The following is a 72,089-nucleotide window of genomic DNA, read 5'->3' on the forward strand; positions in this document are numbered from 1 at the left end:
CTGTGCCACATCTTATTCCACGTCACCAGCAAATATCGCACATGAAAATGCAGTCCCCAAACATTCATTTAGTTACCCATTACCAGGTTAGTTATGACTGTTTTAACATCTGAAGATAACGTAAAGGTATCCCCAATACACAAAGTATTGAATACGTATTTCTTTCAAGGCACACACACAACTCAATGTCGATTCTCAAAGATGAATAAGCACCTCTATCATTCGACTCGTGCTACATACTATTTTATTTTTAATCAAATATAGTTACGTATGCCAGTGAACCCTTCAGAAAAGCACAATATATCGACAGACTTGCAAACAACCACAACTACAGCATTTGTAAACACTATACAGGAGATAGTATATGCAGGTGTTGTAATGTACTTGCCCTTCCTGCTCATGTGTTATACCTAATGGGCAGGCTCGTGCATTCTTCGAAAAGGCATGCACGAGCAACACTAATGGCCCCCAAAAGGCAGCGAAACATCACAACCACCAGGGAAACCTTGAACAAGACAAGCTAGCCACCTTTGAAGGAAAACGAGCTACCACTAATGGCCCCCAAAAGCCAGCGAAACACCACAACCACCAGGGAAACCACGGACAATGCATCTAACTCAATTTAAAAGGAAACAAGCAACCACTAACAGCCCCAACAAACCCGTAAAACACCACAACCACCAGGGAACCTCAAACAAAGCAGCTACCTCAACTTAACAGATTAGCTCACCTTAAAGAAAATGAGCAACCACTAATTGCCCCCCAAAGCCCACGAAACATCACAACCACCAGGGAAACATTGGACAATGCAGCTAACCCAATTTAAAAAGAAACAAGCAACCACTAATGGCCCCAACAAACCCACGAAACACCACAACCTCCATGGAACCTCAGACAAAGCAACTACCTCGACTTAACAAATTAAGTCATCATAACACCACAACCACCAGGGAAACCTCAGATTAACACCACAACCACCAGGGAAACCACAGACAAGGAAAAACACAAAGCTTCAGAGTGCACAGCAAAACGTGTGTGCGCAACCACTAACAGCCCCCAAAAATCCCGCGAAACACCACAACCACCAGGGAAACCTCAGAAACATGTATGAGCCACCACTAACAGCCCAGAAAAGCCCATGAAACACCACAATCACAGGAAAACCTCAACAATGCAATCCAAGCCTCCGACATGAACTCCCTGTAACAGGAAACAACAAAAGACCCTGCAGCAATCGAAACTAATGGCCCCAACAAGTCAGGATGCTTAATGCCAGCAAGCTAAGGCATAACCTAGACCTGAACCCAGTCCCATCAATGAAAACAAGGATTGTGTTGCAGAAACAACTAATAAGCACCATTTCCAAAAGAGAACTTAGTGTAGGGGAATCATGAACCTGTACTCTGCCCCAGGAGAAAAAAAATATATATATATATATATATATATATATATATATATATATATATATATATATATATATATGAACACCTCTCTGATACCACTGTATATACCTACATCTAAGTGTACTGCTTACCTTCTGATAAGTGCCAACACCCAAGGCCTACTTTACCCATAAGGTCGCCTAGGATGTTATCCTGCTACAACAACAAGACCACATCAAGTTGTGCTTACTCATACCAACTTCCCTTACAAAAACCCCTTAAGACACACCCTCATCCTTACGTCACTTCCTCTCAGCTCCCACCTTAATTAACCCTTCTTACCCACTCCCTAACCACACAGACCTAACCTACCTTTCACCCTAATACCAACCCCCCCACACTTTACCCATTCAAGGTTGTGCCATGACAAATTTGTCTGTTCCAAACTTCACTTCTCAGAATGATTGACCATGTTTTCGTATTCCGATTTACTTCTCTTTTTGCCATTCTCTCTATTTCCAAACAACTCTTTATTTTAATTTCTCAAGCACTAGCCACCATTTTGCTCAATATTCAAAAAATACTCTCACTGTCAAATGTTCCTTCCCTAGTCAACTACTTTTTTCTTTCATTTCTTTCTTTTTACCTAAACACCCTGTTAACAATTACCTTTACCTTATTTTATGATTTCTTCATTATCACCTAACATAGCCCATATTGCTCTGGGATCTGAAAAATCTACTCCTTCTACCCCACCTTCCATTTTCTTCATGTTGTCTGAATAAATAACATAATTAATCGCTGTTTAACTTTCTACTTTCATACATCCTGTCTCTACTTATTCCTGGCTTCACATTTCTACATTGCATTACTTCTTTTATCAGCTTTACACATTGTTTTATTTTTCCTTTTTTTCATTTCTTACCTTACAGTTAATGCCCCCAGTCATTAATTTTATCATGTTGTGTCACATATTTTTTAGTTTTACATTTTTTCTTTTTGACTTATGTGTATAGGCATAGGTTACTATGACCCTCACAAAATTTCCATTTCTTCTCAAATCACATATCACCACCCTTCCAGTTTTCCACTGGTTACATCCAATATTTTTACTTCATCTTCTCTTACTAACAATCATAAGCCACAACATGTTTCATATCATACTGACCATATAACTTTTTTCTCTATACAGCTTTAGTGTTTTAATTTTTCCTGTGTAGCACCTTACATACAGTAAACTCATCTTTTTTCTTCTTGTCCATTCAACAGCCATTAAACCTCTCATTTCACTTCTTATATTCACATTTAGTTTTAATATACCTAATTTATCCCTTTCCATTTTTTGCATCTTTTCCCTTATGTTCTTGTTTCTTTCACTTTCTCAGCCTCACTGCAATATATTTAAATTCTCTCATCCCTTTCTCTTCCCCTGTTTTGGAGTTACCATCTTCGTCTTCTTCACTTGCCAACCCAACATGCTTATTTTCTGTTTGTATTTGAATCTCTTCTATAATTATCCCTTCCCTTTGCTGTTTTTTTTCTTTACTTAGTGACATTTTTCTGTCACTTTTCCTCACTTACATCAGCCATTTCACTTTTTCCCTGAGTTGTTTTCTAATTGTCTTTTCCCCTGTCAATTTCTTTTTTACGTATCCTTTCTTTTTCTGTTACTGGACAGTCAAACCAAAAATGGGCAGACTCATTACATTTCCTACAAAATGTTTACAATTCCTAGCAGCATGGCCTTGCTCCCCACATTGCCCACATCTTCTTTCTGTACATCCCCACAACAGAAGCAGGCCTGAAATTGGCCCCAGAAGCTTACAGTTGCTCTTTCCTGATTCAGTCTTGTATTATTTGAAATATGCTATCATTTCCATCATGCATATCCAGTGTAAATCAGACTTCCCATCCCCCTGTCCATACATTTATGTTATCAGACAGTTTCCTTGTGTTATGCACTTATTCACATTTTGTCAGGAAAAGAAAGTAAGTTCATATTTCTCCATTTTTGAAGTTCTGAATTGTGCAGTCAGTTTTCTTATTAAAGGCAAGCCAAAGTTTTGAAAAAGAAATTTTTTTCCAATGTGATGTTTTATTTATTTCCTTATACTGGCAATATACTTTTCTGCACTTGAAAAAGCTTCCAAAGTTACTTCATAGAAGTCTTCTCACCCCAAATGTATCAGAGCTTCATGTCTCTTATAATAAATACTAATGGCCATATCATGTTGTGTGTAATGTCATACCTGTCAGTAGCAGCACTACTTTTTTTTCTTATTCTGAACACCAAGCTATATTTCTGAAGCTGCTACACTGCTGTCAATCTCCTCTCTTCACTTTTTACACTGCTTCTTTCTCCTTGACTTACAACACTTGCATACGTTTTACCTTCTTTGCTTTATTTCTGTTATCCACTGAACCTAGTTGCAAAGACAGCTGATTACTACATCACCCAAGCATGCCTTTGTGCTTTCAGGTTCTGTGATTCGCTTCTCTACCACATTACTACCTTCATTATCTGACTGTTCCTGTAACACTCCATCCATCACAGCACTCCAGTTCACATCCTATCCTTCATCTGATCTGGTTGTCCTTCCTTCATTAAATTTTCACACACCACTCTGTCTACACTTATACTCTCCAACTCCATAATTAGGATTTCATCTCTTTTTGATTCTCTCTTCAAAAATTCAACAGCATCAATATTTGTTCCTTCCTCCATCTTGGAATTAACCAAGCACTAGTGACAGCTCTCTGGTGTTGTCTAATGCACAAAAAGAGTAAAGAAGTTTCCCAGTGCCCTGGCCAAACCTGTCCTAGCCAGAATGAATACCACAGCAAGTTTCCCTTAAAATACGCCATTGATCTAGGGGGACTAACCAGATCAACAAGGTGTAAATAAATAATAAAAAATGTAATATGCATTTGCACCTCTTACATTGTGTACTCATTCTGTAGTAATGACAAACAGCTGGCAGTAAACTTGGCTGTTTATACACTACCTTGGATGTGTAGTTCTAGAAAGTTGACAACAGAAGGGCCAGAGGCAGACTAAATACCCATTCCTGCTCTAGAAACACCATGTGGCATGCGATATGTAGTTTCATGGAACTTGATGACCTTTGGTCTAGCTAGAAGGAAGTGGGAGCTGTATGTTATATAAATGGAGTGCAAACTGTGCAAACAGATTGCAAAACAGAACAATATAATGCAACGCACTAGATTATGATATCCAAAATAAAACATGCCGGTCCACAACCAAAGTGGTAAAACAACCAATTTATTATTTAGCACTTTCTCTAAATGCTGAAAATAGACTTCTTTAGAATGCAGATCAATGCAGAACACTCTTGTTATAAACAGAAAGTACATCATATGATTATTGTCATGTGATGAAAATCACATGGAACTAGGTTAACACTTTATTGCACCAACACAAACATCTTAGGTTCATAGGTTTGTACTAGGCTAACTGCCCTTGTGAGCCATTTTAAGCCTAGCCAATTATCCCTTGTGAGACTCAAACCCTGCACCTTGTGTTTGTAAGGCAAACACCTTAACCATTAAGCCACCCTCCCCCCTAAAGTATAGAGCCCTGCCAGGTTTCAAACCTAGAACCCTCTCAACTAAAGCACAATGCATTAACCCACTAGACCACTCAGCTCTAGTGTTGAGTTGCCAGCCTGGCGCCCAACCTTCCACAGAAGGCACACACATGCACACATTCACACCTAGGGCCAATTTAGAGTGTCCAATCCACATACTGCATGTCTTTGAGATGTGGGAGGAAACCGGAGCACCCAGAGGAAACCCACGCGACCACAGGGAGGACATGCAGACTCCACACAGAAGGCAGCCCGTCGGAGAATCGAACCAGAGAACCTCTTGCTGTGAGGCGGCAACGCTAACCATCTTAATTACAAAAACAAGCTTAAGCAAAAACAGTTTGATGTTCAGTACACAAACAATTAAATACAGGCTGTCCTTAGTCTTAAAAGCCTATTAATAAACACCCAGTCATTAATCTTCAGAGGGGAGGTAGCACTTAAATTTATTTGCCAATGCACTTTCCATGCTTCAAGGTGTGACTTACAATCACCACCCTTTGTGGATGGCAATAATTTTTCCAAGATAAAAAAGCTAAGCCTGCATATTGTAGAATGTTTGTAGATGGCATTTGTAGAATCATAAGCTCTAATACTGCATATGTGTTGGGAACTACACTGTCTGAATACACGCTCAGTTTTGACAATATAATATGCCTGTCAAGTGTCACAAATAGCCATGTACACCATCCCATTTGCACCACCGTTAAATTTACCTTTATAGTAGTGGGCAGGATATCACTGGATGTATATTTCAGAACCCTCATAAATAAAACAGCACTGACTTCATACCTCACACTTGGGCATCTTGTCTAGTGAATCCTGCCCCCTTGGGTATTCTTCACACTGTTTTTGATATTCCTTCCCCTTCTAAAAATTAAATGAATGCCAAATGCAAGTTTTTAACACAATGGTTGAATCTGTAACTATTTTTTTTCAGTGCCATTACATTTTGCTATGTTAACTTCTGCAAATGTATACTTAAGGGTAAATACTTTGTTTTCTAGGGGCACAGGAGCAATAGCTGAGAATGGTAGGATTCTGAAGAAAGTGTGATTTGTACTTCCAGCAGTAAGGTGTGTATAATATTTGTACCACTCCATTGTAGAACAGCAATTGTATCTGTAGCATAAGTGTGTGATAATGTATTTCCCATTGTGCCTTTCTTCTGCAGGTCCATTTGTGATCTTTGACCTGTGCTGGAGTTAACCCACAGGCTTTCATTGGTGATCTTCATGTCTACCTCTCAGGACAAGGTGAAGTCTTCATTCCTCAAAGTGGACCAGACTAGTTTTCTTTCATTTCCCAGTTACAGTTGCAGTAGGTGGTGGATGTTGAGTTCATTGTCCACATTGCCTATGTAGAGCCCTTCCTTGCATGGATAGTATTGTCAACTGATTTATAGACCACATCCTTTGAGATACCAGGAGAGCAAATGGCCCAAAATACCTGGGTTTGTTGCTCTTGGAGCTGGCTTGGCATCCAGGCATGTTAAAACTCTACCCTATCACTCTTTTGGTATTTTTCTCCATTCATCGTTCCTTATTCATCTCTTGGTGTTACCACTTTCTTACCCTCTGTATATCTGTATTCATCTACTACCCGCTCTATGTTTTGTATGTGCACTTCCTTATATGAATCTTTGTTCTGTTTGTCCATTTGTCCCTCCTACCTTCCCTTCTACCCATTAGCTCATCCACAGCCATTCCTCACTACCTGTCCTATGTACCCTTCTTTTGTAATTCTTACAAATGGGTTCTTTCTCTACAAAAATTAATTAGCCTCCCAATCTTTCATACCTCCAGATTATCCTTGTGTGCTGTATTTACCTCTATTTGCTGTTCTTCCCTTTTCTGCTTTCATATCTTCCCAGTTCTTGTCTATTCATATGGTGAGCAGGTTTAGTACTTTGTTGTGCCTGTCTACACTGCTTTACCTGGTGGCCACAGTTTTGCCCTTATTGTATTGGAAAAGTGCAAGATGCATCTATGTAGTGCTACATTGCAAGGGTGGTCATGTACTGACTTAGTCATGCTATCCTGTGTTGTCTGCCATGTTGGTCATGCGTCCTAATATAGTGTTGTTTCTTATATACCAGCCTAGTGCTATTTATCCCTTTATCACTATGCCTCTCTCTCATTGTGCAGACCTTTGTTTCAACTGCTGCTGCTGTTCAATGCGTAATAAAAGTCTAATTAGCTTTGTGACTCTTTGCCTGATGACCTTCTTGGAAAATAGTGCTGCTACCTGTGTAATGTTTCTCTTTATATGTGGGCCAACAATTATGGTGATTATGACAGGATATAAGATAAACCTCCTTTGGTCTGTTTTTAGAAAGATCTGTACTGAGTCAGAGAGAGAGAGAGAAAGGCGACAGAGGGGCAGACAGAGAGTTTGAATAATGTACACTGCAATAGTTATATGTATCATTTCTTTTGCAGCAAGTACTGTTCAGATGCCATATACTAGTCTGATTACTTTGCAGTGTGACTTCAGTATCACATGAGATGTATTTAAAACTGAAATGTCTAATATGATTCAAATTCATACTTGCTAAACACCAGAGCAAGATAGCGTATTCTGTGCCCAAGAGAAAGGGTATTCAGGGAGTATTTCCATGGAGTTTATGTAGAACAAGTGCTGTTTTAGAGGCATTAACTGTGAATCCTAATTTATAATTGCTGGATAGTATCCTAGTGGAGGTGATGCAGCCTCATGCTGAAGGAGAGTGGCCAGCAATGTAAAACAAAATAAATAAATACAATTTGGGATTAAGGGGATAATTTGACCTATGAAGTGCTAGCTTTCTGTAGATCATCCTAGGTCTAAATATAAAATTTTAACTTGAAAACTGAAGAAAGTATGTTTATCTAGGTATTGCATGTGCTTTGGATTACAGCAACGGACAGAAGCTGTATGCTTTGCAATGAAACTTGTCACACGAGAATGCCCTTTACCCTAGAACACTGCATCACCTCCACTACGATACTATCCAGCAATTATAAATTAGGATTCACAGTTAATGCCTCTAAAACAGTATCTGTTCTACATAAACTCTGGACCCCACCAAGTTTGGGTTTGTAAAAGGCAGATCATGTCTCCTAAACCTGACTGACTTCTTTGAAGCAGTCACCAAAGTCGTAGATGAGGGTAAGGTGGTTCACACAGCCTGTCTAGATCTTGCCAAGGCTTTTGACAGCATTCACCACTCTGGAATTATAGATAAACTCACTAAACTAGGTATAAATCCCTATGTCACAAGATGGGTTGCCATCTGGCTCACTGACAGAACCCACACTGTGAAAGTAGCAGACTACAAATTCGACTTCAAACCAGTGACAAGTGGAGTACCACAGGGTTCAGTCCTAGGTCCTCTCCTGTTTGGTATCTACTTTTCTGAAGTACAGGCGAACACAGAAGGTCTTTGGCTAATGAAGTTTGCAGATGACTGTAAACTAGGAGCCATAACTGAAACGCCAAACAATGTGGACATCCTACAAAAGAGCCTCACTGAGACAGATGCCAGGTGTCAAAGCTATGGCCTCAAGCTCAATGCCAAAAAGTGCATTGTCATCCCCTTTGGTAAAAACTCTGTACCCATGAGCTACCACTTAGGTGGCAGTCTACTTAACACTGAAAGTGTAATAAGAGACCTTGGGACACAGGTGGACAGTAGTCTCTCCTTTGATAATCACATCACCACAGTAGTCAGAAAATCCTTCTATGTGGCACACCTCCTCACAAAAGGTTTCTCATCCAGGAAAAAAGAGGTCATTGTTCCCTTCTACTCATCACTCATTAGACCTATTATAGAGTCCAATGCCCCTTTTGGTATGTACCTCATAAGACATCTACAACAACTGGAAAGGCCACAGAAATACCTCAGAAAGAGGATTACCGGCCTTAAACAGATGCCCTACGCAGACCGTCTCAAAAAACTCAGACCGTCACATATCGCCTACTCAGAGATGATCTCTGCCTAACATACAAAGCTATGTCAAACCCAGAGCTGTTGGACATGCTCCACTTAAAGAAATCCCAATCCCTCTGAGCTACACTCTCTAGGGACTTAAACCTTGTCATCACAATACACAGAACATGCTGGAGGAATAGATTCCTGTCCCAGAGACTTCCCATACTCTGGAACAAACTACCTATCTATATCAAACAAAGCTACTCATTAGCACTCTTCAAGAAAAATCTCGATGAGTGGATGGGAAATAGGAAATTCACCCCAGAGATCACTTCTGTGGCTCTGCTTGACAGGGGCACAGGAAAATAATGTTCTTGGGTGGCAAAAGCCAGGGTACCTTTTTGGCTAGGCTTGTATAGGCCCTAGGGCTGATAGCCTAGTACCTACGTTTGAACCTATGAACCTTTTATGATAGGTTTGTCACATATGAGCAAAAATGTGGACAATCTCCTGAAAGTGTGTGCATGAAAATAAATGACTGTTACTATTGTCACCAGTGAAGACCATTTGAAAGCTTCATTGATGATTGATTTTAAGCTTTTTTGTAGTTCACTGTTGTGCAACAGGAGACTAAAGAACTTTTTTGGGCAACCAAATAATTGCATCTGAATGCAAATAAAATATTCTCATAAATTAAACAAATATGACTAGTTGAGGGCAAGATTTTTTCTACTTGGACAAAAATGCAACAAGAAAACAATGAGACCATGAAATAAGAGGTTGCAAACGTACAAAAGGCTGTACGGAAACTTTCCAGAGACCTAAGTGGAATAGCAATATAGCAATGCCTGGTCAGTATTGTCTATTAGCAGTAAAGTGTGGATCAATCACTCCCTACAAATAAAGATAGTTACCAATGAGGCAGAGACCCATATACTAAATTAGGAATATACTCTAGAGGGAGTTGATGATCAGATTCTGAGTATGCTGGTGTACTAGCACCATAATAGAGTGAAGAATCCCAGAGAGTCTGTTATGATCTGGAGCCAAAAGTGACTAAGCATTATAACAAGCTAAGCATGTAACTATGGTAGTTGATTGCAAAAATGTCTGTACATAAGCCAATGCACCAGACAGAGTTTATTGTTAGAAGATAGAACTGCTTAAACTGTATAGCTGCTGGTAATGGGGAATGTTCAAGAACTCTGCCACCTCCTGTTCATCATTGTTTAAGTCAGAGGAAGGGCACTAAGACTGATGCATTTGTTAGAGTGTCGTTGATGGTCAGTATCTTTAAACTTGTGTGAGCAAATGAACTTATAAGCAGGAAATTTAAAAGAAGCTTTAAAATGGTGAAAATGCCTCAGAATTAAATGGGGGACAAAATAATACCCGTATATGCAGGGCATTTGAGACATGTCCAGATGTGATAAAGCATGAAGTTTTCCCAAGCATGAAGGAGAAAATGTGATAAAAATGCTTTATATATTATGAACAAGCAGAAGAATATGAATGGGGAATTAATACATCCAGTGGTTGTAAATCTGGAGAAGAGATGCACTTTAAGTGCAGAATGAATAGAGACTGCCTTTATAGGTGGCCAGGATGTATCTGGAATTTATGTATCTGTGATGATGTAAAGTAACTGTGAATGGAGAAAAAAGGTTTGGGAATTACTAAACTTAAATCATCATTGTACTGGTAAGTAGTTTTGTAGTACTGAATAATGGACCTATATCATGATAAAAGAGTTGTGGTCATGCATGCATATTGAGGTAAATAGCAGTGTCCGACTACAAAGGTTCCTACTGTCTTATCACATGAAACTTCAGCCCAGTTGATAGGAGTGATACTAATGATTGTGCATAATGTTGTCATATTCCCCATTGGCCATAATCCTGATGGTGGGTCAGTATATAGGAAGGAAAAGTAATATCTTCCAGGCATTTCAATTTTAACTTTTTTAACTTTATTTTAGTGCTTAAGCTTAAACACTACTGGTATCAGTAAATCTTGAAATTGCAATAAAATATGAACCTGAAATAAATTATTTTAAATATGAAAAGGTATTTTACATACAAGCATACTAAGTAACAAGATTAACTATAATAACTTGCAAACTGATAGATTAAAACAATGATTCTGCAAAAGCATCCTTTCGGCTTTTCCCGGTTAGGAGTCACCACAGTGGATCACCTGTCTGCTCATGATTGGCAGTGCAGTTTTACGGTGTTGAGTTGCCAGCCCAGTACCCAACCTTCTACAGAAGGCACACACATGCACACACTCATGCCTATGGCCAATTTAGAGTGTCCAGTCCACCTACAGCATGTCTTTGGGAGGAAACCAGAGCACCCAGAGGAAACCCACACGGTGGAAATGCAGAATTTGCACAGAAGGCACCCCAGCTGAGAATTGAACCGGAGAACCTCTTGCTGTGAGGTGGCAACACTAACCGCTGCACTACCACGGCCATCCAAGAACAAAAACTAGAACCAAACATCCCAAAACTTAGGAAAAAGTCAGGCAGTGTATTTAATGCCCAAAACAAAACAACAACAACAAAAATGAAACAGCTGTAAACTACTGGTGCCAAAGTAATTTTTAGACTTGTTTAAGTGCCAGTAGTGGAGAAAGGCACACTGGAGGAAGCCAATATTTAGTGCAATTTCAAAATTAACATCAACCCAATAGTAAAATCTGTGGTAGGTTTTCATTATGAGTACCCACTTAAACCAGTTTAGGGTCACAGCACATTTGGAGATTGTTCTAAATAGGGTTTCAGCTCACTGCAGTTATCGCTGCCACTCAGCAAAGGGAATTTCACACCTTGGCCTGTGGTGGTGGGTCCTGGGGGAGTGATTTTCAGACATTTTTGTGATGTAGACTTGTACAGTGAACGTGGAAGAGACTTTAATAGGATTTTATAACAGTAGCTAAAGGAATATTCTAATAACAGATCTTGAGTAACACATGCTTGCTGTTTTTCAAGGAGGCAATGGATTCAAGAGGTTCAAGGAATTCCAAATGAATGCTATTGACATTTCATGGTGATATGGCAGAATGACATACAGCACTTAAAAAACATGCCAAAAGAGTACAGGCTTAAAAACAAAGTTAAATGCACAATTTTCACAGATGAAACTGCATACTTAATGACACTGACAAAAACAGACTGTGCAAGTTGCAACAGTGGGCAGAGGCAGTGCAGCAGGAATCTAAGACATGTCACAAATGAGGCTGTGACTACAAGTGCTGATTTACTACATAGAAGATCTGTCCTTGACCTTGAGATGGCCCTTGGCTGGGTTGTTCTCCTCCAAACAGCAGTAAAGCATTTTTTTCTGTATTTTTGTTTTTACCACCATGAAAGCAGAAGCTTAAACAGCATTAAAATGGCCAGGACAGGAAAATGTCAGCTTGGTATGCTGGTGAGCATATGCACAAGAAAGGCATAGTATGCCCTGACTGATTTGGTGCTCACATCAGAGTCAGTCAGCAAAGGTGAATTATGGACTCATTAGTACTACAATCATTGCTCGGATGCTGCCAAGCGTGCAAACATCTCTGACTGCCTGGATGATAAGCCCTGCAATCAGCTCTCACACTTGTACTAAGGATACCCAGCACAGTGGAGCAAATGAGCTGAATACCAGTTGCAGGGGGATCTGATGGCCAGCAGGCATGGTGGAGGGTGGACTATACTAGGAAAACAAAAAAATACACTGATTCAGTATATGTCTATTACCAATCTGTTAATGTGCAATACACATCAAGTGCTGTTCTACAAACAGTAAACAACGATGACCCAATACTAAGTGTATAAACTAGGCATACAGGAAAGATCTAGGCATAATTTGCTGTTCTGTGATTTTGTACAAGTCAAGGAGAGCTATCAGTATGTCAAGAATATTACTATATGGTCGAAGAATAGTAAAGTCTACCAAGACTGCATTTTAGAGGGTTTAGCTATGAGCTTTTTTTTTTTTTTCATCTCACCATTTACTGAAAATTAAATACCAAAAACAGCAAGCTGAAAAATCTGAAAAGTACAAATAAATTTTTTTTTTTTTTTTTTGCAAGGAGGAGGCAAACCCCCCACTCCTATATATGTACCAACTACACAGTTGCACCACAGTGAAGAAAAGAGGAAATCTCCTTGCCAGTTATTCCTTTTGTAAATCAAACAGCCTCAAAACAGACACGTAGTCTACTAAATCCATTGATAATGCAGCAGTAGTCTTCAATCTTTGCAGCAAAATCATTTATGGAATCCCAATTTTATATAGAATGCAGCAACAAAACAATACATAATAAAAGAGTGAAACAAGACGAACTACCTGTTGATACTGCTAAAACCATATATGATTCGAGCATTGAATGAACTGCAACATTGTAGCAACCTCTCCAGTGGAAGAAAAGTCAGATTGGCAGACATAATTGCAGTAGGTAGAAATATCCCACATATTAAAATGATATAAATTCCAAAACATTAAAAAAAATAAATACATAAACATAACCTTAGGAAACAGTCCAATGGCAGCTTCTCAGCCGTTACTGAATTAAAGTGAATTAGCCCAATGGCTAAGTTTCAGGGCTTGCTGAATAATGTATTTTCTTCTATAAAATGCTGCTGGGCACAAGGCAAGAGCCTATAGCTCGTTACTTACATTCATAGATAAATCAGAGTATTAATATTCCTGGTAAAAATACTAACAGTCAACTCACTAGTAAGGCAGCATCAGCAAAACAGACTTTTCTAAAGTATAATATGCAGTCTGAAGAAATCCAATAGTCAGTCAAGCACTAATCAAAATGCATACAACTGTAGATATAACCAAAGGTATTCTAGACATACTGCTGCTGACATATTGGATAATGTAACTAGAACTGTCTTAGGAAGCCAACTGCTATGTTTTTGTGTCAAATTGTTTTAAATGTCATGGTCATGCAGCAAAAAACATGGATAAAGAATCAATTGCAGTGTATGTATTATTTAGGAGAGAGTGAGACAAAAGTGAATAGAAATGACTCATAAATCATTCCAGAAGGAGATGGAGAACTGCAGCAGTTAGTGGTAAGCCATATTATTTTCAGGATTATATTTCCGGATTGTATTGTGAGAAGTTTCTATTGTGAGGAAGGCCCAAATGAATTTCAGGTGACAAATGGAGGCCCTAACTGTCCAGACAAAATGCTTGTATTTCCATATTTGGAAGCAGACAATGGTCTCATTTATTGAGAACAAAAACATTTTCACCTCCACTCTGTATCCACCAAATCAATATCTAAACTCCTTGGTAAACTTAAACTCTAGCATCTGATAAGCTGCCAGCAGACTTCCTTCAGATCTCAGCTGAAGCTATAGCCTATCCTGTCTCTATCCTCATAAACAGATCTCTCTCAGAATGCAAAGTCCCCACCTCATGGAAAACATCATATATAATTCCACTGCACAAAGGAGGCAACTCCTTAGAGCTCACCAACTATCGCCCAATAGCAATCCTATCACCTTTATCCAAAATATTAGAAATGGTTGTTCATACTCAACTAATACAGTACCTCCAGAATAACAACCTAATCTCCATATCCCAGCATGGCTTTAGACCTTCCCACAGCACCACAACAGCACTACTATCATTCACCAACATAGTTAACCACCACAGAAACAAGGGTCTATTTGTTTTTTCCATATTCTTAGACCTATCAAAAGCCTTTGACATGGTAAACCACAGTCTGCTTCTTGATGCCCTATCCACCCTAAATATAAGTCCCTCCTCTATATCATGGTTCAACAGCTACTTATATCTGCCCATCAGGAAGCAGTCCTATGGCAGGACCGATTGTCCCCCCTGTTACCAATAATGATAGGAGTCCCTCAAGGATCCTTCCTTGGCCCATTGCTGTTTTCTTAATTTACTAATCAGATCTCTTCATCCTCTCCCACTGCCTCAACAGTACAATATGGAGATGACACTATGTGCTGCCCCTACCCTTAGTGAACTGTAAACCCTTACCCAAAATAACTTCACCCTAGCCGAAACTTGGTTCACCAACATCAAACTTCTTCTTAATCCCCCAAAAAAAAATATATATTTTTTTCAGCCCTGGCAGAGCTCCTCCCCTAAATAATAATTTCACCATTAGCTCCAAAGAAAACATTCAGATCAGTCCAACCACACACACTAAACTGCTAGGCATAGAAATAGACAATAACCTGAGGTTCGACATCCACATAGCACAAACCATTAAGAAAGTTAATAAAAAACTTGGTCTCCTCTACAGGAACAGTTTATGACAAAATGCACCAAAGTAACCATCGCAAGGATTCATCTTCTATCCACCCTCCTCTATGCCTCTCCCATTGTGACCAAGCTCTGCCAAATTGATCTAAATAAAATGGAATCTTGCTAGAACAAGATTGCCAAGTTTGCTACTGAAGCCTCATATAGGTCCCACCACTGTCTATCCCTTAAGCAACTCAACTGGCTTGAGTTGCCTTATATACTTCTACTCAATCAACTCTCTATAGCGCACAAACACTACTACCTTCCTGAGATAACTCCAGCACTTCAGCACCTAATTCAGCCCCACATTCCCTCTAGACCCTTAAGATCTAGTAACCAGAACCTCGTAGCTGTCATCAAACATAAAAACAAAGCTGGTAAGTCCCTCTTTGCCAACACCATTGCCAAAACCTGGAACATACTACCAAGCCAAATAACTTCTACCACCTCCTTTAGTCAATTCAAAAAACTCCTGAAAATCCACTATCTAAGTAAATGGCTATGCTCATGCCACTCACCAGGCTAATCCATACCAAGAAAATTTGTCAGGGTACAGCTATGTATAAACAGTTTCACCCCTGAAAGCTTCCAAACCTATACACATTTACCTTACAAAACGTATAACTGCAAAAGAAAAAAAATGTACCTCTGATTGTCTACTGTAAGAAATGTTAATCACCAGCATGATGCCCTGTTGTGTGTACATATGCTATATGTATGTTTGTTAATCACCAGCATGTTGTCCTGATGTGTATATATGCCATATATATGTATGTTCTACTTCTTTTTACTCTCATGTAATGTATTGTAATGTGGAGCTTTTCTCCCCGAGCCTCCACTAAAAATGGACCTGTGTCCAGTCTGACTTTCCTGGTAAACAAATGTAAAATAAATAAATAAATAAAGTGAAGTGAAAGAGTAATTAAACAGTTATTGTTACCAATGTGCTCACAACCAAGTACTGGAGGACACTTTGGAAATGAGTAAACAAAGGACATAATTCTAAGACTTTCTACTGGCCAAGGGGTAATGTTGATATATAACAATATTGTGCTAGTTGTATCAAGGATGCATTACTACTCCTATTTAAAGCCTAGCAATATTCAGTGGTACCTCTGCTGGTCAGTGCCAGCAGCTGTGATGGGCCAAACAAGTGCATCACAGAAATCTTATAGAGAGCACAATATAGCCTGATTAGCTTGGACTATTTCACATACCTCTCCATGGGCAGTTCCCTTACTAACTGTTAATGCAAACTTCATACCCATTGAGGTAACTCTTATGATTAGCATGGTTGGGATCTTGAATGAGGTATTACAGATTATGGAATCCCATCTATATCCAAATTCATGGGTCAGCTGTGTAAACTAATACAGACAAAATAGTCAAATATGTCTGGATATCATCCACACAAACTTTAATGTTGCATTTAACCCTTGAGGCCATGTTGCAAAAGGTAATTGCCAATGGTGGCAAAATCTGTTAACTGGTCTTCATTTTGTCATTCGAGAGGCACCCCAGTCATTCTCTGAGTTTTCCTGTTTTTATGAAAATGTAAGAGGTCAAACAGTAGTGGGTCTTTCTTGGTTTGAAAAGTGACATACAGGTCACTTCATGTAGCAATGATAACCTACTGGGATTGATGAAGGATTTAAGACCTTTAATTTTCTTGTACAGAATTCTTTGAGATCCTCCTTGATGACTGATATGCTTGGATATGTACATATTAAAGGGGATATTGTTTTTAATGCTGTATCTAATAAGGAAAAAGTATAGTGGTAGGATAAATTCTTTGGAGCTTGAAACCATTCCTTTGGAATTTAACTGGTTAGGATTTCTTATGGTGGAAGCATGATAATTGAGTGAGAGTGCTGTCCGTATTTGTACTCAGGTCTTTCATAACTATTTCTGCCAAAAGAGGAGTACCGTTTATTACAGATGAGGTTGGAGCAGTTTTTTTCTGAATTTCAATACATCAGATATAAGCATACTACAGTCCTTAATGTAGGTGTTAAGCATCAGTGGATGAACAGATAACAGTGCCCAATCTGTAGTCATCAGCAAAGTAGGTCAACCACACCATTCAGTATTGGCTTGGATGTCTGCATAAAAAAAAAAAAAAATATATATATATATATATATATATATATATATATATATATATATATATATATATACACACATATATACCAAACAAATAGGGAAGGGTCCAGCACTCATCCCTGTGGTTCCCCATGCATAAAACATTTATCTTCAGAGAGGGTACCACTAGCATTCAGAAAATGTGATCGGCTGAGTATCCAGTATACAAGCCAACAGATAGGATATGGGTTTACATTACATTTATCTAATTCTTCAATAGTACCACTATGGGGAAATTGTAAAAAAATACTTTTTTTTCTCAGCTTTTCCTGAAACTTCCTTAGTCTCTCATATTGTTCTCTTTTGGTTTTGCCCCAAAGCAGGATGTCATTCATGATGTTCATAATACTATCCATAATGTCAATAATTTGTTCAACACCCCCTGATGGATCTCAGATTAGAACTACATGGAATGTATTCAATCTGCCTTGATTTCTGGACAACATCAGACACTGAGAAATATTCACCTGTTGGCATTATGAACATAACTTCTGCAATTTAAAATGGATAATGCCCTATTAGAATTGTTCTGTTCAGATCCTGGAGGTCTATGCAGATTCTAATCTTGTCCTGGAATCCCTAAAGGTACACCCATGGAAGAGGCTATGTTTCTTTTACTGTCATACTCACTGTTCAGTAGACTTTAGTTTTTTTCTCATTACTTTGGCTTAATGCAACCATGACTCCTGCTGTGTATGTACAACTGGTAAAATTGATGGATTTAACTTAATGCTATGTTGATTTCCAATGCAAATAAGACCAGTGGACAAATCAAAGTAACTTTCAAAAATATCAGTTGTCTTTTGGCAATTCATTTTGCTTACATTTACCATCACTATGGCACCATGCATTGTATTTCTTAGTATAACACTGAATAAATAACTAGATAAATCTCTTTGCGACTATTCTGCATGAATATACAAGATGCCTGTGTTTCATAAACATGTAAATCATGTGCTCAAAAACATTCAGACTGTGTCCTGCATGAATGTGCAGATATTTGCCTTCATAAATATATAAGTTATACACTACATAAATGTGTGACTGTCTGGCTTCATGAATATCACTGACTGCATTTCGGTCATGTGTATACAGTATGCTTATAGCTTATAACTATATGCTCACATTTTCCCAATTTATGGTGTTGTTGTAGTGACATAATTTGAAACAAAACACTCTAATATCTGTTTATGTACACATGACTTAATTGGCTATGTCAATGTATCAAGCCTGGCTAACTCTCTCTAGAATGTGTAAAAATCTGTTAACCAGTTTACTGTGTAATTTAATTTAATCCTGACTTGTGCTCAGTATTAACTGTAACCTGTTGAACTTGTTTAACTTGCTTACTTATGTAATCTCTGTAAATAGTCTGTTTGTAATATGTGATGCTGGTATTTTGTAATGCTGTATCTGCTTACCCTTGGAGCTTTTCTCCCCGGGCTTCCGCTGAAAATGGACATGCATCCAGTCGGACTATCCCGGTCAACAAATGTAAATAAATAAAATAAATAAATAAAAATGACATTGTTCTTCTTTTCCATTTAAAATGAGTTTATCGTCTTAACCAAGCTAGCTATTAATTTTTGAGACATTTTCTATGCCCTGCAAACCCAAATCTCAGAATGCACTTTCAGTCAAGCTATTATATATAGCACCAGTCACAATTTTAAATTCAACACTTTTACCATTTTTACACAGCCTCTCAATCTCTCACTTCTTTGTCTGACATAATTTATGTGATTTTGCCTTATCTACAAAGAGAACATCAACTGTACATATATCAAAGCATTCAAAAACAGCTCATAAAGTCATGCTGTGCAGATAAGTTAAAGAATGAACTCATTGAACTTCTATTTGCAACATGTTACTGGAAAAACATTTCTATGCACATTATTTTTGCTTTTATGTGTTTTACACACTTTTAGAGACATGATTCAGCAAACCACACTTTGTGCATTCTTTGTTCATGACAGGAGGATAACTGCCCTTATGACTGTAACCATACCTTGAGCAATGTGACTTCTCATAACTGTTTTTCTTTTATTTTTAACTGTGTAATCATAGCCTGGCTTTCAGTTATGTCTTTTCAGTGTTATGCTCTGATTGCACTATTTTAGCTTCATCTTAACTCTCTCTCTCTCTCTCTCTCTCTGTCTCTCTCTCTCTCTTTTGCTAATAATTAATGTTGCCTGCACCCATTTTAATGCAGACTTCCTCATTTATATATTTAATTTGTTTCACCAATCACAAGCTTCCTCATTTATATATTTAATTTGATTCCCCAGTCGCAGGCTGTTGCTCGTCCAGTCAGGATAAAACAGATGAATAGTTGTGGGTTTGGTTCAAGCAGCTTTATTATATACAAACACATCAGGATTGAGGCTTAGTAACAAACTTTAATAAACATATAAACAGACTGACTACTGGACTCATACATGTTAACATTTTGGCTGTTTTCTCCAAATGGCACTGATACCTGCACATGCTCTTTATTTATATGCACGTGCCCTCACTTTGAAATGCTTCTTAAAGTTACAACACACACTCTGTTCTACATCCTCCCTCTTTGAGAAATAAGTCATGCACTGAAAATGACATGCAATTGTATAGAAATGATGCAATTATACAGAACTAAATACAAATAAAACAATCATGTCCAGGTTGCTGTGTATTTTACTCTAGGTCTAGAAATATGACCTGATAGTGTGGCATAAAAATTAGAACTGGGTTTAGCAACAGGGACTGTCTTTAATGAATGTTCAACTTCAGGGATATCTGGGACATCAACAGGAATGGGAATAGGTACTGAGACATATCCTTCAACAGGAACATCATCTGGGTTGCTCTGAGATCTAAAGTCTGTATCACAGGTACAATGATGTGATATCGATTCAGACACTGGAAGAAGATGCCTGCAATTTCTTCTGTATTCTATACTCTTAGATTCCACTAAGTAGGATCTTAGCTTGGTACACATACCTCTCACTTGACCAATTCAATCAAAACCTTTTGCCATTTGCATCATCATTATCTCTCCTTTCAATGGATGAGGAAATCTGCTCATTATATCACAGTTGGACTTCTGAAAGGAATACTTCACTTTTTAAATAGTTGGGCTTTGATTTCTCTGGTGTTTTTAGCATTAGGCAGCAACAAATGGGAACTGATAGGCAAGGTTGTTCTGGTTTGCTTAGACAGAAGTCTCTGAGCTGGTGAGCCAAGTAAGTTGCCATGGGGTACATTTCTGAGATTAAGGAAATTCAAGAGTGTATCAGTATTGTCACACTGTGACTTCTCTAGTAATTGCTTTGCACTTTGTACTGCATGCTCAGCCAGGCCGTTTGACTGGGGGTATTCTGGGCTGCCAGTAATATGGATAAAGTCCCACTCTTTTGCAAATTTCTGGAATAACTAACTGCTAAACTGAGCATCATTGTCAGAAATAACTTTGTGTGGACTACCATGGACTGAGAAGTGATGTTTCAACTTAGTAATAACAGTACTTGACATTAGGCTAGGTAGCAGATCGATTTAGAACCAGTTCAAATAGGAGTCTATCAACACTAAGTAATTCTGATTGTTCCACTCAAATATATCAGTGGCTACTGTTGACCAAGGTAGTTCAGAAATCTAGCTTAGCTGAAGTGGCTCTTTTTGCAAATGTGGTTTAGCACTATTGAATACTGAACAAGATGAAAGCACTTTATCAATGTCTTTTGACAGAGAAGTCTAAACTACTAGTCTTATCACCCTTCTTTTAATAGCTTCAGAATCTGGGTGGCCGCAATGCAAAATCTGAATGTACTCATGTTGTAAGAAAGTAGGAACAACAACTTTAGGACCTTTGAAAATGATACCATCTTCCATCAACATCTCATCTCTGTAAGAAACATAAGGTTGCACTTCTGTTGGGACAGAAGATTGCTTTGACGGCCATCCAATGTTAATGAAGTGGTTGAGCTTTTGCAAAACTGGATCAGTCTTTGTATGATCTCTTAGCACATCATGTCTTATGGTAGAAAAATTATGCACCTCCATGACATCAACGTCAAAACTTTCTGCAACCAGCTTTTCTGTGGTATTTCTGGGCAATCTAGATAAGGTATCAGCCAGATAAAGAAGTTTGCCTTTTGTATAGACCATTTCGAAGTTTTACTGTTGTAATCTGAGCATCATTCTTTGCAGTCTTGCTGGAGTTTTATGCATAGGGGTCTTTAAGATAGTGTCTAGAGGCTGATGATCAGCCTCAATCTGGATAGCTCAGCCATAAATATAATCATGGAACTTCGAACATGTGAATGCAATTGCCAAAAGTTCCTTCTCAATTTGAGAATACTGCATCTCAGTTTGGGTAAGAGTTCTAGATGCATAGGCTACTGGTCTTCCCTCTTGAAGAATAAGTGCACCAAGACTAAACTTTGAAGCATCACAGGATAGAATTACTGGTTTGTGGGCATCACAATAACTTAAAGTAGGTTGACTGGCATTTTTTTGTTTAAGGTCATCAAATGCTCTCTGGTGTTATTCCAACCATGACCAGACAACATTTTTGCATGTCAGCTCTCTTAAAGGCACTGATAATTCACAGAAGTCTGGTAAAAACTTGCCCAAATAGTTAACCATACCAAGGAAACACTGTAAAGTTTGGACATTGTCTGGAGCTGACATCTCAAGAATGGCTGTTTGATTGGAAGGGTCTGGTCATAAGCCTATACTGGTAAATAAATGACCTATATAAGTTACTTCTGGTAACCTGAATTTACATTTCAAAGGATTGAGCTTTATGTTCACTTCACATGCTCTGTCCAGAACCTTCCTGAGGTTTCTGTCATGCTCTGCTTCACCATTACATCCAACTAGTAAATCATCTACTATTATAGCACACAGATAACCTGAAAAAATGTGCTCCATTGCACGCTGAAAGATGTCACTGGCAGAATTTATTCCAAAAGGCATTCTGAGAAATCTGTATCTACCAAATGGGGTACTGAATGTAGTTAGTAGTGAAGATCTGTGATCAAGTATTACTTGACAAAATGAACTCTTTGCATCAAGACAGAAAACACAGTGGCATTTGGCATGAGGGTAGCAACCTCCTCAACTGTATGCATAGGATGGTGGGGCCTCTTTAATGCTTTGTTTAAGTCTCTTGGGTCAATACAAATTCTGATTTCATCTGAGCTTTTCTTATGAGCAACAACCATGGAAGATATATATCCAGTTGGTTCTGTGACTGGACAAATTACACCTTGTTACACCATTTTATCTAACTAACTGGACCTTGACTTTATCCTGCATAGCTATCAGAACATTTCTTGCTGGTCTGACCACTGGACTGATCTCTGGGTCTAATTTCATGAAGTACACAACTGGAAGTTTGCCTAGCTTGTCTTCGAAAATATCAGCACACGCTGAGAAAATAGAATCGGTGAAACTGGAACTAGGGCATGTGCTTACATGATGGACTTTTTTGGTAAGTGAAAGCAGTTTCATTCTTAAACTGTCTCTGAGACCTAATAATGACTGTGCAGGTCTTCTGACTATATAAAATTGCAAGCTGTAACTGTTCTCGGCTGAATAGCATGAAAGCACTACTGAGCCTTTGATCTGAATCTCTTCACCTCCATAAGGAACAAGCTTCACAATTGGCCAAATTAAGTTGTTCACCAGCTCTTACTCTAGCAAATGTTTCTACTGACATAACAGTGCACTTTGAACAAGTGTCTACTTTGAGCTCTGTGGGTTTATCATTGATCAGGACAGTACAAAACACTTTGTTCTTTGCAAACAAATCTACTGCATTAACCGTTTCACCAGCCACTGATACACCATCTACATAGAAAGTTGAGTTGCAGCTTTCTATATAATCAACTTGCTTTTTTGAGTGACCTTTCTTAATAAACTAATGAGGCTTACTTGATTTACAAAGCTTTTGAAAGTGGTTCCATGTTTTACACTTGTGGTATTGCTGGCCAAATGCTAAACACTTTTCTCCTTTAGACTCATGATTGGCACCACAATTACAACAGTTAACAATAAGACTTGACTTGGGTTTTGCTGACTCACCTTTATGCTGTACTAAGCATTTCCATTTTACTGAGCTAGTCTTAGAACTTGCTAGAAAGTTACGGGTTCTCCTTGGAAATCCTGCAGGGGCTGCAGCTGCCATGTGCTTAGGCCTGTTTCTGCTTGCGGCATGCTGCACACTGTCTATGCTCTAGAAGTTGCTGAAACCATGCTCTTATCGCTTGCAAGCATATTTGTGTGCCTTTCTGTTAGCTCATGTATCTGACAAATTTCAGTAGCTTTGCTCAACATTAAATCACTGTCATGAAGCAAAATCTTTCTCACTGCAGCATTATTAATACCACACACAAGCCTGTCTTCTATCAACTTATCTTTCAAATCACCAAACCTGCACATTTCTCAAGTCAGTAATATAAGTTGCAAAAGTTTCTCCTGGCTTTTGGTCTCTTGTATAAAATAGGTGCCTCTCCAGTGTAACATTTGTCTGGGGGTTACACAGTTCTCTAAATTTACATTCAAGCACTCAGGGTCTTCCCTTGATTCAGCTTGTACAACAATATGGCTGTTCTCCCCTTCTCCTGCATATACTGCTGGTGCATACACAAATGAACACTCTCTCTCAATGGCTTCTGACCCCCACTAAGTTAAGCAAAATAAATGCCCTTGTATGTGCATTTTTATCAGAAAAAGATGCTTGTATGAAAATATCATATTCCTGCTCAAACAGTCTCCAATTCTCTGCAATATTATGATCAAACATAAGTGGACTGGGTCTGTGAAATGCCTCTGCCATATCAACACGCAGTAATAAAGACCCTTGGAATTATGTACGAACACACACACATATATGTTAGAAATTTATGTCAGAACTTGTAATTATGCTCAGTAGCATAATAGACTCTTCGAAATAACTGTATTTTGTAAAATAAGTCTCCATAGCACAGGAACACCTTAAAACCAATATACTTTACGAAACCACACCTTATTAGTGTAAGAAATACTTCAAACTTACTGCACTTTGCGAATGAACTATATACAGCACAAACATTTTTTTGAAATGACTGTATTTTGGTTGCACTTTGCAAAATAACTGTACTTTCCACGCAGCAAACTGTTTTTAATAATTATACTGTAATAAAGCACACACTGCAAATACTTTGCACACTCTGAAATACTTCGAGCAACTCTAGTTCTACTTTACATAGCTCTGGTCAATGTGAAATAGTAGCTCATGTCAAAACATGGTTGTTTACTAAAAAAATACGCAGTTGCCTATCTTTTTTATTTCCTATTTTGCCCTTTTATTGTATTTATTATTGTTATTTGACCTCTTATCAAACTTGTTATACTTTTCTTGTGCTAATTTTACTTTTAACATGCCAGTTATGCAAATCAGAAGTAACTCTGAACACCCACATAATTATTTCTGATAACTTTATCAAATATTGTGGTTTCGAATATTTCATTTAATTAATAATGGATTTTGTGCTTTGTGCGTGCTTTGTATCATTTTCTTTGCAAAATAAATAATCTATGCAAGTTTTGGTTAGATATAGTTTGTTTCTGGCCTTTTTTAAATCTTTTGAGCACTGTATCACCCAACTTGCTCTATGTACCTTTACCATTAACTATGTACCTCATGGCTTGAAGAAGTTGCACTCTCTATCCCGGTTCTGATACCATGTGGCTTGTCTGGTCAGGATAAAACAAACAAACAGTTGTGGGTTTGGTTCAAACAGCATTATTATATAGAAACACATCAGGATTGAGGCTTAGTAACTTAAACTTAAATAAACTTATAAACAGACTGACTATTGCACTCATACATGTTAACACTTTAGCTGTTCTCTGAAAATGGCACTGCTGCCTGCATGTGCTCTCTATTTAAATGCATGTGCCCTCACTTTGAAATGCTTCTTAAAGTTACAACACATGCCCTGTTCTACACAGGCTTCCTCATTTATATATTTAATTTGTTTCCCCAGTACACATTCATACTTTTACAAAGCATTAAATTTCCTTCAGTCAAAAATTTGCTTTTCATTGAATCATTTTTATGTCACAAATACCTCTGAGCAATGAATCATGCACCTCAGCAAGCTCCATGCCTGAACTTGGTTACTTGTGCATTGTAAAAAAAAAAAAAAAGGAATATGTGATACATCTTTTGGGGGTCAAAGTACCATTTGTATCTGTTTTATAACTGCGTAGTCAATTTTTTGCTCATTAGCAAGGTAAATATTTTAAATTCCTTGAACGTGTCGTTAGTAAGGTGAAGAAATTTAGGTACCTGTATGTCCTTTTTTTATATGAAAAGAGCCTGATTCCAAAAGTCACAGACCTAACAGCAATACATCCAAAGGAAAAAATTCATAAACGAATTTGATACACCTATCACAGAATAAAAACAGTTTTGTGACAACAAAATATTCTTTGCTAAAGGCATGGTGAATTATATCCATTATTGCATGCAGTTATAAAAGCCAAAATACATATTTCATTACTTTTGACACATGCTGGTTGTTCACATCTTGTTGTTCACCTTTTATTTACATATTGGATGTACATGTGCTCTGTTATTTAAATGGAATTCTTCCTTTTACTAGGGACTTGATAGACATGTTCAAAACCAAGTTACGATTTTTTTTCTTTAAAACATGCATCATTTGATGTTTTGCGCAGCTCAGAAGCTTTGACACATTTATTTTTGCTACATGTTTTTTTTTTATTTAAATCAAAATTTCTGGACATATTGCATGGTTACTCCTATTAATATATTTTCCTGTCCATCTAGCTTTTGTTTGAAGTATAAATGTTCAGTAGACCCTGGCTTTTCTTCTGGGCTTGAATGCATAACCTTATCACTCTGCATGAAATGAAGGCTGCACCTTTTTATTATGTTACCATAAGTATCATTTTTCTTCAAAGGGCTTGTTACAGAATAATATGAAGTAATATAACAAAAGCAATTTGCATAGATGTATAGTGTATAATTGCAGACTAATAACCACCAATTACAGTCATTTGTTACCATGAAGCAAAGTTAGAGTGTATTGATGAAACACATCTATTTATAAATCATGTAGTATTAATTTTAGTTCAACAATCTTAGTTTGTATACTTTCTATATTCAAGAAAATATTAAAATGTGTCTTAATTGATCACTTTCTCACTTTCTGGCTTTTATTTCAGTATAGAAACATCACTGACAAAAAAATCTCTCTTTCCCTTCAAAGTCTCATGTAATTTGCTCTCCAGCTGAATATAAATGTATACCATCCTTTTTAATCAACATTTATAGTATAGTTTGCTGCATCAGTTATAATATATATACCTCACTGTAGCAACCTTGCTTTGAAATCATATTTTTATTATATTATATTATATTATATTATATTATATTATATTATATTATATTACTGAATTCGAGTAAACAGTTCATTTTGAATAATTTCTCCAAAACATACATTTGATTTTTTTTTTTTATTATGAAAGGTATAACTCCTATTTCATCTGTTTTATCTTTGTAGTACAAGAAATATGCCGATTACACTCAAAAGTTGGGAAAAGCAACATTTGATAACAAAGAGGTGTATAACATTTTTTGTTATGCAAAGGTTTCAGAACTGCTGTCCTGTAGTCATATGCTGCAGCATACACATCATCCACTATGGAACAGTGGTGTGAAGCTAAAAACAGCTTTGAAAGCTGTGAAATGCTTCATGTTGCTACATCATCTTTTATATTTTGTAGAGCATGGAACACTGCAACTGCACTCTGATGTTGGGACAAAAAGACAATGTTGTATGCCTTTCTGACATAAGAAAGGTGCTTTGCAAGTTTTGTTAAGCATCTTTCAAAGCTATTAAGCACCAGTGTCATACTAGAGCACAGCAGTGGCTGCCATTTTCATAGCATTAACATGTATTACACACTTTACTGTCACAAAAAAGAGGAACGTATGCTAGAGTAAATTGTCTAACAGCTTTTAAAGCCATTCATTAACTGGTAAGGGATACCTTGCTTTTGCCAACTAAGAAAGTGCAATGCTAGTTGTTTTACAACTCTCAAATCTCTAAAACTCTTTGTATTCTTACTGGTCTGGTTATCTTATTCAAATCATAGTTTTGAGTTGTAATTAATATCTCTGCAATCTCAATAGAGTCATGCAGAATGACTTTATGAGCCTACTTTGCAATGACTTATAGTCTGTTTCCTCCTGAAAGTCTTTACTATTATATTACTTTACAGATTAGTTCTCCCATCTATATACTATTGCAAACATTTATTTTTCAACTGGAGAATATCAATTTGTATATCTGTAAGTGCTGTGGTTTGCAGGCAGCTGGCCTATATTTTGGAGTGATCACAATTCTTATACCATACCGATTAGCATCTACTTGAGCTTTACTGGCTTATTCATGTCATTATATTTTTAATGTTGGAACTTCAGTGATTAGTTTTTTAAACATCTCAAAGCATTTTACTTGTTTGTAGCTCTGTAGTTAGGCTACATCTTGTTCTTATAGCTTAAAGGCATTTTTTAGGCATGTTAGATATAAACTTTGCAGGATACTACTTCATTCCTAGAATACTCTGTACTATTTATTTGCCTTTTGAGTTTATAGGTTCATATGTTCATAGGTAGGTTGGTACTAGACTATCAGCCTATAGACATGCACAACTGGTAATCCTTTTCTGTAATTAAGTTTCACACCCTCTGACATTAGAATATGATTTATACAGGTCTGTTAGTCTGAATATACATTAGTACTTACTTATTTAAACACTATGCGGCTTTAATCTATTCAGAAGCTAATTTTGTCTCTTGTCATTTTTTTTTTGTATCTTGCCTCATGATAACAGATCACCAGTTATGTTCACAACACATTCTAAGTCTTCAGTTACTTAGACAAAAGCTCTATGAAACACTACTGGTTCTGAAAAATACTAAACTAAAAATCAAGGAAACAGTACTTTACTAGTCATATCCCAAATGTTAACAATGTGGGGTTTGCTGCATTTAGCTTTATCTGGCAGAAACCCCAGCTTGTGTCTAGTACTGAAAAACAAAAAAAAAAACAAAAAAAAACATTTAATTTGGTATTTTTGAGACCACTTTTCCAACAGAACACAATGGGTAATAACCTGTCTTAATGGCACGTTTTAGAACTTGCAGATCAATACAGATGTTAATTTTCCTTCACAACAGTGACTGCACAATTAACCAATTTTTTTGGCTGTGATAAGTTCTCATTGACACAAGAGGCCTCCATTCTTTTAATTTCCTTTTTAGTTTTACTTCTGAATACAACTTGTTCTTTTCTAGGAGCATGAATCACTAGAACTGCATAAGGTTTTATTTGGATATGATATTCTCTTGACAAACTTACTAAACATGTAAACAAATCAGCATAGTCATGTAGAAGCTCACTGCTATAGCATTACATTGTATTTGAGGTGCCAAGTGACTGTACATTTGATTTTGAACCCATATGGTACTTTCTTTTGTACTGTACTTTCTTTTAATTGTCCCAAGCTTCTCAGAAGCTGAACAACCCCGAATATGCAAAGCAATATATTAAGTGCAACTAAGAGAACACATAATTTAGGGTTATGATCGGATATTCAATCATAATTCTTTGTAGTGCATGGAGCTTTATCTGTTCCATGTACTACTAGTAAAAGTCAAAAAAAAAAAAGATAAGTGATTTGCTGGCTTTTAAAGCTGTAAAGCACTTAGCTACATAATGAGCACTGTCAGAAAGGCAGTGTGACATCTAAGTCCCCTTATGTTTACACTCACCTTCCATGCCTCCTAATTGTCTAGACTTTCACAGACTGTCCAGATATTGTCTTATTTGTTTGGCCTGTTCCTCATAAAGTTCATGGTTTTCAGGCAATTCGTAAAGGACTGTTGAACTTGACTTTAGTCTGGCACTGTGAAGAGACATGAGAGGTAAGTGTAGAACAAGTGGGAGTTCTCGGCCACTGGTGAAATACCACTACTGTTATCCTTCTTTCACTTACCCGGTGAGGGGAGCAAGCCCCACTGGGGCACTCGCTTCTGGCTCAAAGCCCCAAGCTATCCAGGTCCAGGTGGGAAGTTTGACTGGGTGGTAAACCTATCAAAGAGTAATGCAGGTGTCATAAGGTGACCTCAGAGAGGACAGAAACCTCCCATGAAGCAGAAGGGCAAAAGCTCGCTTGATCCTGATTTTCAGTATGAATTCAGACCATGAAAGTGGGGCCTCATGATACTTCTGGCTTTTTGAGTTTTAAGCAGGAGGTGTCAGAAAAGTTACCACAGGGATAACTGGCTTGTGGTGGCCAAGTGTTCATAGTGATGTCACTTTATGATCCTTCAATGTTAGATCTTCCTATCATTGTGAAGCAGAATTCACCAAGCGTTGGATTCTTCACCCACAAATAGGGAATGTGTGTTGAGATTAGATCATCATAAGGCAGATCAGTTTTACCCGGCTGATGATGTATTGTTGCATACATGTGAGTTTCAGAGTTCCTATCCATCCAAGAAAATGCAGGTGAACACACATCCTGTTGTTCTAGTAACTTTATTAGTTTGTAAGAGGAAGAGACACTTTACTGGCAAGAACAGCAGCCAGAGCTACATTTTTTATTCTGCTGCTGCCATTTGCTGATCAGTACTTGTAGGTTTCACTGCCTAGCACAGGATGTGACCTTAACAACTTCAGCAGGGGTTGCTTAACATTTGTTAAGGTCAGGTCTTATACCACTCTAGCACTTAACTGATTTGTCTTTTCTGAATATGAAATTGTAATCACCATGCATTAAGCACTACAAGGTCATTGCTGAAAAGGAGTGCAAGTGGTTCAGTCCAACTACTTTCTAAACAAATAAAAATAAATAAACAAATAAATAAATGAATTCATGAATGAGAGAATAAATAAAAGTAAATAAATAAATTTGAAAAGTTCTCTGGATCTTCTATGTTCTCGTAAAGAAGTGATTATTTACAGCCAGGTCATCTACAAGTACTCAGGTGTTATTTGGACTTGACACACTTGCTCCCTGCCATCATCTTGAAAAGGCAAGTGTTCTAACTTGCACTAACTCAGTCTCCCTTAACTACTTGGCCTTCACATCGCCCTATCTTACAAAGCTGTACAACTCTAACAGAACTCTAACTTTAACCCTAAAACACTCTTCTTACTTCCTAAACCTAAAACTTCCTTCCCTTTCTCTAAACCTAAAATCCCCTTTCCACTCCCTAAACCTTAAATCTAACTAAACATGCAACCCCTTCCCAATCCTTGCCCTAATCTACACTCCCACCTCCTTCCACTCCCTAATCATGAATGCTGAATGTACCTTGTTTTAACTTGAATAATTGATCTGGTAAGCTGTTGCAGTTGCTTGTCTGAATTCTTATTCATCTTTGCTCAGGAGGTGAGCAGTGGCCTAGTAAAGCTACAAGACACTCTAGTCACTAGCTTCAAGGTAATGACCTTTGAGTTCCTGGAGCTTCAGTGCTCATATAAAACACTGACCCTGAGACTCTTTAACACCTACACTAAGTGGACACCTTTCTGAGTGAACAGACAACACAAGCATAACTCACACCTTCTTCCTCCTAATTTTAGTTTTCATACTGATTTTCTTGCAGCTTTAACTACTGAGGGAGATTCATAAACGTAACCACAAAGTTTAGACTACATGCAGCCTTAGCATAATCTTTCTGAGTGACTAGAAAGCTCAAACAAATGGGGCAGGGATGTTCTTGAATACAGATTGTGAAGACTTAGTGTAGGTGTTATTGACTCTGGCCCTTTATATCCTTATCTTATATGTTTTATAATGTCCTCTGTCCCTGCTCTAATTCAGAGATTTGTAGACAAGTGGTTTTAATGAGTGCCGCTCCTTGCAGTTTATTAAAAGTTATCTTTTTCAAGCAAGCTCAATGATCCTGCTTCCAAAGGGGTCACATCACCCAATCACCTAGACACTTCTCTGTCATCCTTCTGTTCTCATCCCAGTGCTTCCACTCTCCATTAATTAGCCAAAGGACAAACAATGTCAACTGTGATGAAGATGTTATTATAATCATATATTTTATTTAACTATATGTTCATATATTTCAAAAATGTATTGCTTGAATAATTTGTAATATTTCTACCTCTGTTTTCTTTTTGCCTATATTTTACTTGTTCTAAGCTTGTATTCATTATAATGTAATGTCAAAGGCTGTGTCTAAAAATGTGCACTACTTCATTAAAGAGACAATCATGTTTGCATTTTCACTGTCATATAAATCTTTTGAATTCCTGACATTTGTATTGCAGACTGTTTTTGATGTGGCATTGTCAGGTGTCTTCTGTCTCATAAATATAATCTTAATGCAAAAATTATACTTTTATTTGTTGCATCTGTTAGCGTCTTTGTATATGGAAATTGTAATAATAATCCATACAAATAAGATACAGAGCTGGTTTGAATGTTTGGCCAGTAAGCAAATTACTGCCAGTTTTTCTACATGGACAAAAACAAAGCTCTACTACTTGGATGATTACTGTACATTGTCAGTTTTTCATTTCTTTGGGATTGCTGTTATGGTATTTATTGCAAATGACACAGCTTTGTTCTATGTTGATATATATATATATATATATATATATATATATATATGGGTCCCCTTCGGTAGATCGAACCTTTAAAAATTCGAACCTCATATGGATGAGACCAGATGATTGAACTTTTAAAAGTTTGATTGGACTGAATGGAGATCCGCGTACAGTGCGGAATGGGAAGTTTTTCCCTTTACCGCAATGTAGTGCGATCTCGGAGTTGGTATATTTAAGTAGCGAGGAGTGTGGGGGTGCAGGGGGGCTTGCCCCCTGCTACACAGGTTTAGTTTTTTTTTTTTTTTTCTTTTTGCTTCATATTTTGAACTTTTAAATGTCCGGTGTTATGGTCTCGGCCATATTGTCTTCGGACATTTAAAAGTTTGATCTACTGAAGTAGATCCATATACATATATATATATATATTTATATATATATATATATATATATATATATATATATATATATATATAAACCCTTCATTTTGATGTTCTTCATTTGCACTTTTACTTCTTGCAAATGTAATTTGCACATCCACCGAAGCATTTGCTTCTTAGCTGGGAACTATTATTTTGTTGACTTTGAAAATTAATCCCTAGACACAAGCTTCTGTTTTCTTTGACAGGAAAATATGACTGTTTCCTTATTAATTATGTTTCCTCAGGCCAGGGATTTATTGCAACATCTTTCAATGACTGCATTTCTCAGGCAGCTTCACTACAACTTTGAAATTCTTTTATTTTTTCTTTTGTCATTGATAACTCTGGTGATATTGAAAGAATATTTTTCTTCTACTAACAACATCAGTATTCTTTAGCAAATGTTCTCTACTCAGTATATATGCTATGTGCATTTCCTGATCTGTATTTATCTTTGAGATCTTACTTTTGTGGATCATGCAACATCTTCTGTAACATCAGATATGCTTTGTACAAAGACTTTCGGAAAATGATTTGCAGGGATTTGTATGTTTTGCATTTTCTTCTTCTTCTTTTTTTTTTGTTTTTACATTTTTAAGCCTAACTCTTTTATGCAGTTACAAATATGTTTGACCCATCAGAATCTGGGGCATTCTCTTGTAGGATAAGAGCTCCTATACTATTCTGACATATTTTTAAAGTAAAGCCGGCCTAGTCACATCATGGTATGTTAATGTCAGTACATCTGTAAGTTGTTTATTTAGCATGTCAAACTTGTTTTTTATTCATAGCTAATTTTCTGGCTGCATCTTGCTTTTAGAGCTTTCTCATAGCCATAGTTATTGCAGACATATTAGGAACAAACTTTGGGAAATACTGTTTTATACCTAAATGCTCTTTAATGCCTACTTTCTTATGGCTTTGGCATTTATACAATGCCTCTGACTTTCAACATCAGGCATCAGTTCATCTGACATTAAAATATGATCACATATTTCAGATACTTCACTGCTTTATCTCCTTCACAGCTTTTGATAAGGTCAGGTATGTTCCTCTTTATAGCCAACCCTTCATTTTATCATTTTCTACACCAGAAGATACTTTACCACTCATTTAATATTAAATTTTATTAACTTATTTTATTCAGAATCTGCATCGGTCTCTTTTCATATAGCTCCCGTGTCTGACCCCACACCAATAGATTTTCAGTTGTGTTTACCACATCTTGTCTTTCTTGTACAACAACCTTTTGGAACAACTCTGGTCCTGTGGAAATACTATACAGATGTCTAAGTAAAATGTATATTCCTAATATCATTTTAAATCTACACGATTTGAAGCTTTGTTCATTTAGCTTTAATTGTCATAAACAATAGCTATCTATTAATAGAAAGAACCTAACCTTTGACATAGATGATTCAACTTCTTTACCTGTAAGCAGTGATCAATGTTTCACTGTTCAGTTCTTGTGGATTAATACAAATGCAAATTTTGCATTTTTTCTCAACATTGACCATATTATTTACCCACTCTGTTAGGTTGGATTGCTTCTTAGTTACACATAAGCTGTGCATTCTCTTCATTTTATTCTGAGCTTTACTCCAAAGGGCTGTTGGCACTTTCTTTCGTACCTGCACTATTGGCATATAACTAGGTTTCATTTTCTTATGGTACTATCCTTGCAAACTTTATGACACTATAAACATATCACCATGGTCATGACAATGTCATCTCTGTGATTGTGTGATTAATTTTGTACTATACATTTTTTCCTTTGCACCATGGTTTTATTTTGCAATTCCTAGCTCCTAATAAGGCAAAAGATCCAAAGATTCTTATTTTATAGACACATTTCAGCAGTTATTGATGTAGTGGCATTAATTAATAACCATTAAATGTTATCTATGAGTGTACAGCTCTCAGGGTGGTATTACTGTATTACAGACTTTCAAAGGTATCTTCAGACAAATGTTATACTCTGCATTTATATCAAGTTTAAATTAATCATAATGCTGTTTAATTTTCAGCATTTCTATTCAGCCATCTGTCTTGCACTCTTCTCATAATGCTTCAGTGGCATTTCCAGACTTCACTGTATCAACTCATTTCAATTTCATATTAGCCATGCAGTTCATTTTCATGTTTCAGTTCAATAACATGAATGTTCTTTTCAGCACATCTCTTTTTACTTTGTGTACTTCTTAGAAAACATCACTTATCCTGTACAGATTCTATAAAACATATTAAAGGAAGAATAATTATTCTTGTCATGGTTATTGTCTTGCTTGGAGTTATGGCTATGACAGGAGGCATGAGTTTTCTTTGGATGAGTGATGTTACGGCTATTTTTCTAAACTCCATTACTGCCCACATAGCACTCTTTATCATAGCCATTAATGCTGTAAGTCATCCTCACTTCATTTCTAAATTTTCTGTTTTATTTTTTCTCATATTTTATCTTGCATGGATGCTTTTCCTCAGTTAATCAACAATTTACTAGTAATTTTCATCACTCAGTATACATTCACAGCTTATGATAAGGATAGGTCTCTTCCACTTAATAGTCAGGCCCTTATTTCATCATTTCTTATTCCACACAAAATTTTATGCCTTATTATTTAATCAACGTCACCATATTCCTGACCTTTGGCTACATTATTCATATCAGTAGCATTAGCATCTGTTGTGCTGACAGGACCTTGTACCATTGTAAAGACAAATGGTATCATAGTCTACACTTTGAATAATGTATGGAGTAACAAGTGCTTTGTTGTTCTCTTTAAGAAAAGTGAAAAATGTAAATAATTACCAGGTTTCTGTCTCCCCAACATACAAGAATAGGATTCAGCAAATCCATTCACAATGAGGATCAAGGTGAATTTTTGGATTTAAAACCTCCAATGTTTAACCTTGTCCAAGAGAATTTCTCACAGTTGCGACATTTTCATTTATGGACTGCATCTGTTCCTTCAAAGTCATAACATTTTGAAATATGTATTTTCCCTTCTAAGATATACCCCCAGATTCAGCAAGCACTGCATGGCGTGCATGATTAGTGTAAGAGGTAATGTTGGCAATATGGAGCAATCCACGTAAGTGCTCGTCTGATGTGCACGAGCGCTCTTGCACTAGTCCTGCACATTCCCAGCCCCTGTATGCAAATTACCCCATTTGCAGGTGAAAATCATGCAAATGAGGTAAATCTGCTATCCAGGAAGCTGGAATCAGGCCGTCCAGGGCTAGCGTAATCTACAGAAATGTACTCGGTTAGTAATCGAGTGCATTTCTGCAAAATCCAAACCAGAGACATGACAGCTCCAAATAAAGGCTGCATATCATTGAGGAAGCATGCCAATGGCCAAGTATAAAGTCACTGGCATTGCAAGCAATACAAAAAGTAAAAAATTCAACTTTTATTTTATTTTCGCCGATCTTGGCTATTTAAGCATAGGGCACCTGTGCGCAAACGAGATTGGTGGGAAATTAAGAAAATAAACGTAAAACAAGCATTCTAGCTAAAGTCAGTATTCTGCCATGCAAGTCAATGGCAGGCAAAAGACAACCTGTCCAGTGAATAGTGGTTACTAAGGGGGGGGGGAGGCTCAGTGTGACACATGTAACCATGCATTAGCAGGCAATCCTATGCAAATGAGGGGAAGGATAGTGAATCCCAGTTTTTCCCAGCATGTGAGGCAGGTCCCAACAGTGTAAGAGTAGGAATAGCTGAGTGCAAGACTAGGAGGTAGGTGACATCATGGGTGGGTGTGCCAGGCATACTGTAAGTGGATTGGAGCCTTGTGGCTCAGGTTTACTCCTAGCTTAGCACAGCTAAGCTAGGGGTGTGTGTGTAAACCTGCCTAGCCCTCTTTACAAAGTGTAAGTGGGTGTGTGTGTGCCACAAACCAGGTTTTACAGGAAGAAAAAAGAAGTTAAACCAGGAAATAGCAGCAGTGTGCACATCTGAGTACTCTGTTTGGTGGCGCGTCCCCGGGCATAAACAGAAGGGCAATGGGAAGGGAAAGCAGCAGTAGGAAGGTAATCAAGGAGTACTAGCTTAGCTGCCAGGTGAAAAGTATCAGAACCAGCCAACTTCACAGGCAGCAGACCAGCCCATCCCAGAACACTACTATAAACTATGCAAACACCTACCCCTCTCGTGGTTTCCCACACTCTATACCACCGGTGTAAACAAGCGGGGAACTTTTAACACTCACAACAGCAAAATGTTAGGGGCTGCAATAGCTATCATACAACTTGTGGCAGAGGCTGAGGGTGATGAGGATCTGAACACTGCTGGTCAACCCTCATTGAGGAGATAGTGGAGAGTGTACAGACCAAGGGCTACATGAGCTGGAGATAGTGGAGTGCTATAGGGTGGACAGGGACCTCCTACAGCAAATTGTTGAGCTGTGCCATTCACACCTCACACACAGAACTAACAGAGGGGAACCCTTCCCAGTGGATACCAAGGTATGTATAGGCCTAAGAATACTAGCTACAGGTACCTTCCAAAGGCCAGCTGGGGATATGATGGGGATTTCACAGGTATCAGCATCTAGGGTACTCCACCAGTTCCTGGATGCCATGTCAGCACATGTCAGTGAGCACGTATATTTCACCATCACCCGTGAGGTGTTGGCCAGCAATATGCGTCTCTTCCTCCATAGAAGAATACCCTGAGGTAGTGGGTGCAACAGACTGCATGCAAATACGCATCAATGCACCACCTGGAGAGTGGGGTAGGGTCTACATGAACTGCAAGGGCTTCCCTTCCATCAACTGTCAGGTTGTGTGCGATGCCCATAATAATGAATGCGTGTGCTGGCTGCCCTGAAAGCTATCACAATTTCCACATCTGGCATCTGACACAGCTGTACCAGAGATTTGCCAATGGGGACATCCCACACGGTCACCTAGTGGGGGATGCTGGATAAGCACTGGAGCTATGGCTGATGACACCCATCAGAAATGCACACACACCTGAACAAGAACTCCATAATGAGTCACCTGCACAACAAGAATCATAATAGAGTGTGTGTTTGGGATGCTCAAGTCTTGGTTCCGGTGCCTGGACACATCCGGTGGAGCCATGCAGTACTCACCAACTACATGTACCCAAATTGTCCTTGTATGTGCCATGCTACACAATATGATCTTGCAGAAACAGCAGCAGCAGGAACAACATGGGGCAGGGCCACACAGTCCCCCATCATTGCCAAGGCCTGCACAGCCACAGAGTGACTCAGAGGAGGAACAGCCTGAGCCTGCCCCAGTAGGCAGAAGTAGGCGTACCCATTATGCCCTTGCCTTGTGAAAGAGGCAACGCATAGCACGTACACTGACACTGGAGGGACCCAGGGAATAACACCTCTCTCTGACTCTCACATACCAAACATTACACTACCTGTGCCTAACCATATGTATGGAGTGTACTATGTGCATCTGACATAGGCAGCCCTGCATCACCACTCTCAATACTGGGACACCCACAAGGTAAGTGACTCACACATGCCAGTCAGGAGGGGGTCACATACCCAACAAGAGTCACAGCCAGCAGGACAGGTGTAGACAAACACAAACAAATGCTGTACTATGGCTTCTGAATAAGGGCTATGGGTAACCTCCCCCCCAGGCGAACACAGACAGACTACAGCAGGTCAGGCAGTGGGATGCCAGTTGTGAAGGCTAGGAAGTCAGAAACTAATATGTAGGTAATTAAATGCTAAGAACTGTAGTACACTGGTATGCCTCTAGCCAGCATGATAGGTAAGACTACAGAACAAAATGGAGTACCTGACATACCAGTACAGTCCTAGCAAATGTGTGCGTCAGGTGTGCACCCCCATCCTACGTAGACATATAGTAACAGTCAGGTGTGCCCCTCCAATCCTGTGTAGAAATTTAGAAATAGTCAGTTGCCCCCCCACTATGCAGAAATGTAGCAACAGTCAGTGCCAAATGATCGATGTATACCCCGCAGACACAGCATGCTACCTGTCGGTGTACAACACAAAGGTCATCACTACAGTACAAACTACCTGGACTTGATCCACACATGCAATACAGACAGCCATACTGGACATGCTCACACACTTAGAGAAATTAAGGCAATGTCAGTCAACAGCATGCTCACACACTTAAACACATGAAGGTCATGTCTGCAAACACCAGTGGACCAGACATATCAGGCAGTTGCAGTTGTTAGTGCAGACACTTGTCAGTATGCACCACTCATGCCTTGCACACACAGTGGATAGGAATACAGACATATATGTAAGGACAACACACTATAATAAGCCAAAGGAAGATGGACATAGATGTGTGGAAGAGGGCGACTGTGACAAGGAGCCATCCAGGCCTGTCCCACCCAGCACATAGCCAAAGGGCTCCAAACACATGAGGTGCAGATGTCACTCACTGCAGATACTAGCAACCAGTACCTGTCAGCATCACAGACTATGTGGTGCATGTGCCAGCTGTGCAACATGACTGTACAAGGAAGTAGTCATTTAGTAGCTGTATACATGTGCCTGTGACATATGACCCCATGTGTGGCCGCATGTGTCGTGTCAACCCCTAGATGAATGGGTTATGGCCCATGCACACACCACCCTCCCCATAGACCTACTATGACAAGCCTGATCAGGTCATCCAATGTGAAATACACCTTTGGGAGAGATATAGCCCAGTAATCTCTGTGGCATGTCCCATAACTGTGTACTGCTGTAGTGTGATAAGCTAATTAGGTAGGAGTTCTAACCCCAGACTTGGCGAGTGTGTGCTTGTGTGCATGTCTGACTGTTTAGAGAGCAATGCTTTTTAGGCTACTCGCAATCCTTATAATTCATATACTCAACGTTGGCAAGACTGCTGATGTCACCCACCTAGAAATACACCTCTGGGAAGGGTGTAGCCCAGTGATCTCTGTAGCGCATCCTGTAACTGCATACTGCTGTAGTGTGATAAGATAGTTAGGTATGTGTTCTAATCCCAGACATTGCAAGTGCGTGTGTGTCTGTCAGACCCTCTCTGTGTAGACAGCAATGCTTTTTAGGGTACTCACACCCCTTACAATTCATATACCAACTTTGTCAAGGCTGCTGATGTCACCCACCTAGAAATACACTTCTGGGAAGGTTGTAGTCCAGTACTCTCTGTAGCGTGTCCTGTAACTGCGTACTGCTGTAGTGTGAATTATAGCCATGGTAGGGTTCCATCCCCACCCATGGCAGTTCTGGATGTTTTGTGTGTGTCACTGTCTGTGTAGGGAGCATTGCATTTTAGGCTAGTCGCACACAGTACATTTCAAATGCTCTACTTTGGCAATCCTGCTGATGTCATTCATTGTGAAATACACCTTTGGGGAAGGAGTAGTCCAGTAATGTCCATGGCACGTACTATAACTGCATAGTGCTGTAGTTGTAATTAAGTAGTTAGGTAGGGGTTTTACTCCCAGACATGACAGGTGTGTGTGTGTGTGTGTGTGTGTGTGTGTGTGTGTGTGTGTGTGTGTGTGTGTGTGTGTGTGTGTGTGTGTGTGCGTGCGTGTGTGTGTGTGTTTTTGTTTGTAACTCGTATCCTTTGTAGAAGTGGTTGTGAGTGTGTGACACCTGTGGCCAATGTGGAGCAGGTTTTGCATATTTCTTATATGGTGGCCCTTCTATATATCACAATGTCCACCATAGAGGGATAACAGATGTGAAATACCTGAGAGGCTGGTGTGCAAAGCCATACCCATACATGTGACATCAAGGCTAGGCAATCACAGTTAGCAACCGCAGTATTATGCAGAGCACACTCTCAACCCATGTCTCATACACACACACACACACACACACACACACACACACACACACACACACACACACACACACACACACACACGCCTAGGCAACAGCCAATATGTGGGAAGTACACTGCATATTGGCCACTGATAGTAACTATGGAGTGATAGCAGTGGGCTACAGTAGGCATGTCACCCTGTCCATCTGTCCAATATGCACATACATGCAGATAGTGCACCTACCCCATGTTCCCCAATGAACACCTGCACCACCTGTGGTGCCATCACGTGACCCGCAATGGACATACCATGCCTGACATGCCCTGTATGGAGAGATGCCACTGACACCAGGGAATGCTGTTAGCATGCTCTCAATGTAGGTGTAGGGTAAACCTGCTGGCCATTACCAGTTCCCGCCACAGATGGGCAAGACTGGCACATCTGATGATAATCTGTGTTCACAACATGGGCCAGACACCCCAGGTACAGTTCCACATGTCACTGTACATGCATGTGGGAGGTGTGCACATCCCAGACACCATCCATGTCATGGACTAAGGAACACATACATGGCAAGTGATGCACAGCATTGGCCACACACAATAGTCACCCAGGTGACTGGATGGTGGATACAATACCCACCTGTGTGGGCAAATGCAGAAACCACAGGCATGAACCACAGTGCAGACCATAGTCATGTGGCCTGATGCCAAGGTATACCCATCACCTAGCCTTGTACAGCCATCTGGCACAGTTTACCACCACACACCCGTGCAGACATGCACCCATGCATGTCAGTACTGGCACCCTGTGTGTTTGTATGTGTTTTGTATGGTGCATATGTTCACATCCACACTCCCTACAACCCCCATGGGCATACTGAAGCATGCTGTCTGATGTCAGACACCTCCCCATACCCTTTGCCCATACAACCCCCATATGACCTGTGTGGTGCATGTGATACCTGTCATAGGCGCCAGAAGCTGTTAAAGACTGGAACAGCAGAGGGTGACAGGGAGACTTAGTGAACAGTGTCAGTGGCATCTCTCCATACAGGGCATGTCAGGCATGGTATGTCCATTGCGGGTCACGTGATGGCACCACAGGTGGTGCAGGTGTTCATTGGGGAACATGGGGTAGGTGCACTGTCTGCATGTATGTGCATATTGGACAGATGGACAGGGTGACATGCCTACTGTAGCCCACTGCTATCACTCCATAGTTACTATCAGTGGCCAATATGGCTTAATTACTGGTGTCATTCTAAGGAGATCCAGTGTCTGTCTGCTTGGGATGACATGCTTGACAAGCCACGCTGCTTCGCAAGGGATGGTTTGCACCTGTCACCCCTGGGCTTCTGAATATTGGCCAAGGCTCTTGCCACCCTCATAGTGCCTTTTTTAGGCAAGGCTCAAATGACAAACCTACCTCCCTAGAAAACACAAGTGGAAAAAAACTAAGGGTAATGCTGCTCAATGCCAGAAGTCTAAACCTCAAGATGCACGCCCTCGAAGCCCTTCTCAGTATGGAGAACATCGATGTCTGTGCAGTGACTGAAACCTGGTTCAAGGCTCCTGAGAGCACCCCAGCACTATCAGGTTTTACCTCATATCATGCTTTCCGGCCCCAAAACTTGGATAGAACCACAAAAGGAGGGGGAGTATCCATTTTCATCAAAGATACCCACACCTCCAGGTTAGTGGCAACGCACGAAGCATCGGAGACTATCCAGGTGCAACTAACCATAGGCAAAACTGCCTTACAGTTTGTAGCATGCTACAGACCACCCACTCAAACTCGGGAACCCCACACAGCCTTCCTGAAGACACTGGAGAGTATGAATGTCTCTCCAAATACCATCATTTTGGGAGACTTCAACTACCCAAACATAGACTGGGAACATTACTCAAGCCCCAACACTCTAGCCCAAAGGTTCTTAGAATTCATAAACTCAAATGCAATGGAACAACTAGTCACCATTCCCACAAGAGGAGACAATATACTAGACCTGATCATCACAAACATGGGGACAAAATGCTCCACACCGGAAGTACATCCCTCTTTGGTAAGATCAGACCATAAATTAATCTCACTGGAAATCCACATCCGCCCCACCCCTGCACAAAAGACCACAGTGAAGAACTTCTCAAAAGCAAACTTCACACTTCTTAAGACTGAAGTGGTATCTTTCAAGGCCCCTGGGCCAGTGGAAACCACAACCCACACTGCTGAATCCCTTGCAAATGCCTTCTATGGGCACCTTCAAGAATGCATGGATCATGCAATCCCAAATAAAACCAAGACCCATTCCCCAAAGGCAGGCGACCGGTCTGGTGGACCCCAGCCATAAACAAACTTTACAACAGAAGGAGGAAGCTACTACATGACAGAGCAAAATCCCTAAAAGGAAAGGCATCTCTGATCAGTACTAGCAAAAAACTACGATCACTCATAAAATCATCCAAGGCCAACTTTGAGAGAAAATCGCAAATGACACAAAGGACAATCACAAGGCCTTCTTTAGCTATGTTAGAAACCTGGGTGGAAACTCCCAGATATGCTCAGAGTTAGTCCAAAATGACACAAAATACACTGAACCCACTGACATTGCCAACATTCTGGCAGACAGGTTCAGTGCAAATTTCTCCTCCCCTCCCCAAAAGGAGAAATAACTATCCCAGCAGAGTGTAGCCTCCCTAACATCTCAGATGCCCAGGTGAGAGCCGCCCTCTCTAAAGCTAAAAACACAGCATCAATGGGACTGGATGGTGTCCCGGGCTGTGTACTACATGAACTCCATGAGGAACTAAACCCACACATAAGGCTACTGTTTCATCTCAGCCTTGCCACAGGATACGTACCCAAAGAGTGGTGTACGGCAACTGTGGTCCCACTTCACAAAGGCGGTGCTTCTTCGGACCCTGGAAATTACCACCCCATAAGCCTGACGAGCCTGGTCTGCAAAGCTATGGAGAGGATCATTATGGAACTCATAAACAAAGACATTGGGGACCTACAGACATTGGATCCTACCCAATTTGACTTTGTCAAGGGCAGATCCTGCCTTCTGAACTTGGTCGACTTTTTTGAAACAGTCACTAAGGCCATTGATGAGGGTAAGGCAGTTCACACAGCCTACCTTGACCTTGCAAAAGCCTTTGACACAATACCCCACTTGGGCATCATAGACAAACTCACCAGCTTAAATGTAAACCCATATGTCACAAGATGGGTTGCAAACTGGCTCAAGGACAGAACCCACAGGGTCAGAGTTGCTGGAGCTATGTCAGACTCTAAGCCAGTCACAAGCGGTGTCCCACAGGGCTCAGTCCTGGGACCCCTCTTGTTCGGCATTTATTTTTCCGAGGTACAGGCAAACATAGGAGGATTGTGGCTGACAAAGTTCGCAGATGACTGCAAACTGCCATAATTGATACTCCAGCGGACACAAACATCCTTCAGAGAGGCCTCATAGAAATGGATAATTGGTGCCAGAGCCATGGCCTTAAGCTAAACGCCAAAAATGTATAGTCATACCCTTTGGGAAAAACAAGGTACCGACAAATTACCACATAGGCGGTAATCCATTAAGTACGGAAGAGGTAATCAGGGACCTAGGGACCCAGGTTGACAGTAACCTCTCATTTGACACTCACATTGCCAAAGTGGTTAGGAAGACCTTCTATATTGCCCACCTTATCATGAAGGGTTTCACATCTAGATCAAGAGAGGTCATTGTGCCCCTGTACTCTTCTCTTATCAGGCCAATGATTGAGTACAATGCCCCATTTGGGATGTATCTCACCCGACACCTGCAGCAGTTGGAAAGACCCCAAAAGTTCCTCACCAAGAGGATAAAGGGTCTTAAACATATGTCATATGCTGCCCGACTGAAAAAACTCCAGCTCTATTCAGTCGCATACCGCTTACTCAGAGGTGATCTGTGCCTGACGTACAAGGCCATGTCCAATCCTGAATTAATGGACATGTTCCACCTCAGAAAAATCCAAATCCATCAGAGCCACGAGAACAAGTGACTTAAACCTCAACACAGAAATAAATAGAACGTGCTGGAGGGACAGATTCATAACCCAGAGGCTCCCTACACTCTGGAACAGAATCCCAGTCCATGTTAGGCAGAACCCCTGACTGACTCTATTCAAGAGAAATCTCGACGAGTGGATGGGAGATCGTAGGTTTACCCCGGGGGTCATCTCTTTGTCACTACTAGACAGAGGCATAGTAAACTAAACCCTAAAAGGGCGTAGTATTCTCATTCTAAGGGGTGGTGTAAGCCACATACACTCTGGCTAGGCTTATAAATGCCCTAGGGCAGATAGCCTAGTACGAACCTATGAACCTATGAACCTATGAACTAAAAAGGGAAATTTTTTTATAACTATTTGCTGCCACAACATAGGTTCACTTGGAGAACGTTTTAAGCTTGGCCAATTCCCTTTTGGTGCTTGAATTAACATTTTCTGATTGGTCTTAGCTATCCCTATGGCTAATAATTGTATATTAGCCCTAGTGAGAACAACTGTGATCATACCATAGATAATTTGAGGGGGTCATGTAACGGATGCAGCACTTAGGAACTGCCTCTATCCATTAGTGGCATGAGGGAAAATCCTGGAGTACATTTTCTATTACCCATCCTTAGATCCAAGTTGCATTTGAATTTGGATGGGTGAGCTTTGCTTTATTTTTATGGATAGTCTGTTCCGGAACAGTGGTAGCCACTGTGATATATATCCATCTCTCCACAACATTCAGTTTAGATACCTGGACTGAGTATTTCTGATGCCATTTGACTTGCTGATGTTCAGTAGGTCCATCTGTATTATGTCGGAGGATGCTTTGTATGCCAGACATGTCACCTCTAAGCACTCTGTAGGATACTGAGTATAGTAATAAATCTTTGAGGTGGTCCATGCAAGACCTATTGTTTAGAATATGTATCCTTTTAGTAAGGTATCTCTGAAGGTATTCCAGTTGTTGCATGGGGATGGACGGATACATGCCAAGGTGGGCATTATACAAAATGATTGACATAATGAAAGCTTTGTAATGGGGGACAACAACATCTTTAGATCTAGTCACAAACAATTTGTTTATTAGCTGTGCAATATAGAAAGGCTCTCTTATGACTCTGGGCACATGTTGGACAAAGATTAGGTCACTGTACACACAAATTCCCATATGCCAAACAATTGGATCAGTTCTCAGAGGGCATTGTCATGATTTTGACACCAGTTATTATTTAGGACAAATGTTCCTGCATTATAGTTAAGTCATTTGGGGATTAAAAAATTTCTCCTAGCTTGCAGTCATCTCATGCTTAGCTGGCAAATGCTCTTTGGTATTTCCTTTCACTTTTGAGATGTATATGCCAAACAGAAAAAGTCTCAGCACCAAACCCTGGGGGACTCCATTCGTGACAGGTCTCTTCCCCAGTTTTGATCTCCTGCATCCTATGAGCCAACTTGGCAATGCAGTTGGTGATGTGTTTGCTCCTACATTATTCATCTTTTGTACTACACCTGAGTAGGGGATTGTATCAAAAGGCTTGGCCAGGTCAAGGTAATGTGGTGTGAACTGTTTTACCTTCATCCATTGCTTTGGTAACAAGAGTAAAGCTTAAAATTTGCCCATGATTTTTAGCCTTTCACACTTTCCTCTGGGCTGTTTTCAAACACATTTTAGGGCCATGCATACATGTATGCATTCCTTGATTCACCTTCCTGATTGTATTCAGTTATATTCCTTGTATAATACAGCACACTTGACAGACTTGGAATACTGAAACAGGTAACTGCAAAAACAGGAATGCAGGCAAGAGGACTTGAAGCATGCACACAGTAGTAGTTTCCAAAGTTTATTCTTCAGACTTTGCTTCAAACAAATGATAAAAACAGTAAAAAACAGTAACCATAAAGCACTTTTCGTCTCTCCCCTTAGTGAGACTTCATTAGGCAGTTGCAACAAGAATGTTTCAAACAGTAAATACAAGTTCAAACCACATCAACTTCCTCCAAGCAAAAGGCAAACCCGCCCCCAAGGTAAGCAGGAAAGAACAATTAACCCACTGTATGCTTCTTTAAAAATCCAGCTTCTTGTAAAACAAGTATGTATGCAGTAAATATATTTGTATATGTGTAAATATAAATATAGCTCATCAGTTCGAAAACGCTCTTAAAAGACCTTTTAAAAGTATATTCAGAAATATATAAAAACCATGCTAACATTAAAACCAATAGTTAAGGTAACAGTAAAAAGTGAGAAGTCAAGAATGAAGTGTAAAAGTGAAAACAGTATAAAATAAAATAGTTTACCACTGTGTGAAAAAGTATTAAAATCTTAAATAACTTTCAATAGTAGTTAATAATGACAGTTCTAAAAAGTAGGATGAAGAAATATATAACAAAAACACTTATATTAGCCCCATGTTGTCTGAATTTAAAACCATCAAGCTAAAAAGCTATAAAGACTGGAGCAGAGAAAACCATCCTGTAAAGGACGTCTGGTGAATATGATGAAAGATGAAATAAGAGTGTACACATTCACATAAACAACTCTAAATGCAGACACATTCATGCGTAGATAACACCTAAGTGAATGTGAATAACCATGTATATGTATAAACATGTATATACCTAACTAAACAAATAAGTACATTTTTGACTATTTAGATAAATATTTAACATACCCTGTTTAAGCAAAAATGTGAAACCTTTCTTGCAGGCTGAACTGAATAAGGTATATATTCACCTCATTAAACTCTTTAGTTTAAGGATGCAAGATATGGAATAAATTTCATTCAGTCCTGGTGGGTAGCAGGCCCTAGTACGAAGTTGCCATATTCATTCCAGTTTTTCTAGGAATAATGAACTAGGGCCACCCCTTCCATCACTCGTAACCTGGTCAATCACTCTAAATTTAAAAGAGTATAATGGGAAAGCACTTGCATGTCTAGCCAGAGCATTTTCCTGCTTTGATGTTCTAATGCTGTAAAGGTGTTCATAAACCCTTTCTTTTAGTTTTCTGCCTGACTTCCCAATATAAAAAGCTGGACAGGCTTGACATTGGGCCAAATCGACTATACTTTTGGTATTACAGTCAAATTTTCCCTTTGACGCACAGGGCACTCCTCTGATCGAGAAGTTGACCCCAATCTCCATGAAGGGGCATTGGGGGCACATGCTACACTTTATCATCCCTTTCTTCCTGCTTCCAAAATTGTCTTCCTTCCTAGTCTGTAATAAGCTTTTAAAATTCCTACTGCATATAAAAACTACTCTAGGGGGGGTCCCCTCAATTTACCATATAAATGTTGGAATTCTAGGTGCTGGCATACATAAGAAACTGTATATATTCATGTCAGTCTTTGCCTCAATAAACAGTTCTTCTAAGTTAGCACGAATTCTCCTGTAAGCAATATTTAATTTGTTACGGGACACCTCCGTGTATGCTTCAGTCATTACTATCCATTCCATTCTATTGACATATTCATCATTATTGATTATAACCAGTCCTCCACCCTTGTCAAGTTGCATCACCATCACCCAAGCCTGTTGAACTAAATTAAGTGCTAGTTCTTCTTCATTAGTAATGTTGTGACCCTTTCCTTTACTTTGAGTTTGTACACAAATGCAATTGAAAAAGTCCACTTCACAAACATGTTCAAACATTGTTAATGTCGGGTGTAGTGGGGGGCAATAGGTACTACGTACATAGAACGGATTCTGAGGTTGTCTAGCCCCAAACAAGTAACTAAAGTTAAGCTTCCTTGTGAATAATTTTAAGTCAATTATAGTTTCAGCAAAAGAGGCTTTGTGAGATGGAACAAAGGTTAATCCTTTCGCTAATAAATCCGCTAGCTCAATGCTCACTTTCAATGTGGAAAAATTAAAAATTTTAAAGTCACCTTGGCTATTATATACCAGTTCAAAGTTGTTCTCCGCACTGGGTTGTTGTTGGTCCGATACTAATACCTGTTCAAATTCCTGTAGTTCACCCTGGGAAGACCCTGCCTCAGGTTGTACCCCAAGACTTGTGACCAAAAATTCTGCTGGTTTCCAAAGTTGTTATTATTATTCCTATATTGATTACCAGTTTCATTCCAGCCTCATGTAGTTTCCCTTGAGGTGCCTATGGCCTGCTCACGTAGGGGCAGACCCTGACCTCTGTTGCCATCTAACCCAGGGTTGACCCCAGCTTGATAACCAGTACCGTTCGTTGATCCAAAAATTCGGCCAAGGGCTTGACCAGTTTGTGATGGTGGGGGGTTAGGATAAGCAGAGTCAGATGCGTATGCTTCCCTGTCCCTGTTCAGTTTCTTTATTTTAGTGACTTTTAGTTTGGTAATATGCTGGTCTATACTAGTTAGGCATCTGTCATATTCAAATTTGTACCGCAAAAAATCAGCATTCTTTCTTATTTTTTCATCTAATGCAGTCACCTCTTTTAAAAGGGCTTCAGTCATGATTCTATAGTGTTTACACATCAAGTCCAATAATTCCAAATCATGTCTATTCAACAACATCAACAGCTCTCATGGAATTGTGAACCTTAAATGAGGCCATTCGGGTATTGCCAGGACCTCAGTCCTTTAGGGACAATACCTTCACTAGTACATTCTTTAAAATATGAAATTTCTAACTGTAATTTTTTATACTTCACCAACATTCCATCCAAGTTCTTAAAGTCAGTGGTGATATCCACAGCAGAGTTCTATGTCCCTTCAGCCAGGTCTCCCCTCCGAGTACTACTCGTCGATTCAAACAATGTTGGCCACTCCTGTAGCCAACCTGTAACCCCAGAGTTGGAAGTCCTAATAAGCCCCAAGGGTTCAGTCTCTACTGGGTCTGCTGCTTGTTCAACCACTGTATTTCCACCAACCAATTCTGTTGAAGTAGCATGTATGCTTACATCAAGTAATGGTTCATCATTACCATTTGCACATCCATCCACAATGTTGAACCCAGGTTCATCAAGTTTAGCGTCTATGCCAGGTCTTCGGGAGGACGACATGGTAGTAACCAGTGATTCCACTCTAGCTCATTGGTGGATCCGAGACACTCTTGTTGATCTTGGGGATGCCAAACAAAGTTGGAATTCTAGGTGCTGGCATATATAAGAAACTGTATATAGCCATGTCAGTCCTTGCCTCAATAAACAGTTCTTCTAAGTTAGCAGGAATTATCCCGTAAGCGATATTTAATTCGTTATGTGTTTGCTTCAATCATTACTATTCTTTCCATTCTATTGACATATTCAAGTAATGGTTCATCATTACTATTTGCACATCCATCCACAATGTTGAACCCAGGTTCATCAAGGTTAGCATCTATGCCAGGTCTTTAGGAGGACGACGTGGTAGTAACCAGTGATTCCACTTTAGCTGTTAAACAATCCACTTGTTCCAGTAGTTTGCCCACCAGTAACATTAGTGGGTCCATACTCCCCTCCTGTGAGTTTAATAATGTAGCCTCTAGTGTCCCCTCCATGCCAGCCTATAATTGACTTAAAACTATTCACAAGGAAGCTTAACTTTAGTTACTTGTTTAGGGCTAGACAACAACCTCAGAATCCATTCTATGTACGTAGTACTTATTGCCCCCCACTACACCCGACATTAACAATGTTTGAACATGTTTGTGAAGTGGACTTATTCGATTGCATTTGTGTACAAAATCAAAGTAAAGGGAAGGGTCACAATGTTACTAAGGAATAAGAACTAGCACTTAATTTGGTTCAACAGGCATGGGTGAGGGTGATGCAACCTGACAAGGATGGAGGACTGGTTATAATGAATAATGATGAATATGTCAATAGAATGGAAAGGATAGTAATGACTGAAGCATACACAGAGGTGTCCCGTAACTAATTAAATATGACTTACGGGACTTACTTAAATATGACTCCTCTAGCTGATTGCATGTGAAACAGCTGTGGTAACATTTCCATAGCGAATTGCATGGAAACACACTCCAATATCTAGGAACATCATGGTGGTGTTCACCCTTTTCATTCACAGTGAGCAGGAACTAGATATGTTGTTTGGCAAACAGCATCTCAGATGGATTGGGAATTTACCTCTAACAACATACACTGTGGAAAGAGGGCAACAAACAGGAGGGGGGTGTGCCTGACCTGACTACAGACTACAGTCCTGCTATACTACATTTGGAGTAATGTTGGTTTAACAGTGTGTGTGTGTGTAGATATGGCTGTCCTACAAGTCTCAATACCTGCATGTCAGTTCCATGTTTATCAGGAATCCCCATCTGCAGGGTCATCTGCAGACTGGGCAGTGTTGTGCCTATGGTTTCATGTGTTACCCATGGAGCATCTATATGTGGACTGCAGAGGGTAGTGTGAGGATTGCAGTCTATAGATGGTGAAAGCTGTGATAGTTACTGATGTCATATCCCTCATAGGACATATGTTGCAACAAACCCTGTTACAACAGTAAATGTATGCGGTTATCACAGCAACATGTCAATATTGGCCCTGTGTATGTGCTTCCAGCCACACTTCTGTCAACCTTTGTACATATGTCGTGCATAAAGTGGTGCATATGTGCTGTACACCATAATTAGTGTCATCATATCTGATAACAAGCCAGTGATATATTCGACTGCTACACGTTATATACAGTAGGGATTATATTTCATGAGATAACCTGGACATTCTGTGGATGTTTGTACAGTACTAAGCTCTGTGTATTTATGGTGAATGTCGACAGTATGTGTATTGTTAATATGTACTTTAGCCTGTGTACAGACTGTGATATATGTCATTGTTCTAGTTCCCCTCCTATCTGATGTTACATGCTGCTCCACTGTATGGTACTGCATTGGTGTACATGTTTGTAGAGCCATACACACACGTGTCCCATACCACAGACAGCCATCAGACCAAACTGTGTGGCATCCCAGTATATGTAGGGTCAGTCTGTGAGTGGCACATATGAGGATGGAGTAGAACAGACAGTCCATATACTGTAATATTATGCTAGCTTGCCATATGTGACTGTGGCTGTGTTCACATTGGTTGTGGTTATGCACTTTCACACAGGTGTATCTTACCCTGTGCTGTAACATGCCTGTTTAGCCTGCTATATATGCAGGTACATGTGCATTCCCCCATAGGAGATGTAGGCCAGTGTTGAGCCAGTCTACCTGCAGCCTGCACAGTGTGTTGTTACATGCCTAGCAGCTTAATGTACTTACCCAGTGAGATGTAATGTGCAGATACTTGCCACATGTACTGCTGCCGGGCCTCCCTTAACTGTCATGTATGTCAGACAGAGCAGTGGGATGCTGTACAGATGTATGTCAATATCTAGTGGGTAGTATGTGGTCATGGCACCCCTGTACCAGCAGTCATTATGTGTCAGGCCAGACAGGGGTGTGTGAATGCATAACCTATGGTGGCAAATGTATACCAGTCGTTATGTGTTATACCCATCTACATGGCTGTCTACATCCATATTGTCAGGCATGGTACACATGTTTTGCACTAAGTGCTTATGTGTATACCTCTGGACTGTACAGAGTGTGTCAGAATTTCCACATATATTGGCCAATATCTTTGCTGCAGTCCACAGCTGCATTACGTGCTAGCAGCGGTACTGTACAATGATGCCTTAGGATGTCTGTCAGTAACCAATGGCACACATGTTATAAGCAGATGTGACCTCCCACACACACCATGTCTGTGAAGACAATCCCAATGACAGTAGCAATAGTCTACTAATATACCTGCTATACATACCTGACTTCCCTTCAACTACGACATTGGGACTATAGGGGCTGAAGTAGGGCTACACTCCATGTCCAGGACATATGGTGGAAATATATGTACATATACTTATCCAGATAGCCATATATATATATATATATATATATATATATATATATATATATATATATATATATATATATATATATATATATGATTACACATGTGTAGTACTTCCAATTACCACTGTCATGGCAACCACCCACTATAAATCCCTACATCATGTGGGCATGGTCCCTTTACATTTCCTGTGTGGTGGACATCCTTCCTGTGTGTGGGCATCAATGTTACAAACAGCAGGTGGCAATACGTCTTACAGGAGAATCAGCACACTCAGGGCAGCTACATATTTGTAGGAGGTTCAGGAACTACAGACAGAGTGTTAGTAGAGTTGTGTTATGCTTTGTATAGTACTGGTGTTACAGGGTGTGTGTGTATATACTAGTTTACCTTGGAATGCAGTCTGCCTGCATAGCTCACAACTGTGGGCCTATCCTCTTGCTGGCCAGAGCTATGCCTATCATGTTTGTCTGTCCAACACACAGGTCCTCTGTCAGATATTACACTGGCAGTGTGTGTGTTGAGTGCTATCGGTACATCATGGCTACATCCATTTCTGTTTCTAACCTCAATTCCCTGACTAAGGGCATGTTGCAGACTATCCTGTAACACCAGCAACTTGCTTAGTATATGGCAACAGTTGTCCACATATGTGCCTGTGTTCCAGCCTCTGTCCTCCACCTACATTCCAAGCTTTGCACATATGTCAATGCTATTGGTGGTTATTCTGTAGTGGGCTGTGAGTATATCACACTGCATATATATATGTATATGTTGTTGTTTGTCTTTTTGGCTTTTCTCAGTTAGGAGTCACCACAGCGGAACTCGGTCCGCTAATGACTGGCAGTTGATTTTTATAGTGCTGAGTTGCCAGCTCAACGCTCAACCTTCAGCAAAGGCACGCCCATTCCCACATGTCTTTTGGAGGCCACTCGACCATGGGGAAGGCATGCAGACTCCACACAGAAGGCACTCCAGCTGAGAATCGAACAGGAGAACCTCTTGCTGTGAGGCAACAACGCTACCGCTGTACTACTGCGGCTTATGTATCTATATATATATATATATATATATATATATATATATATATATATATATATATATATATATATATATATATATATATATATATATATATATATATATATATATATATATATATATAAATATGTATATCTGTATCTGCATATCTGTGTCTGTGTATCTGTATCCGGGGGATGTTGATGGCTTCCACATATTACATTTCCTATGGGAGGAAGACTGTACTGCATGATATGTTACCAATACCAGCCTGACATCATACAGGTGGGATGTAGTACTGGTAAAATCTTGTGCCCTTGTTGTGTCAGGTCCTGGTTATGGGATCTGCAACACTTGGCAGTGTATTGCAGGGCGGACGTGTTTGGCTGTGGGGGGTGCCTATTCATACAAGACGTATAGTGTGTGGGGCCTCTCAACCCCATTAACAGTGCATGTGGACATATGTGTGTTTGTTGATCTGCCATTGCTATCTACAGATGTATGGCCATATATACCTATATATATATATATATATATATATATATATATATATATATATATTTATATATATATATATCTGCTAACATATATATATAACTATGTCCGTATATACCTACATAGATATATATCTGAGAAAACATGTGACTTGCTGTGTATATGTAGACATATAGGTGTAGACACATATATGTGTTGAAGTAGGCATTTGCATATATATATGTTCATATATATTGATATATATGTATATAGTTTTAGAAATATATATATCTACATATATAGATATGTTGTATCTGTTTAGATATTAATATATTTACACAGACATACATCTAGATGTTGGTATACATTCTCTGTACTGTTGCATGACTGGACTGGATGATATGTTTCTGAAAACAGATTTATTTGTATCTGGCATGACTTAGTGGTAAATCACTTTGTCTATGGTGTGCAGGGTCCTGGGTTCCAGACATGCAGGAGCTGTTTATTTTGTTGCTGGACAGAACACCAGCCATTGGATGTAGAGTGATTAAGGCACTTTTGAGCAGTTGTAAGCGGGTGTGCACGGGGTTGCGCAGAGCTAAGAAATGCTAACCTCCGGTTACAGTTTCTTGCACTCAGTTAGCTTCTACCTTGCTTAATCTGTGTAGGCAATGCTTACCCCCGCGCAAACACACTTAAACATGCTTACTAGTGCTTATACATGCTTACTACTGCTTATTTGTGCTTACACCTGCTTACTAGTGCCTTACTCATTATGACACTGACAATTCACATGTGCATTTAATGCAGTACTCCATTTCACATTTAAATGTTATTTAGTAGGTTATACAGCAAAACAATGTTCATATACAGATTTCACATGGAAAATGGAATGTGCTGCAGTGGGACTCGAACTGGGAATGCATGCTCGTTAGGCATATGCTCTGCCCACTACACTATTGCTGTGCTGCTTTATTTGCATATATCTTCCGTGTTATCCTCGTCAGCCTTTTAAGCTGCTTTAACTGTAGCTGAGCTATGGGCACACCTGCGCACCTACAGTTAGCTTTAATCAGTGTTTAAAAAAAATAAAAGGGTTTCTTTATTTACTTTTTCAGTACTGTTGCTGTTGTACACATGGAGAACTGTTGGTGGGGATATGCGGACACCTATGAGCTATCTCGCTCATCTCTTAACACTTTCTGTTTTTCTACATTGTAGGGGTGTGTTTATTCTGAGAGCTCTCAGACATGCCCCCTGCACTCGTACACGCTCCATGTAAGCTTGGTAGCTCGGGCAGCGCAACCTCATTAATATGCATCCGGGGGAGTGTTCTTCACTTCTGCAAGCATTTATTCACTTCTGACAAAACATATTGTCAGAATTGTGCATAACTAAGACAAAGGCATTAAGTGTGTGGTCTAACTTCTCTAGAAAGAAACTGTACCTCATGGCATTAAATGCAAACAAAAATGTAATGTTGTGCAATGATCACTGATGGGAAGAGACACTGCTGGCAGAATTCTATTTGTAGGTACTCTAATGGTCTGTGTTATTATAGAATATTCTCTGAAGCTGAATAAGGATGAAATGATAGTCTTCCTACTAGTTTCAAATAGTCGCACACTGCACAGCTAAAAGGACTTTCATGGTGCACTTGTCTTGAGATAATATTACAGGGTATGTACACTATGAGGAAGAGAAGGATGGATGGGTTGTGGTCTGTGTCCAGAAACTCAAGAAATGGAGGGCTGTAGGTGAAATTCTTACAGGACAGTATAGGAGTGAAATGATGAGCAGACAGTGGTGGGATGTGTGTGGGGGCTCTCCTCATGTCAACAAAGAATAATAAGTTTAAATGATGGTAAGAAACCTTGTATAGTCAGAACTAAAGTCACATATTTCATGTTATTAAAAATAAAACTTTCATTAGCATCAAACATAGCATATATTAATATTTCAGATATTAAAAAAAGTGAATGTAACATGTACAAAAAAATAAAGTAGCAGCTGAAATATGAGCAGTGCAGACCGTAAGTAGTCCTGACATGAGTGAGCAGATAATGGTATAAGTTAAAGAAGGAAGATGTAGGCAAACCTATGCCTTTTGGTGTTGCCAGACATTGCCATACTGAATATATGTATAAGCAGTCAGCATCCAATTCCTGAAATGTTAGTTGTCAGAATCAGGTGATGATGAGGATCAGAAGTGATGTTTTCCACAGGAGATCACAGCTGGTGCAGGTCGTATCTCTGATTCAGTTTCTCCTTCCTTCGTGTTTGTGCAATTGTGAAACACTATGAGAGTGGCCAGATAAGACAGACATCCACTGAATTTTATGACATATTTCAAACTAAAGAAAATATCACCATTAACATATAACACTTACCTGATGCTTTGAAAAGGGATTAGCATAAAAAATTGTAAGCGGTTCAATGGAAGGAGTTATATGTTATACCAGAAGAAAATAAATGAAGTAACTGAAGATTTAAACACTGTAGAATATGAATAGTTTAAGATGGATATGCACATAATACATCCACAGAAATTTTGAATCCAAACTGTCCATTTGGATCTAAAGTGATTCACACAGGTGTGATGCTTTTAAATATTTGAAATTGTATTAATTTAGTAGGTTCGTGTCTCATTAGATGAAAAGCTCTGCCTTTAACAGACCTACTTAACATTTGCTAGTTACAGAGGTGATGCCTGAACACATACTTTCAGAGGTTTCTTAAACCAAATACTTACATTACAAAGATAAGACTACACATCTGCAATAATGGGAAACTAACCATTAACTGACCATATAGGTTTTATACTTGCAAATTCAGTAATGATGTAAATCATGTACTGTGTCATAAAGAAGGTACATCTGTAGTTAGGAAATTCACCATACTCAAGTTTGATGATTTGTAAAGCAAGAGATTATTTGACCTAATAAACTGTAACTTTGTTCCATGTTGTATTCTCCTCTGTAAGCATATCATATACAGCTAAGGCTCAGAGGAGAAGCTGCTTCAGGTATCACTCAGTCATCAGTAAAAGGTGCAGACATTTTTCACACTTCTTATATACAACAAAAATATGGTGCTTCCAGCAAATATGTACATACATACATGCAGATATTTCAAGCATGGCAATAATTCCTCTGTATCTTGCCAATATACAAAGCTGTTATTCCCATAAATGTCCAGTTTATTCCAGCAGCTTCTAAATGAAGAAACCCCCCACAGAAGCTGTACTGTCAAAGACACAGCTATGATAAGTGAAGAAGAGGAGCCAGCCATAGAATAACTAAGAATTGCACTAAGGAAAATAAAGCCAGGGAAAGCAGCAGGCTCAGATGAGGTCACGGCAGATATGATAAAGATGCTGAGTGAGAGAGGGGAGAAATTGCTGTTGAGAGTTTTCAAAGCAGTGTAGAGAGAAAGACATATCACAGATGCCTGGAGAATAAGCATATTCATGGCAGTGCACAAGAACAAAGGGGATATCCATGTGGGCAATACAGAGGTATCCAACTCCTGTCACATTGCATTAAAGTTCTGGAGAGGGTGACTGATAAATGAATACACAGAGTAGTATAAAGTAAGATGGGAGATGAGCAGTTTGGATTCAGATCAGGATGTAGTTCAACTGACCCAGTGCTTGTAGTGAGACAGATAGTTGAGAAGAAGCTAGAGATGAGGAAAGAGTCCATCTGGGTATTCTAGACTTAGAGAAAGCATATGACAAAGTCCCAAGAAAGCTAATCTGGGTAATCCTGTAGTGATTCAAAGTCACAGAAACATTGGTAGTATAGTCTATGTACAAGGGCCCAGTGACTAAAGTACAAACAGTGTTAGGTCTTACAGAGGGATTCCTATTGCAGTCGGTGTACATGAGGGTTCAATTCTGTGCCTACTTCTGTTCATACTGGTGATGCAATACATTAGCAAACAGGTCAGAGGAGACAGATGAACAAAGTTGCTCTATGCAGATGATTTGGCATTACAGGCAGACTCTGAATAAGAATGTCAATAAAGAAAAGGGGCATGGAATGCAAAACTGAAGGCACGTGGGATGAAACTAAGTACAGATAAAACAGACAGTAGTAATAGCAGCAAGTTGGGGAAATCAGAAGAAGCTGAGAACTAAGATAGAAGGAAAGGTACTGGAACAGGTTAATAACTTCAAGTATCTGGGACTGGTGGTTGAGGAGAAGGGCAGTCTGAATAACAAAGTCAAAGCTAGAATCAGAAAGGCTGCAGGCAACTGGCATAGAGTGTCAGGTGTAGTATATGACATAAGAATGCCAAAGAAACTGTAAAGTAAGGTGTATAAAACAATGGTGCGACCAGTACTACTGTAAGGCACAGAAACCTGGGCAGTCAAGGCAGAACAGATGAGGAAACTAGAGGTGATGGAAATGAAGTGTCTGAGAGGGGTGGTAGGATGCACATTGTGGGACAAATGAAGAAATGAGGTCATAAGAGCAGAAGCCAAAGTAGTTCCAAATGCAGAAAAGATCAGAGAACAGGTTACAGTGGTTCAGACACATGTGCAAAAAAGCAGAAGACAATCTGGTGAAGAAGATTTGGGACAGACACAAAGATGGTAAGAGAAAATAAGGGCATCCAGGAAACAGGTGGATGGATTGTGTGAGAGAAGATTTGCAACAGTCAGGCATGAGTGTCAAAGAAGGCAGGAGTGTGGCACTGAATTGAGAGAGAGATGGTGTCAGTTAACATGACACCTGACCCCATGTAGAAAATGAGAAAAAGGGGTTTGATGATGATGTTTTTAAAACTATCTAACTAGTATTTACTTTATTGCAGTTTGGTAGTCTGTTCCATGTATCAGCTACTGTCTCAGAGAACCAATTAATACACCTCTTATTCCTATAGAATCTTCTACATAGGTTGACTGATGATTCTAAATTACTTTTTGATAACCCAAAACATTCCCAGAAGTAGTTTTCTCTAAATGCCCCATATACCTGAAACTGACTTTTAAATGTTTACATGAGACACTGTACAAGTTCATATATTTTAGTCTTTCATAATTTTCAAATCATTGATGTCCTTTGTTATAGTTTTACAATGCTCTGTCTAATTTATTCATATTTGTTTTCCTATAAGGTTTCCATAGGTTCAAAGGATCATAGGCATGTGCTAGGCTAACAACCGCCAGGGTCATTATAAGCCTAGCCATACAACCCAACCCAGTTTTGTACGTATGTATCATGGGCGTTTATTAGGAGGGTGTATTTTAGGAAGTTTCTAGAAGTTATGTGAGGGAGAGGTATGCTGGTTGGGGCATTACTGTCTGCCTCTGTCTATCAGAAACATGAGGGCCAGACTTGGGGTGAATTTCCAAGTTTTCATCCATTGGTCAAGGTTATGCTTAAATAGGGTTAGAAATGGGCTGAGTTTCACATAGACAGAGAACCTGTTCTAGAGCATGAAGATACCCTGAGACACAAATCTGTCTCACCAACATGTTTTATTCATGTCACAAGCAAAATTAAATCATTGAATCTAGTGGTTCTGATGTTGTTTGTTTTGCAGATGTGCAAAAGGTCCATCAGAGCTGGTTTTGAGGTTAATTTGTATGCCAGACATAGATCGCCTTTCAGTAACCTGTAGGAGACTGAGTATAGAGATAGGGCTTTAATGTGATCCTGGTAAGAAACCTCTGTGCGTGTTCCAACTATTGCAAATAACGGATTGGGTGCATGCTGAATGGGGCATTTTACTCAATGAAGGCTCTGATAAGGGCTGAATAAAGTGGCACTATGGCTTCCTTGGACCTGGATGCCATGCTTTTAATTATAAGTTGTGTGACATAGAATGATTTTCTTACCACCTTGGCTACATGATGGTCAAAGGCCAGATTACCTTCTACATGTGTTCTCAGATCCCTGAGTACTGGATCATCTTTTATGGATGTCTTATTGATAAAGTAAATCACCTGGGTAGCAGATTTCCCAAAAGGCACTATAATGCATTTTTTGACATTGAGTGTTAATGCGTGACTTTGACACAAGTCATTTATCTGCATTAGACTGTCTTATAAGATGTTTGTGTCATTGGTGGAATCTATGATAGTTCCCACTTTGTAGTAATTTGTAAAGTCAGACAAAGGCCTTTGACCTAATGTTGGTGTTAGCCTTTACCTCTGAGAAGTAGATGCCAAATAGCAGCAGTCTCAGCATGGAGCCCTAAAGTACCCAACTGATGACTGTAGGTGGTATCACCAATTCTGACTTCCTGGATCTTGTCTGGGAGCTAGCTGGTAATCAAGTGAGTTATTTAGGTGTTTATGCCCAGTTTGCTGAGTTTGCCAACTGTACCCAAGTGAGGTACTGTATCAAACAACTTAGCCAGGTCTAGGTAGGTGGTATGCACCATTTTCCCCTCATCCATTGCATTGGTGACCTTCTAAAAGATGTCTACCAGGTTTAGAAGGCATGACCTTCTCTTGATAAAGCCAAATAAAGTTGGGTCCAGTGTCTTTAGGTTGTCTATGTCTTTGCTGATCATTACCATGAAAATTCATAGTATTATTCCATATTCAAGTTTGGGTCTAATGTAACTAACAAACAAAGATTTCATCAGTTCTAATTTTCTAGACTTCATAAATCTTTTTATATGATCTATAGTTCTGTAATTATTATCAACATATTGGTCAATGTGATAAGAAAAACTCATTTTTTTTTAAATTTTGTTCCTTCAATTCCTCTTTCAAAACTTATCACGTACCTTCTACAATTTTTCTGCTGAATGCATCACTCCAATTAGTTTTTCATGGTGATTGATTTGGTTCTATATAATCTGCTATTAATCTGCTGTGCATTTGGTTTAGATTTCAGTTTGGCAGAATTATCAAGAACAAATTAACGTTTATAACCCCATGGTCACTGCATATTAACAGTGGTAAGACCTGACATAAAGTAACAGTAATTTCTTTAGGAACACATACAATGTCTAGTATGTTCCATTCCCTGGCTGTCTTTTTCACAATCTGAAGCAATGTTTCTGGTAAATTTAAGCCCCTAGCCACTATAATCTTCCCTCTTGTGTTTCATGCAAGAAATGTATGAATTCCTATAGGTTATCAACACTTGGCTTTCGTGATCTAAGCACTTCAACAATTGTTATATGCCCTAGGGTTGTCTTTACTGTTACAGTTACAAAATCTATACTATTGGTGTTATCATTGAACATGTAATAATCACAAGTCTCATAGCTATCTTTAATCCCTATCATAACACCTCCACTTGATGTTTGTTAGAATGTCTGTTACAGTAAAAACATTTATACCCTTACAGAACTGGGTAACAGTCATTGTTCTTCAACTAGGTTTCACAAATAACAACGTGAATCTTGTTAGAATGTAGCACATTTTCTAATGAAAAGCTTTATTACTAATGCTCCTGACATTAACAACCATCAAATCTAGATCAACCCAAGGATTTATTAAAGCTTCCTGCAAGAATAAGTCTATTCTTGCATGGAGCGGATCGTGTCCGTGCAGCACAGCAGCATGCCTTGCATATTCATGAAGGTGCACTGCTGTATAACCTGCACAGACATGATCTGTGACCAAGTGCAGGGGACATATCCGAGCATCACTCACACAGTAAACACACCCCCTGCACTTAGGATGTGAAGTACGGCACTTTGAAAAAAAACAGTGTCTGCGGATACTGTCAGCATACCCCCAACTGAACAGATATCTGCAGAATGTCCAGATTTGTGTCCTGGCAAAGAGCTGAGGCTCAAAGTCATTAAATAATGACAAACATAGGAGTGTAAGACCCCGACATACTCCTAGTAAGTCATGCTAATGCAAAACCTATTAGCCATCAACTTTCCAAGTTTGTAAGAGCAATATTTAAAATCTGTTCTCTATGCCCTCCCATCATTTTAGGCCTCGTACACATTGTATGCTGTAAGAGGTGGAGAGATATGAATGTTAGTTATGTGCACATCCTTAAACTAATAAAAATAAAACAAATAATTATTTTTCTTTCCCATCCCCACTAAAGTTTAAGCATAGCGGAGTGGGTGTGCGCACCGCACAGCTGTGTATAGTATAGCTTAAACATCCGAAGGAGCTAAATAGAAATATACAGCCAAAAGAGTTAAAGTGAAATAGAGTAGTGGTTAGAGGTTTAGCTTAGCATGCAGTCATTCATGGTTCAAGACCCAATATAATCTATTAATTTTCATACGTGAAAATAGCACTAAAAGTATCTTTTTTTTATAAATAGGTAGTGAATAATATATATTTGTTAACCAGAGTAGTGCAGCAGATCCAAATGTGAGGTGTCAGTGTAGTACAGATGTGAAACCCCCATATAAACATGTGTCCCATACGGAGTAGCCACAAAAGAATATAATGTAATGAAAGCACATAAGGGGATGTTATGGAAGGGAAACACGCATATCATAAGATGTCATTAAGAAGGAATCAACACCACAATCCTGATAGTCCATAAAATGAAAGGTGAACAATGCTGAATTGTGCTCAGCTATGCTTAGCCAGAGTAAGCATTGCTCAAATATGCATGCTTAGCAATAATTAGCATAGCTAAGTGGATTTGCGCACTGGTAAGCTGCACTTAGCATCTACCCCTTTAAACAATGCTTATCTGTGCTAAGCGGGTTTGCCCGCCACTTAGCTTAGCTCAACATATTCAAAATTGACCAACCACGGTTAACGGGTGGGAATCCAGCCCTATTTAAATTCCACAGGTCGGAATACAACCATAACCAGTTGTAGCTGATCACTGCAGACACTATGGCTGGTGTTGGTGAAGGTGTGCACTTTTGGGCACAGCGTTGGGACATTCAGGAGTCCAGGGTTATGGTTGGACTCCTTGTAAAACATCACAAAGGGAGACTGCTGCAGGAAGAGTACCAGGGCTCCCAATACCAAGCGGAGGCCTGGGACTATCTCGCACATGACCTCACTAGTGCTACTGGTATCCCTCGGAGTGGTGACCAGGTCCAGCACCATTATGCTGACCTGAAATGTAGGAAGAGGAACTTCTTGGACCAGTGGATCCAAGATGCTCTGGCACAGACTGTCCCACCAGTGTGTAAGTATCAGTATCAATTATTGTGTAACAAAGTCCAGCCTAAGTATGAGATGGATAGGTATGCATAAATGTTTCTCTATCTCCTGTACAGCTGCAGATGAGAGGGCTGGGAATGTGGCCATCCATGCCAGCAGGCTGCTAAGGCTGCATCACGAGGCTGGTGAGTACAAATCTAGCTTGCAGTAGTCAGGGCAAAGAAACAGAAAGGCTGCCAGTAGTTAGAAATGTGTATTTTTGTACTGAATAAACATGACATTAGCAGAGTAATACTGACGTACAGGATATATATCAATAAAAGTGTCAGTACTTGTCAATAAAACTCAAAACCCCAGACTGTTGTGTTTACTTTACTATGTGGTAGTATGAATTTGAATGTTTACTGGGTCTGCACAGAAACTATGGCTCTGACAGCATTAATTAATTGAGGCTCATCTGACAAAGATTGTGGAGTTGTAAAACAGATTAACTATAAGAAATGTTCCATGCACCAAGATCTGATCCCTGAATAGTACTGCCGTGTTAACCATGTTTTCCATATTGTAATATGTGAAGGTATCAGTACACAGTATAAGAACTACCTGCCATGCATGAATGTCAGAATTACAAAGCAGAATATCCAAACAAAAGAAAACTGTCCAGAAAGCAACAACAGTTACCTAATAGCTAATTGTGATGAAACACATCCTTGTTGTACCTTTTTGCACAAACAGGCAGGGTTTGAATTCCAGGACTGGTATTAAGCTGCATGCATAATCTCACCCAAGAATGTGTGAATATGTGTAGAAACAGTCAGGTATTGTTAAAAGAAATTTCTTCCATGGGTCTGCAGGTAAGAAAAGATATAAATGAGCTGTAAGAAGGCTGTAATTATACAGTTTGTACAGCACCCACTGTCCAACCCTCAAGGCTGCAAATGACAGCAAGTGAGGAACATACACCAAGTAGTCTCCTCCAAGAAATTTCCCTCAAGTGTCATGCTGTAACAGCTAGTGGTCACTGCCACCAACACCCAGTTTGACAGATAGAAATCAAGGCAGAGTATGGCAATAGCACACACACACACATGTACACACACACACACACACACACACACACACACACACACACACACACACACACACACACACACACACACACACACACACACACACACACACAGTATGAGTGCACATATGTAATCTTGTCTATGTGAATATGAGTAGAAACAGTCAGGTAGTGTTAACAGTTAATTTCCTCCACAGGTCTGCCAGGTAAGAAAAGGCATAAATGAGCTGTAAGAAAGGTGTAATTATACCATGTGTACAAACATACCACTGTCCAACCCAAGGCCATAGTTTGATAATACCTGGAGAGTAATGATTACAGCAATGATCATTAAAGTTGTGAGCAACTGAAGCCTATACAGTTGTTACTTGACATCTCTCTCTCTCTCTCTCCCACCCTGTCTGCACCAATAATCGAAACACATAAATCAATGCGTATGTATTTCACCAAACCTACTGTTGGGACATGTGTTCTATTGTTCTTCAAATATTTAAACATTTGATTATTAATGTTCTTTCTCAAATACTATCATTGTTGGTCTGTTGCTATCAATGTAACCTGCATGCTGTTATAACACTACTAAAAACTCCTGTTGTCCACCACGGCAGTAAAACTTGATAATAAAATCAAAACTTTAATAAAAAAAAGAATATAACATAAAACAAGCAGTCCTCAGTCTTCAGATAAGCGCTTTCGGCAAATATGCCTTCCTCAGATCGTAAAAAAGGACTGTTTAGCTTTTGTATTTATAAGACATCACAGCCATTCATCTGTGACACGCCCTTGTTGCAAACCAAAAGAAGGCCAGCTAGCAAAGAGGTATAAAGAGCGAACAGATTACCCGGCTTGAATACCATTGTGTCATTAAAACCTGCACTTAGGAATAGAAGGAATACAATCAGCAAGCTTACTTGAATGTTGCTTCATTCATATAATGTATTCACATACATAGCTACTAGTTTTCTCATATGCAATCTCAGTAAAAAGAAGTACTGCGCCTTTAATTATAATGAAGGAAATTATACCTCTTTGCTAGCTGGCCTCCTTTTGGTTTGCAACAAGGGCATGTCACAGATGAATGGCTGTGATGCCTTATAAATACAAAATCTGAACAGCCCTTTTTTATGATCTGAGGAAGGCATATTTGCCGAAAGTGCTTATCAGAAGACTGAGGACTGCTTGTTTTATGTTATATTCTTTTTTTTTATTTAAGTTTTGATTTTATTATCAAGTTTTACTGCCGTGATGGACAACAGGAGATTTTAGTAGTGGTTGTCTTTTCTTTTCCTCATTGTTGTCCTTCACAGTGTAAGAAAATGTTTTACCTTTTGCATGCTGTTATAATGTCCACTGTGGTTCCATATATGGATGTGTTCTGTTTGCTATACAACTGTTGCAAATCTGTTGTTTTGGGTTAATGGGAACACCCATGCATGCTGTTATAACTAATCCTAAAATGTGTTGTTCATGATTAACCAACATATGTTGTAAAGCCTGAACACCATGGCATGTCTGGGAAAGCCAATCCCAGCGGATTCACCTGTCCCACCTCAACTGGCCATGGCAATGGGTCCCAGCACGTCCGGGACCCAACCCGGGATCTCTTAGTCTGCTGGTCCTGCACCACAGGTGGGTGGAACTGCCTCAGGGGATGGGTCCTGTCCCTTCCCTGGGAGCAGGCATGGACAGGACACTGTCACCCATCATCAGGTCTGGGAATTGGTGTGCAGCAAGCTTCAGAAGGAGTGTGGAGATCAGCTATGCCAGCTTGAGGGCCACATGGTGAATCTTGAGGGTTAGCCTGCCCCTCCTGCTCAGCCCCCAGCACAGCCACTTTTGGAGTCATGAAGGTGCAGTGGTGACTGTCGATGGGTGGGGACCTCAGTCCCACTGTATCCATTGGGGGCTCGTGGGCATCTGATTCCCAACCACCCTCCCCGTTGAAGGTGTTTACCCCCCACATGTGTCATATACTGTCCCTGTCTGCTGTCTTGTCTGTCTTCCTACCAAACATACCTCCCCAAATATACCTGCTATCCTTCTCCAACATCCCACTCTCACCTTATAAAAAAAAGCAATCTGTTCCCACAAAAAAAGTCGCCACATACATAGCTGTCCATTTTGCACACGTGTCCACTAAACACATGTAATCTGGGTAATTGGCTTAACAACATATTACTGTTGTCCTTACCCCTGTCTCTGGGATTTGAGTGTCCAAATTCACCTCCAAATTCTGTACAAATACACAGCTGTTGCTGTATCAAAAATGGACAACTATGGACCATCCCTACACCTATCTTGCACATCCCTAGCTACGTTCATATTGTTTTTCCCTCTGTGTGCCCCCCTTTTCACCACTTTCCTATCATCCCTTTTTTCTTTTCTTTTAAAGAAATTAGTGCAGGGTTAAGCAGGAGTTAACTGCAGTAAGCAGCAGTAAGTGTGTTTGCGCTATGCTAAGCAATGCCTACACAGATTAAGCAGTTTCCCATTTAACCGTTTGTTGGCATCGCTTACCATCATGCAAACTCACGCAAACCTGCTTATAACTGCTTAAAACTGCCTTAATCACCCTGTATCCATCAGCCACTGTTCTGCCCAGCAACAAAATAATCAGCCCTACCAAGTCTTGAACCCAAGACCCTGTACAGCATTGTCAAAGCAATGTACCATAACATCATCTGAGCTTAATAATGTATGTCATTCAGTACAGGCATAGAATAGTAGGGAACAAACACTGTGGAATCAGTCATGTTTAGTATGTATAAATATACACATATAGATGTGTATGGTGATAGATAAATATGAAAAAGTATATACATCAGATATATGGAGCTATACATATAAAACAAATACATATAGAATATATACATATATATTGTTATATAAACATGTAGGGATATATATATATATATATATATATATATATATATATATATATATATATATATATATATATATATAGCTATATATCAAATATATATATAATATATATATATGGGTCCCTATGACTTCGTCGACAGTTCATTTCATCGACAGTTCATTTCATCGACAAGCATTTTAGGTGGGGGGCTTCGCCCCCCACACCCCCCAATGTGGGAGGCTGTGCCCCCCACACACCCCCTAACTATATATATCAATTCCAGGGTCGCACAACATTGGGGAAGGGGGCAAATGCTTGTCAATGTAATGAACTGTCATCGAAATGAACTGTTGACGAAATGAACTGTCGACGAAGTCATAGGGACCCATATACATATATATATATATATATATATATATATATATATATATATGTATAAATACCAAATCCACTTCCAGCACACTAAACAAAACAATGAAGGCAGCAAAGGAGTATTAGCAGTTTATTGCTATACAGTCTGCCCCACAGACCGGTTTCGCTTACAAAACCATCATCAGTGTGATGTAAAACATATGCACGTCCAATTTAAATAGACTCCTAATTAAAAACACAATTCCACATAAAGTGAAAAAAAGAAGACCTTCACCAATATGAAACACATCTGACAATATATAGTTACCCTATACAAACATATTTAAACATGTATTAAACCACCTTTGATGTCTATAAATTATCATGTATAAACATTTTTACATAATATGCTCTAAACAATTTCCTTGTTGTACAGTAATAATACTATTTAAATGTATTACCAATGGTCATTAAGACCTGACTTGAAAAGAGCCCCCAAATTAACTATCCATCTACGTTCTTTGGTGGTCAAAATATTGTGCCTATCTACCTCATTATTATCAAACTTTGTTAACCTATCTATTCCCACAAATATAAAATGTGCTGTTGAATGGACCAAAATATGCTTATACAAAGCACTACGTGTCCTTTTGCATTTTATGTTGCTAACATGAAGGGCAATCCTCTGTTTTAACAGACCCAAAGTCTGTCCTACAAAAAATGTCCCACACTGATATATGGCCATATAAACCACCCAAGAAGTGGTGCAAGTAATAAGGCTTTTAATATCATAAACTTTTCTGGTATTAACAGAATGTTGTCTTTGACATGAGCTTGCAAAACTTACAATGACCACAGTAGGTGCTACCTACAACATTAATCCCTGCTGACTCTTTGGAATGTACCCCTTTTTTGAAAGCTGATAGATATTGCCCTATAGATTTCCCTTTTCTAAATGAGAACTCACATCATGGCTTTAACAAATTCGAAAAAAACGGATCCATACTTAAAATATGCCAATACCTGCATATAACTTCTTGAATCTTACAGGTATTATTAGCATAGGTCATAACAAATCTAATACTAGTAGACTCGTCCCCCCTAGAAGATGTCTTATCATGCAATAATTGTGTACGATCCATAATATTTAAAACTTTAATAAATCCCCCAGGTAGGCCGATAGTGGCCGGAAGAGGGTCAGTGATACAACCCATCTGAATATTTAGAATTCAAGCTTAAACCTTTGCTTAATTTAGTTAGGGCCAGGATTAGGGATACAAAGCAATTTGTATTATGGATGGAAGATTTACAGCTTTCCAGTGGGTCCTTATTGGGCACTTTAGATGTGCAATCCCTGTATACAAGTATTCTGCATGAAGGAGGTATAACAGGGGTTAAATATGGGATGGTACAATCTGGTCTCTATTCAGATAGTGAAATATTGTTTTTGTTGTCCCTGTTGAGGTTGGGTTTGGAACATAATGCTTTTCAATTCCACAATAAATGGTATTTGCAGGTCAGAGGTACAGCTATGGGGGCTACTTTTGCCCCCATATATGCTGACCTGTTTATGGGATATTTGGAAGTTAAATACATTTATTGTGAGAATTTTATGTATACTAATAATCTCATTATGTGGCGTCGATATTTGGACGACTGTTGGGTTGTGTGGCAGGGGAGTTTGTTGGAATGGGAAAATTTTAAACATTATTTGAATGCCAATGAGTTTGGCATCAAATTTATAGGTAAACTGGATTTGTTTACAGTTGATTTTTTAGATGTTAATGTAACTAAATTACTTGATGGTACAGTAGTTACTTCATTGTATCAAAAAACATTTTCCAAAAACTCCATCCTGCACGCCCACAGTTGTCATCCTCCTCATACTAAAAACAATATTCCAGTGGCCCAGTTTCAAAGAATCAAACAAATCTGTTCCGATCCAGAGGAATATGATAAACAAGCTAGGGATTTGAAGCAAAGGTTTTTGGATCATGGTTATCACAAAAGAGATATTGATAAGGCTTATAACAATGCTAAGATTATGGATCATACACAATTATTGCATGATAAGACATCTTCTAGGGGGGACGAGTCTACTAGTATTAGATTTGTTATGACCTATGCTAATAATACTTATAAAATTCAAGAAGTTATATCCAGGTATTGGCATATTTTAAGTATGGATCCATTTTTTTCGACTTTGTTAAAGCCACGATGTGAGTTCTCATTTAGAAAAGGGAAATCTATAGGGCAATATCTATCGGCTTTCAAAAAAGGGGTACATTCCAAAGAGTCAGCAGGGATTAATGTTGTAGGTAGCACCTACTGTGGTCATTGTAAATTTTGCAAGCTCATGTCAAAGACAGCATCATTTACTTCTGTTAATACCAGAAAAGTTTATGATATTAAAAGCCTTATTACTTGCACCACTTCTTGGGTGGTTTATATGGCCATATGTCAGTCTGGGGCATTTTATGTAGGACAGACTTCGGGTCTGTTAAAACAGAGGATTGCCCTTCATGTTAGCGACATAAAATGCAAAAGGACACGTAATGCTTTGTATAAGCATATTTTGGTCCATTCAACAGCCCATTTTATATTTGTGGGAATAGATAGGTTAACAAAGTTTGATAATAATGAGGTAGATAGGCACAATATTTTGACCACCAAAGAACGTAGATGGATAGTTAATTTGGGGGCTCTTTTCGAGCCAGGTCTTAATGACCATTGGTAATACATTTAAATAGTATTATTATTGTACAACAAGGAAATTGTTTAGAGCATATTATGTAAAAATGTTTATACATGATAATTTATAGACATCAAAGGTGGTTTAATACATGTTTAAATATGTTTGTATAGGGTAACTATATATTGTCAGATGTGCTTCATATTGGTGAAGGTCTTCTTTTTTTCACTTTATGTGGAATTGTCTCTTTAATTAGAAGACTATTTAAATTGGGAATGCATGCGTTTTACATCACACTGATGACGCTTTTGTAAGCGAAACCGGTCTGTGGGGCAGACTATGTAGCAATAAACTGCTAATACTCCTTCGCTGCCTTCATTGTTTTGTTTAGTGTGCTGGAAGTGGATTTGGTATTTATATTTGTGTTTTCCGTGCACCGGTTAGCTGGATACGTGCACCAACATTTTTGGGACTATATATGTATATATATATATATATATATATATATATATATATATATATATATATATATATATATATATATATATATATATATATATATATATATATATATATATATACACTCATAACATGCAGTGGAGTCAAGTCATACCCAGCACCATACCTCTACACCTCTTACTGCAATAATTCTGGACAAAGGCTGTCAAAATGGGGGGGCAATGGTCCAAGAACAGGGACATAATGTACGTACTGTAGTTATAAATGTAGAATGTTGCTACAGTAAGAGCATACATGTACAGAAGGATGTGAGTTCTGAAACTGAAATGTATGTCATAATTTACTGACAGAAATCCTCACATCAACACAGTGATTCACCACAGAAATGAAAATAATGATTCTGTGGAACAGAACATACATATAAACAATAGTACTGGACAGTCTGAAACAATCTGGCCAGTCAAGATTTATACTCAGAACACCTTAGTGCAACAAATCTGGACCAAGCCTGACAAAGGGGCGGGTGTGTAAAGCCATGAAACTGGGAACATATCCCAAATACTAGAGTAGATAAGGTGACACAGTTGATGCAGTAACATCCTCCTGTGTCTTTACCATATAATGACTGGAATAGCCCAAGTCCAAAACCAAATTACTCCCCACTACTCACTGACATACATCTTCACATCATCCCACTGATGTGTCAGACATACACAACACATATGGGGGCCAGGCAACAGTGCATCTGATAAATACTGGGACATAACTTCACAGTAGGGAAACTACATTGAGCTGCTAGGTATGTCACCAAGTACTGTCTAAACTACAGGCAGACTGACACAACACAAACCCAATTTTTCTATGGGGGAATACACATGTAATTGCAAATATATCAGGCACTACAGGGATGTAACAGCACTGACCAACAGACACCAGTGTGAAAGTGCATAACCAGAATCAATTTCACAAAATTCAAAGTGACATATTGGTAAGCCGCAGGAACAGTAGAGTATATGGACCATGTGAACAAAGTCATCAGCACGTTTGTCACTCACACACTACCCCTATATATAATGGCCCAGCTCTCAGTGTAGTCTGACGCCTGACTGTGTTATGGGACATGTGTCAATCTGCCCCTACAAACATATACAGCTGATAGAGCACCAGAAGTTGGAGCAGCATGCAAAGTCATATAGAAAAGACCCTCAACACTTACATCTACCCCCCCCCCCACACACACACACAGGCCAAATAACACATTCACAATACACTGCTACACAATCCTGACAGTCTGTCAACAATTGCCAGAAATACACAGTCCTCTCAACTATATAGCATCCCACAGACTGTCCAGGCTTTGTCCTCATATATAAGGCCTTCTGCATGTAACATGTCTGGCAGTCTGATACATCATTGGGATTATATGTGGAATGAAGTCACTATATAAAGATATACTATACTATACCTAGCCACCTCTTACAGCATGACATCTGGACAAAGTCTGGCATACTTCGGGGCAGAGGCCCAAACACAGAGGCATTATTGACATATTGCTGTCATAAACTGAGAAAGTTGCTGGTGTAACAGGGTTGTTGTAACATATCTGTTCTGATGGATATGATGTCAGAAACATACATGGATGTTACCATTTAATGACTGCAATCCTCAGAGTATGCTACTGAATTTCCATTGCCAAAAATGTGTGAGTAACACACCAAATATAAGAGTCCAAATGCTGGCCAGTCTGCGAATAGCCATACAGTTGAGAGTTATGTCAACCATATAACACTATCAGACTTAAATTCATGCAGAGCAGCCATGTCCACACAAACCCTGTCAAACTAGCATTACTTCAACTGTATACAGTGGATATAAAAAAATTACACACCCCTGTTAGAATACCAGGTTTTTGTGATATAAAAATGAGACCACAATAAATCATTTCAAAACTTGTCCCATCTTTAATGTGACCTATACCTGTACAATTCAATTGAAAAACAAATGAATATAAAAAATAAAAAAACATACAATAAGCTGGTTGCATAAGTGTGCACACCCT

The sequence above is a fragment of the Protopterus annectens genome, chromosome 6.part1 (assembly GCF_019279795.1).
Source record: "Protopterus annectens isolate FY-2018-M chromosome 6.part1, PAN1.0, whole genome shotgun sequence".
NCBI lineage: Eukaryota > Metazoa > Chordata > Ceratodontiformes > Protopteridae > Protopterus > Protopterus annectens.